This window comes from Trachurus trachurus, assembly GCF_905171665.1.
Source record: "Trachurus trachurus genome assembly, chromosome: 19".
NCBI lineage: Eukaryota > Metazoa > Chordata > Actinopteri > Carangiformes > Carangidae > Trachurus > Trachurus trachurus.
Window position 1 is genome coordinate 9,932,408 of NC_139913.1, and position 71,766 is coordinate 10,004,173.

General features: G+C 40.3%; 5 protein-coding genes across 11 annotated transcripts in view; 4 read left to right on the forward strand and 1 right to left on the reverse strand.

Moving 5' to 3' along the window:
• Positions 1-632: 632 nt before the first annotated feature.
• srsf2a (serine and arginine rich splicing factor 2a) lies at positions 633-4,261 on the reverse strand. 2 transcript variants are annotated; one of them, XR_014596256.1, is made up of 4 exons: positions 3,685-4,261; positions 2,715-3,075; positions 1,611-1,702; positions 633-1,084 (listed from the first exon to the last, which is right to left on the reverse strand). XR_014596256.1 is itself a non-coding variant. In XM_083994508.1 (3 exons), the coding sequence occupies exons 1-2, from the start codon at positions 4,038-4,040 to the stop codon at positions 2,739-2,741; spliced, it is 693 nt and encodes a 230-aa protein (XP_083850634.1). In that variant the 5' UTR covers positions 4,041-4,261; the 3' UTR covers positions 633-1,702; positions 2,715-2,738. The 2 variants fall into 2 exon arrangements, 1 of the variants encoding a protein (XP_083850634.1); XM_083994508.1 differs by having other exon boundaries at positions 633-1,702.
• An 811-nt stretch (positions 4,262-5,072) lies between these two features.
• On the forward strand, positions 5,073-30,990 carry rnf157 (ring finger protein 157). Of its 5 annotated transcripts, XM_083994097.1 has the most exons (20): positions 5,073-5,807; positions 8,929-9,047; positions 11,502-11,590; positions 12,638-12,787; positions 13,865-13,982; positions 14,065-14,131; positions 14,223-14,266; positions 14,897-14,944; positions 15,111-15,182; positions 15,272-15,431; positions 16,717-16,829; positions 16,934-17,166; positions 17,506-17,608; positions 17,751-17,859; positions 21,078-21,325; positions 21,461-21,523; positions 22,138-22,186; positions 25,137-25,247; positions 27,053-27,087; positions 29,877-30,990. In XM_083994097.1, the coding sequence occupies exons 1-19, from the start codon at positions 5,720-5,722 to the stop codon at positions 27,085-27,087; spliced, it is 2,019 nt and encodes a 672-aa protein (XP_083850223.1). In that variant the 5' UTR covers positions 5,073-5,719; the 3' UTR covers positions 29,877-30,990. The 5 variants fall into 5 exon arrangements, with proteins under 5 accessions (XP_083850223.1, XP_083850220.1, XP_083850224.1 ...); XM_083994094.1 differs by lacking the exon at positions 27,053-27,087; XM_083994098.1 differs by lacking the exon at positions 25,137-25,247.
• A 4,090-nt stretch (positions 30,991-35,080) lies between these two features.
• LOC311003177 (5-hydroxytryptamine receptor 3A-like) lies at positions 35,081-40,891 on the forward strand (the record flags this gene model as incomplete). The annotated part of the gene is made up of 10 exons (XM_083994862.1): positions 35,081-35,123; positions 36,050-36,210; positions 36,307-36,351; positions 36,441-36,550; positions 37,747-37,916; positions 38,753-38,913; positions 39,004-39,214; positions 39,375-39,539; positions 39,660-39,745; positions 40,673-40,891. 10 exons carry the CDS (start codon positions 35,081-35,083, stop codon positions 40,889-40,891), a joined length of 1,371 nt encoding a protein of 456 aa, XP_083850988.1.
• A 3,509-nt stretch (positions 40,892-44,400) lies between these two features.
• Positions 44,401-53,571, forward strand: LOC311003178 (5-hydroxytryptamine receptor 3A-like; the record flags this gene model as incomplete). The annotated part of the gene is made up of 11 exons (XM_083994863.1): positions 44,401-44,437; positions 45,416-45,576; positions 46,411-46,455; positions 46,555-46,664; positions 46,859-47,028; positions 47,165-47,322; positions 48,750-48,960; positions 49,050-49,232; positions 52,161-52,246; positions 52,341-52,544; positions 53,419-53,571. 11 exons carry the CDS (start codon positions 44,401-44,403, stop codon positions 53,569-53,571), a joined length of 1,518 nt encoding a protein of 505 aa, XP_083850989.1.
• A 13,864-nt stretch (positions 53,572-67,435) lies between these two features.
• The window catches only part of lrrc59 (leucine rich repeat containing 59), a 5,871-nt gene continuing 1,540 nt past the window's right edge, over positions 67,436-71,766 (forward strand). For both annotated transcript variants that reach the window (XM_083994752.1, XM_083994753.1), the window contains exons 1-5: positions 67,436-67,594; positions 67,701-67,810; positions 69,409-69,468; positions 70,783-70,941; positions 71,669-71,766. The exon at positions 71,669-71,766 is cut by the window's right edge and continues 7 nt beyond it. In XM_083994752.1, the coding sequence (XP_083850878.1) occupies positions 67,709-67,810; positions 69,409-69,468; positions 70,783-70,941; positions 71,669-71,766 (419 nt within the window). In that variant the 5' untranslated portion in view covers positions 67,436-67,594; positions 67,701-67,708. The remainder of the gene's footprint in view (positions 67,595-67,700; positions 67,811-69,408; positions 69,469-70,782; positions 70,942-71,668) is intronic.

The following is a 71,766-nucleotide window of genomic DNA, read 5'->3' on the forward strand; positions in this document are numbered from 1 at the left end:
CAATTACCTTATTTAAAATGAAACCGACTTCCTCCTCATCACTGGAAAAACAGAAGCCAATACGAATATCTTACTTATTTTAATGTAAACCTATACAATTTGAGAAACACCAACTTTATAGTGTACTGCTTCATATTCCTATAGACACGTATAAGTTTAATGTGAAGGTGACAGGCCTAATGTAAATAGTGGCATTCATGTCAGTAAGGGTGATGCAACAGTTTAGTCCAAGATACTGTGTATGCTTCATGGTTTTATAGGACACAGACAGTTTTAGCATTAATTGGAAGAATTAACTAGATTACCCAAATTCTGGCCTTCCTAATTAGATCATATATAAACATATTCACAGCGATCTTTGTGGATCAATCCATACTGCAATTAGGATTTCACCTAAAATCAACACAAGTACCGGTAATCAAGTAATTTGCTAATAACTTGCTAAAAATAAAAAATCTACCTATTCATCTTGCATTTTATTTCTGGCTATACAACAGGTGACAATACAATTAATATTTTATTCTCATTGAACTAAAGAGTGGAGGTCAACTAATGCAATTTTTAATTGAAAAGTAAAAAAAAAAAACAGATCAGATGGGTGTGACAGAATGCACATTGGCAACTTATTTACGACAAAAATGTTTATTAGCATTCACCTGAAGCAATAACAAGACATTTGAGAGGTTCACAGAGGAATGCAATTCACAAATATTATCCACAGGGCAGTTAGAAACTGCCCTTTAAACCCTTCACTAGGAGTCACTGGACCCAATTTCAAAAAGCGAGCAAGGCCAGTTTTCAACAGTGGATAAACCACAGAGGGGGAAAGGAAAGGAGGGAGAATAAAGAGGAAAAGGGAGAGGAGAATCTGTACAGCACATGGAGGGAAGAAGAGGTCACAAGACAGGAGAGGATGGATGATCTGCCACACCTGTGAGCTTACAAACCGGCAAACGGCAGCGGAGGGTCGAGCCCCGGAACAGCACCGGGCACTCAGCACCGCAACACGCCACACCATGTCACCACCGCACTGCACCGCATCTTAACAGCTAACCAGCATTACTCAACTGCTACACAACTGCGCCTAGTGCACAAAAGATACACAAGAAAGAGGGTTAGAGTCATAGGAAAGCAACTTTAACCAGACAGAAAAAAGATGTGACAGAAAAGAAAATGCTATTTTTTGCCGGATTAGCAAGTCACAAATTTGTGACAAAGTGGCACTGCGATTTTTTTTTCATGTTTTGCTTTGATGTCACTGTACAATAAGCCATTTTATCCCAGTAAGAGTAGTCTAAAAGCTCAAATATGCAACATGGCCCTTTTCTACACCAACTGCAAATAAAACTCCCCCCCATATCCATCTTGAAAGGGTTTTTAACAAGGGATTTCATTAAAAGAAATATATTTATGGTCAAAAAAGAATTTATTAACAAGTACAAATTCAATCAAAATTAAAAAAAGCCCAATTTTGATTGGGGAAAAACCTTACAAATCCCTTTCAATATGCTCAACTTTACAAACACTGATGACAAAGAATTTACAGAATTTGTTTAGGCAAATTAAGTCAAATGAAACATTTAAAACATTTTAGACCAAGCTCCAATAACCTTTCAGTCTGCATTCAGTGGTATAGTGGAGTCCACTTGCTCCATGTGAGACTCTTCCTGATGTCCTCAGCAAAGACTCAATCATCTGAGATCTGGAAGGAAAGACAAAATACAGTTGACAAGAGCAAAACAAAAATGCCATCTTCACTCCTGCATCTGAGCTGATATTTTAACAGTTGCTGGTCTGATCTTCTCACTCCTAACACTAACATTTATAACAGCCTTTTGTGCATTTTTTTTCTTTAAAAATATACCTAATATTTCTATTTATTATCACATTTCTTTACAGACACACACACACCTTTCTTGGCCCCACACTCCCAAAAAAAGACTAGGTCTAACAAGACTTTTACACTCGGGCATATTTGAAAAACAAACCTCGAGGGTCCGTTCCCTTTGTGAGAGGCGGAGGACACCACAGGCACGGGTGGGAACAGAGCTCAGTGCATCTGCCTGTGATCCCCGTGAAACGTACCTCACCACACCACCTCATACACCAACTGACAGCCCGAACCACCGCCATGACGACCTGCTCCATAGCAACCACCGTTGCCTTGGTGACCTGCTCCTTAGCAACTGCCATCGCTCTCTCAGCAACAGGCAGGTCACATGGGCGGGTCACACACTAACTGCTCTCACACTGCCACACCCCCATCTCCTCCTCCTCCTCCTCCACTCTTTGCAAACAGGACTCCGCAGCTTGGAGGAAAGAATTCCACATTTAGGTGAACGTTTTTGAGTGAAGCACCCCCACGTCCCAACCACCCCTCCCTCCCCCCCTCCCATACACACTCACATCAACCCAATTTGTATTATGTGCTATGGCAGATCTGATCACATCAAGTCACATATCCCTTGTGAGTGCCTGTGTGTGTTTTAGCTTTTATGAAGGTACAAGCAAAGTAAAGCACACACAGCACCAGGCCTGTCTACATCAGCCCCAATCTGAATTTTTCTAAAAACTTTTGAAGACATTCTGCAGACTTGGTTGTGTGTGTGCAAATGACTGCAAAGTAGCATCAAGACTGCAGAATACCACAATGATGACTTCTAACTTTGCATAACAAGTAATGTAACTATTAATCCACCCTTTCCCCTGAATACCGTCATATTGCGTCCAAGTGTGGGTTAGGACTCGGCTCCGTTGTCTTCTGGTGATTTAGGTCTACTCTTGGATTTGGACCTGGACCTGGATTTTGACCCTCTGTTGGAAGCCGGGGTTCGACTTCTTGACTTGGATTTGGATCTGGAGCGGGAGCGAGACCTGGAGGGAGACTTTGACTTGCTCCGTCTGGGGGTTCTGGACTTGGATTTGGACTTCGACTTAGATCTGGACCTGGATCTGGACCTCGAGTAGGAACGGGACCTAGAGCGGCTGTAGTGGTGGCGGCTCCTGGATCGGGAACGGCTTCTGCTCCTAGAGCGGCTCCTGCTGCGTCTGCGGCGGCGTGGGCTGCCCGAGCGGCTGTGGTGGTTAGAGAGAGAAACATTTCATGAGCAGTCCGTCAAAAGCAAAAACAAAATGGAAACTGAAACCACATGGCACCAGCACAGCAAGAGAGGTGGGAAATCCTTCCATGCCAGACGCTCAACTATGAGAATATTTGGCCATGCTTCACTATTTTTCCTTCAAGGACAGAGAAGGTCCGTTATCTATTATCATCATCATCATTAGGCTAGTTGCTGATTGCATTTACCAAAGGGCTTGTCAACTAATTGATTGTTGGGATTTTGCACCAAGCAAAAAAAATTGATTTCACCTATGACATTTGATTAATAGAATAGTGAAAGTATCCATATATTTCCTAAAACTGAATTAATGAAGTTCAGTTTCAGATTACATGCGTGTACTATGAACAATCCTATGCAAACTACAGCAGTGGATAGAATAATAATCAGATTCATTAACCTGCATATGTCTTGTGGTGCATGTTAAGGCCTACATATACTGCTACAGAGGAAGGAGCTAGGTAATGTTTTCAAACTGCAGCGGGGCCATGTGCGCCTCGTTTCCTGCAAAACACTGTTATTCCTTTAGCCAAAAGCTCAAGCTAACGGGACGACGAGCATTTACCTCCTGCTCCTGCGTCCGTATCCACCGTATCTGCGTGGAGGAGCACCTCTCCGGCTGTACATGGAGTCCGGCGGCCGTCCGTAGCGGGCCATCTGCACCCGGAGCTCCCGCCCGTCGAGCAGCGCGCCGTCCATAGCGTCCATGGCGTCCTCGGCGTCGCGTTTGTCCAAGAACCGCACGAAGGCGAAGCCACGGCTCTCCTTGGTGTACCTATCGCGGGGGATATACACATCTCCGACGCGGCCGTACTTCTCAAACACCCGACGCAAGGTCTCCGGGGAAGTCCGGTAGGTCAAGTTGTCCACTTTGAGGGAGGTCATCCCCTCCACGTCTGGCGGCGGCCTTCCGTAGCTCATTGTTGTTTCTTCTCCCAGCAACAGCACCAGGCCAGCTAAGGGAGAAAACCGTTAACGCCCTTTCACCGTCTGCTAAACGGTCGCCGTTTGCTAAATCTCCAATCGGTGTGTGTGAGTCAAATTCTGTCTAAAGTTTTGTAATTGTTTTGGCCCTCTGGACGCCCGTCACTCCAACCGCGCTGCTTTCACGTGAAATGGCGGCAATAAAGCTTCCTTCTCCCCTTTCTCTTTGCGCTCCCGTTGGCCTCCTCTGATTGGCTGTTCGGCGGTTCGACTTCCGGCACGTAAACCGTCGCCCTGCCCCCTGTCGGCAGGGAGGTGACACAACACCACCGTTATTTTTCACCTTTAGTATTTTTATTTACATCCAACATTTATTTTGTATGACATAATGGTTTTTTTTCTCGTTGCACACAGTCGCAGCCATCTTTACTCAAATTCCTGGGTTGTATTTCAATTCCTCAGAAACAACAGAAAAGTTTTTATTGCCAAGAGCAGTAAAGGTCACTTTTCAGCACAAGGAACTTGGCGTGGTGTCAGTGGCAAACACAAAAGCTACAAAAAAATTGTAAAAGAAAGAAAAAAAGTAGCAATGGAATAACATTTTTTTAATAAAATGAAATAAGATTAAATAAAAAAAAGAGGAATAGAATAGAATAAATGAAAATATTCTAGTGCAAAAAAACGCGTATACCATAGGATTTATATAGAATAGAATAGAATAAAATAAAATAGAATAGAATAAAGATAGATATACAGAACACAGTAAATTATAGGACACTACTTGTTGCAAAAAAAAAAAGTCAGTTAGTGTATTATGAGTTATGACCATGGTTATGACTCCATGTTTTGTCTGTTATTTGTTTGTTTTGTTGTTGTTGTTTTACATTTATTTTCACTCATGTGTAAATGATTTTAACATTTTCGTCGCTGTGTGTGTGTAGCCTTCTCCACGGAGGCGTCCTCCTCTCCTCTCTCTGCACTGCAGTCAGTCAGTCAGTCAGCGGGTTGGTCCGCCAGCGAGCGAGCGAAGGAGCGAGCGAGCGAGCGGGGGACTGCGCAAAAAACCACGGTCCGGATTTGTGCCTGAGTGACGTCATGGGGAGCCACAGACCTCTTTGACAGGATTCAGCGAAGACAAGCACCGGGAATAGGCTAGTAGCTACACTACATGACCAACATCCCCACAGCAGCAGCAGCGGGCTCGGCTGAAGGAGGGGGGGATGTCGATGTCGACGACCACCACCACCACCACATCACCACCATCGCAACCGTTATGTGCTTCACTCTCGCCCTGTTAAAGTAAATTAAAGTAAAAGACGAGGACGGAGATTTCGCTTCGGTCGAACTGTTCGAACGCTGCGCACCATGAGAACGTTCTAACCGTTATCAACGGCTGTTTTTTCTGCCCTTTAAAAACGAGCTGCTACGCTACCGTTGACCGGGGGAGCGGAGAGATAAGCTAAGCCCGGAGAACAACAACTAATCCCCGGGACGGTCACATTCACCATTCACGGCGGCGGCGGCAGCGGCAGCGGGGACTGGCTCGGACTCAACAACAGATAGGCTATGGACAGGGCAGCACGAACTGGATTAAATGATAGGGAATAAAGGAGAGGAGACGCCGCGAACAAAGCGAGCCTCAAGTGTTATTTATGCCCGTTGTTAACTGACTGGAAATGGGAGCTTTAACGAGCAGACAGAACATCGGTGTGGAGGAAGTGGACATCCCGTCCAGCTCGGTGTACCGTTATCCGCCGAAATCTGGTAAGGCACCGAACAACAGGTCACACACCAGAGGGGGTGGGGGAGCTGGGGGGTGTCTGTTACAGGCTCCGGTGCTCACTGCAGATGATTTTTTTTTTTTTTTTTTTTTGTGGTGTGTGCCATAAACGCAGCGGGGGTAAATGAAAAGTAAAGCCCAGGCATCACCACCATACCTCGGTGGCTGGCAGGACAGGAGGCCTACAGGGCATTTCTATGGGCCTTTAACCTGGGGTAGCTACCTGTGGAGAGAGGGAGGGTCCACACCTGATTTTCTCTAGCTTAAAATCAGCTGATTTTGTCCTTTTACAGTTTATTTTAATGCATCACATTATTCACATCACATGTATTCTAATTTATTCTGCCACCGCTGCATTATTGTAACCTCCCTGCAAGGTTATACAGAATCCTACTAAATATTCACGTATTTATTTATACAAGTCATCACTTATGCTATGAATGGTCCTCTGTTTGCTGAGCTGGGTTCAGCTCTTATCTTGGTGCATTTATGAGCATCTATTAGGTAGCTAGGGAGCTGCATGGACTTGGCTTGATAGCTTCATGACTGCCACAGTGTGTCTGTAAAATAAATAAGTGATGATGGATCCCAAGAGGAGAGTCTACAAATAAAAAGGCTTATCACCATCAGCAGGAGAGATGCTATGTTCATGAAGACAATGTTTGTGTTCAGTGTAAATGAGCTATTTTATTGTAGGCTACACCTACACCCAATGATTGATATGATTGTCTCTTAATCTGAAGATTGGTTATTCAATGAGACTATATAAATGTCAAAACAGTGTTTAAACAGTAAATGACGCCCTTTGCTTTCGATGGTTTGGTTTATCCAACCAACAGTCCAAGTCCCTAAGACAGTCAACAGATTATTGTAGTGTCATAAATACCAACAAAAATACACATGTTTGAACCTGTGATTTTTTCCGCATCTTTTCTAAGCAAAAATGCAAAAAACTCTCTTATTTTGACTGATAATTAAAATGGTTGCTGCTTCATTTTTTTGCTGACCCACTAGTCCATTAATCAACAACTTGGTTCTAACCTCTAAAATAAAGATTTAGTGTATTGTATTGTATCTATTTGGTTAGTCATTTAGTAGTTTGGTAATTTACATGAACGTGAATATGCACACTGTTGGATTTGAGAGAGATAAGGTTAAATGAAGGTCTTTATATATATATATACAGTATATATATATTTTTTTTACCTAAAACCATACCTAAAAGAGCCTGCCCTACTATCCACAAAAAGCAGGGCTGGTTATTTGGTCAGGTCACAGGCCGTTCCTTAGACGTTGAATTGCCCTGCGTGTGTTTTGAATCTGTCATTTTATTGTTCCTGGATGTGACATTCAGTGATTGCAGCTCTGCGTTCTGCTAGCTATTGGGGTTTAGCACTAATCCAATACTGCCGTCAGAATCGTATTGTGAAGATGTAATGTTATTGCTTTTCTATCATAAGCAAAGACATAAAAGTAAATTGAAATATCTGACAAAATGAGATCTGAAATAGAACCAGGGTATATCAGTGGTGTATTTTGAGTAGACAGTCATGATGGGTTGGGCTGGGCTATCACAGTGATATCTTAGATTTATAGTAATATTATATACGAGGGAGAATGGAGGGGAAGGAAAAATTGTTGACTTGTGGCTTCCATTAGCTCCTCTCTCACTACAGGAATTAGTCAAGAGGATTTATGAATTTGTGACTGAACGGCCGTGGTTGCAGCCTGAAGGAGTGTTGGTGGTGTTGGGATGGGATGGGAGGAAGGTGGTGGTGGTGGTGGTGGTGGTGGTGGTGGTGGTGGCGATGGCGATGCCTGCCGTTGAAACTGATCTGTCAGGCCCAGTTCCTGTCTGTGGGATCTGGTGACAAAGACTGGACCCAGCTCGCCTCTCCCACCTGCTGTAAATAATAATAAGGTTAATGAGAGAGAAGGAGGGAAGGAGAGAGAGAGAGGGAGAGCATCTTCGTCACTGGAGCTTTTTTTAGTTCATGATTTGCCATGTTATGGAGCTTTGAGGTCAAACCTCCTCATTCTCTCCAGTATTAATAGGTGTGAAGGAAAATGGAGTCTGATTCAGTCCAGGCTAAACGCCCTCCCAGCAGGAACATGACTTTGACTGTTCAGCCTGCATTTAAAGCCTCAAAACCACCATTACAGCCTCATGGTATCAAGCCAACCTGTGTTTAAAGGGCACAACGTCTTATTTAGTCATGTTGTCTTGAACCAAACCTCTTGGTAAACAGGTGGACAAGCTGCAGGCTGTGTTCGCGCCGTACAGCAGCTCCATCTTTTCCCATCATTCGCTCCTATACTCATTCATATGGGCATAAATATCAGTGAAGCTCAGTAGTACCGTAATATGTGATTTTTTAAAATTATTTTTTGGCTCTCTCCGTGGTGACAGGAGGTATCTGTGGCCAACGGTGCCAGCTGAATGGTTCAAATATTAAACGGAATTGTTAATGTTTCATGCCAGCGAAGTGCCAGATGGTCGGGCTTTGCAACTGGAAATAGAACGACTGCAAAACTGCGAGAGAAAATTTCAGTTTTTACCAGTTTGTCTCTCCATTAGTTGGCCCTAGAATTTAATTTTCCCAAAATTAAGTGGAAAAGAGAATTAAATTATTTCAGCAGTTCATATTTATTTCCCTGTTTCTGCTCATTTGGCACTAGGCAAATAAAGACCAGATAGTTTTGCATATTTTCTATACAATAGGCCTAATATGATATAAAATATAAAATGCATGTTGTCAATAACAGTTTTTCAAATTTGTATATGGAAAAAAAAAACCTTGAAAGACAATAAAGCTGGTGTTATAGCATTGTACAAAGTACGCAGTTTTCAGTTTTTAAGTTGAAACAAGGAACAATAACTTGCTTCAACACCCTGTAAATAAAAAATTAGGCCAAAAATAAAAACAAGAACAGCCCCTATAAAGAAATCACAGTGCAGGTTTTAAAATGCACCAAATTATTCACAGCTGCCGCAGCAAGTTCTTTATTTAGCTCTGCGTTCCTTCGTATGGTTGTTGTTATGCCAGGTATGATGTGTAATCAGTTTCTCATGTTTAAATATGAAATGTCTTTCTCTGTGTGCAGGGAGTTACTTCGCCAGCCATTTCATCATGGGTGGAGAGAAGTTTGACTCCACCCATCCGGAGGGTTACCTGTTCGGGGAAAACACAGACCTTAACTTCCTGGGGACCAGACCTGTAGCGGTAGGTTTTCTAACACTCCAACAGCCACATCTAATGCTCACAAGAGTCTGCACAATAATGAAGTTGTAAAATTAGATTTGATTATATGATGACTGTCAAAGTGTGAAGAACATTACACTAGTGCAGTGTTCTTCAACCTTGGGGTCGGGACCCCAAGTGAGGTCGCCTGGAATTCAAATGGGGTCGCCTGAAATGTCGAGTAATTGATAAAAAAAAGAATTACTGATAAAAATATTTTTTAAACTAATTATTATTCTTTTAAAATTATGACCAAAAACACCACACACAACTGTATTCTATACTTTCACTGGAATATAAATTGAGTTCAAATAAAATGCAGCATCTAAAAATATCTGAGCCGCGGGGTTGCCAGAAATTTGTGATTATTTTCATTAGGGATTATTTAGTGATAACTTTTTACTTTATAAAACATCAGAAAATGGTGATAAAAAAGCCAAGGTGATGCCTTAAATGTCTTAAAATGCACAGACGTTTCATTTACAATGATAGAAAAGCAGCAGATTGTCACATTTCAGAGGCAGAAGCACCAATTTTCAGGCCCTCGGTCGGCTAATTGACTAATCAACTCCTCACTCCAGCCTCAGTAAGTGTAGCCGTCCCTGCAGCCGAGACTCCTGTGGTTGCAATTAACAGCCTTTCACACTGTCGCTGATTGAAATTTATTTCAGCGTCTCCCCCTGTCATGCTAATTAAAAGTGAAATGACGGTCCGCCGGCTCCACCGTGCAGGAGCGGTGATAGGGGATCGGTTCCTTTCGGAGGGCTCCGCTCAACCTCATCACGCACCTGAAGGTCAAACTAATGAGAGCGGAGGATCAAAAGGAGCTCGCGTCCAGGGAGGAAAGAGAGAATTTGACACAGACCGAGCGAGAAAGCTTGGAGGGAGTTAAACTGTTTGACTAAAGTGAAGCTGATATGGAGAGACGCGGCTCCATCTCTCCGTGCACTAATCTCACTCGCTCTGCTGTTTCTGTCTAGACTGGGGCTAAAATTAGGAGTGCAGTTTTTCTCCCGATTATGTGGGTGTTTATAATCCTCCCGTGGGCGCAGAATTCAGCTGGTGATGGCTTTTTTTTTCTCTTTCTTTTTTTTTCTTGTACGTGTGTCTGAAGCTTTACCAACATTATATAATGTGTGGTGGTTTTCGAAGCAGATGGCGCTGTGTGGCATCATAAACCCCAACCACAGTTGTTGTGTTCTCAGTCTCCTGCACCACTATACAAATATGATAATGGACGGGGCTATGTTTAGGGATTTTTCAGAAGCACAGGCGTTTCCAGAATAGATTTAGCCTGTGAAGACGGACTAGACTAGACTAGACTAGACTGGACAGATATAAGAATAAAATGTTGTACTTTCATGGTCCCAAGAGGATGAATCCTACAGTTTATTGATGTTGACGCTAAAAAACATATATTCAGACAGTTCAATGAAGTAAAATTTAGCAAAACTGAACTGTCTGTACAGTTTATGAATATTAAAATCGCAACTTGTGAATTGTGTCGATTTTTTTTATTTGACTTTGAGCATATGTGAGGGAACACAGACCCATTCCTAATAGAAGACCTACAGTGTTGCCTGTGAGTTTCCAAGTGAATGGCTCTCTTCAGCATCTGTTACTCCGTGTGTGTGCGTCGTGTGTTTGTTTGTGTGGTTTACAGGCGTGACTCCTGCTGAGCCCAGATGTGTAATAGTACTGAATACGGTGCCATTCAGAGCCACACAAACACCCTTATCCCCCCTCCACCACACACACACACACACACACACACACACACACAGATGAGGGGTTGTAGTGTGGAGGTATCTGACCACATCCTGAATGTTTCTCCTCCTGAGATCCTCAAACCACCTCGGCTCTCGCTTTACGCCCAGTCAGCGACTTCTGGCTTCAAACTCACAACAAAAGAGTGCCAAGATGTGAACCACAGACTGGGTCAAGTTCAAAGATGGTGTGATTTTTTATTTTTAATGTCAGAGAGAGAGAAAAAAAAAGTTGATCCATTCCTAGCAGGTATTTTACATCCTTATCTGTGACTTGATTTTCCTGATGTGGCGACCTTCACCCGTCTGGGGCTTGAAGTAAAGACAGACTTCCGTTTGACTCTGGGCTGTTTTCACTCTCCTGTGGTCCTGTGTGTGCAGAAATGTGCCAAACAGTGTCTGAAGTGTCAGCCCCGTCCCTGGAAAGACACAGTCTGAGCAGAATTTTTTGCCCCGGCTCAGCACTTGTCAGCACGGATCTGGCTGTTGCTGACAAGACTCTTGTGTTAAGGTTAAACCTGGAGCAGCCCGCGGTCATCCTGTAACCCTGAATTCCCTGCGGTGAAGAGAGGAATGTCGGGGCAGCGGAGGAGAGCTGAACACCACTACTGCTCCTCAGCCTCCAATCTTGTGTTGTACATCTATAATTTGTTGTGTCCCTTGTTTCCAGTTCCCGTATGCAGCCCCTCCACCTCAGGAACCAGTAAAGACGCTACGAAGCCTTATCAACATTCGTAAGGACACTCTGCGGCTCGTACGGTACGCACCTCTCATTACACCACTGTTGTCTAATTTTATGCCAACAGAGCTATATTTACGGAGTGAATAACAACAACCATTTGAATTGATTTTTTTTTTCATGTTGCTTGACCTTTTATTTTGATGTTACATCCTGTATGATATCAAAATTTAAAAATATTATTCCTTATCTCTGGAAACTTGTAAAAGTATCATACACAGAACAACATACAGTATGGGTCAGTGACAAATAAGGGTTGGCCAGATGAGCATGTAAAAAAGAGTTTTAAATGCAATACATTTTGTATTCATGTTGGTTTTATGTCACTTGAAATGACATTTGAACCATTTCCAAGACTGAATGCCCCTGAAGGTGTCCAATTGTGTAACCACAAAATAATGATAAAGATTCAATATTTTGTCCACCTGCAGTGGGTTGAAGTGTACTTATAAAAAATATACTTACTACTAACTGAAAACATTAAATTGAAGTAGATTTTTTTTGCTGTGTTTCTATATTTAAATTTTGATGCATTTTAGCAACACTGAGCATGACTTAGACTAAAATCACAGCTTTTTTAAGTGATAAATTATGTAAAATTTGTCAAGAAACATAGCGTTGCATTGCATAAGTGAATGGCATGAGATTTATTTTCCTGTCAGATTTTTATGAACAAATACCAGTTACACCACTTTGACCTTGGGTTACATCACGTCATTGTCCCACATATCACACATAAATATGAAAAATGACTGAATGCAAAGTGATGAAAAGTGACTAAGAGTGATGCACACACTCACACACATCAACAACCCTGACTGAAACTGTAGCTAGCTGTGGATAAAATGTGATTATTAAAACATATTTAACAGATAAAGAGAAGGGAACGAACATACAACCATATGTCCAGTCAGAGGCTGATTAATCAGAGAGCAAACATCAGATAATCTTAAAATAAATGAATCCACCCGGTCGGTTCACATCATTCAAATATTTCAACTTCATAAATAAATTCACTTTCCCCAAATTGCAGAATGAAGTTGTCTCCGTCTCTCCTTCCTCCTCAGGTGCAGCGAGGACCTGAAGCTGCCGGGTGACGAGGCGGCGGGGAAGAACAGGGCCTGCTACAACGTGGAGTTCACTTTTGACGCTGACACGCAGGTGGCCATCACCATCTACTACCAGGCCATCGAGGAGTTTCACAACGGAGTCCCAGTGTGAGTGTGTTTTCTGATGCACAAATAACACGACGAGACACATTTCAGTCAGCAGAGATCATCTGTTTTGACTCAGCCTGTGAGCTTCATCATCGTCATCGTCATCATCATGTGCTGATTCATGCTGAACACTGCAATCAAGAGTCTGCAGTCGCTCACGATGAGCTCAAATTACTAAAACGCAAATATTGAAAATATGTCACGTTTATTTTTAGCAAAATATTTTCAAACATTTTTCCTGCTGTTACGGGTGCATCCTCCAAAAGCTGCTAATATGTGACATTCAGACTGTCACACTGTATGATTGGATCCACTGGAGAGGTTTCCAGCTTGGTACTGACTGTGTTAAAGGAAAACTCCAACAATTTTACATATTAAAGTCTGTTTACAGGTGTCACTGCATAAACGAAAAATAAATAAATCCACGTATAAAGCCTTTAGTGGCTCCAGAGGGAGCTGTGCTACATCTGTCAGTCAGGTATGAACACAACAAGTTTGAAAATAGAAGAAAATACGTTGAGTGCAAAGTTAGAAAAAAGTGAAGTTACTAGATGACTCCAGCACAACACTGCAGAATCGCTGGTGGTAGAACTGTTGTTAGCCCAGTTGCATTGTGGGAAATGTAGGCAGGCGCCAGGTTTTTGAAAAAGAAAAAGGATGGAAAAGTGGAAGAGCAGAGACGGTATCTGTCATTCTGCTGCATCGATCTTCATACTGTGTTTTAAACTGTCTGTTGTGCAGTACTTAAAGGGGCGGAGCACGAAGCTTTAAAGCTGCTTTAAAACCAGACAGACATAATCAATTTCCATTAAGTAGAGTTTCTCCACCATCATGTTTATACCATCAGCTATAGTCATTCAGTCACAGCGGGAAGATGACTCAGTTTTTAATGCCCGTAGCCAAACATGGCCTCATATTACCATAATAATACAGAATGATGCTTGGGAAAAAGAGTGGAAGCACTGGAACTGATATCGGGAAAACAGGTTTTTTGGTAAAACTATAAAATAGATCAACTTTGTGTTAGCTGTGTGAATTAATCCACCGTGTGTGTGTGTGTGTGTGTGTTTCCTGTAGTTACCTGCCCCAGGACAGCTCCCTGCAGTCTGAGACGGTTCACTTCAAGAGGGGAGTTTGCCAGCAGTTTTGTCTGCCCTCACACACTGTCAATCTCAGCGAATGGGCCGACGAAGAGGTGGGTCTGTCCGTCTGTCTGTCTGTGGCTCTGTCTGTGGCTCTGATGATTCACCGTGTTAATCCTCTGCTTCCCTCCTCAGCTGCTGTTTGACATGGACAAGGAGATTTTCCCCATGGTGGTGCAGGCTGTGGTAGACGAAGGAGAAGGTGAGTGTCTGTGTGTTCATCTCACTCATGCACGGACATGGACGATGTGCGGCTGCAGAGATTTAACATCCCCTGTTTTTAATTCCTGCAGAACATTTGGGACACTCTCACATACTGCTGGCTACATTTGAAAAGGTAAGAAAGAGAAAAGAAAGAGTGTGAAGGTTTTCTCATCAGTGTAAATTTAAACATCTTTAAGTTTGAATAATTGATAACCAATGTAAAGTCAGCTGTAAGGATTTGCAGTGTTTTGAGATGTGTAATTAAATACCTAATACTTGGTAACTGGAGCCCTTGTGTTACAAAAAGTGCCCAGTCTGATCTCTTTATCGCTCTACATTCAAGCTGCAACAATGAGTCACTTAACACAAAATAGATCAGTAACTCGTGATAATGTATTTCACTTTTTCCTCTCCAGGCTAAATGATCTCTAGCTGCAGCTCCTTAAATGAGAGGCTTGGCTCTTTCTCTCCATTTTGTCCTCTGAGACAGCAAATTAAATCTTCACATGTTAATTGATTGGACAAAACTGAAGACATCAGTCTGTATTTTTATTTATTTTTTTAACATTGAATAGACTGAGTTCTTATTTTTTTTAAAAGAAAACCTGATGATGAATATTTATTGGCTGCAGCTCCACTGTGCTTATCCATCTTACTCACCTCTTATCCTCCAAGGTTAAACTGACTCTAGACAGGATGATTTGAATAATATAATGAGAAATAATGAAGAAATATAATGCACCACTGTTTGTTTCTTTGGCAGCACATGGACGGGAGCTACTGCGTGAAGCCTCTGAAGCAGAAACAAGTGGTAAATGCTCAACATGCTTTCCTTCTCTTTTCTTCCTTCCTGCTTTTGTGTAACATTTTTTTTATGCTTTTGAAAGACAAAGATGCAACAAAAAGCTTTATTTTGAGCGTCTCGCCACACCCACGAGACCTGCTGCCTTTATTCTTCGACATGTTCCTATTCCCAGGTGGATGGAGTGAGTTATCTCCTGCAGGAGATCTATGGGATCGAGAACAAATACAACAGCCAAGAATCAAAGGTACGTATCGGATGACATCCTCCTCTGCATCACAAGCGACTTTCTTCTTCCTTTCCTCCTAACGTTTCTTCTTTTTTTTTTGTCTCCAGGTTGCTGATGATGAAATCAGTGACAACAGTGCGGAGTGCGTGGTGTGTTTGTCGGATGTGCGAGACACACTCATCCTGCCGTGCAGACACCTGTGTCTCTGCAACGCCTGTGCGGACACGCTGCGTTACCAGGCCAACTGCTGCCCCATCTGCAGACTGCGTGAGTTTCAGTTGACGACAAAACAGATTCTCCCCAAAAAGAGACACCAGGCAGCTGTTTTAAGCGGGGGAAATGTTAAAACTGATGAAAGCTGCCTCAAAAAGTCACAACACAATACCACGACATATTGGTTTGTCCCATTTGTTCAAGGCTCAGGGTTAATTTTCTGTTCTTATTTAAATGTTAACATTATGAAATACAGCTATACTGTGTACCAGCATGTAATAGCTGCATTTGCCCAAACAAAAGAAGAATAGATGAATGAAAATCAGTTAGACACACAGGAAACAATTGGCAATCCATATAAAAAGGAGTATATCGCGTAGATATTGTGAGGTTAGGGTTAGAATAAAGAAAATGACCAAAACTGCATTTACCACAGAAATTAGTCACTCACTTGATGATCCGTTCAATCGACATTCTTTACACATCTTATGAGGAGCCTCCAAACTTTCTCAGATATTTGCTTCTTAGCCTTTAATATGTAGTAAATACATAAAATACAACATGTGTCTTGTCCATTGAGTGGTTGGTTGACTGCTCTGAACATCAAGTAAAGTCACAGTTTATTCATACAGCACATTTAAATCAACAACCTAAGTGCTATACAGTTGTAAAAACACAATATAGTTAATCATAAACACAAGGAATAATAATCACTCAATTTGAAACAATTTTAGAATAAAAGATAGAATAAAAAAGAGAGAGAGAGAGATGGGTTAATTACATTTGTCCTGACTCATTAAAAGACCCCACCACTGATACTTTGCACCACTAATACATGAAAACTGTGCGTCTGAGCTCCTGCGATATGTATTTTGAGGCGTTCCTGCACTGAGGCACAAAATACAGGAAGAGTATGGGTAATGGAAATTCACAACAATGGCCAACTGATTTATCACCACTGACCGACCACCGCAGCAGCAGAGGAAACATGGTCTGAAATTTAACGTCTGGGAAAAGCAGGTGTAAATAAATCTACATTGTTTTAACACACGTGATACAAAACATACAATAAAAGACAAAGTCGCAGTCTCTTATTGGCTAATATTTCCTCTCATGCTGCTTTAATTTACATCTATAGTTTTAGTAAATAACCTGCAGCATCATTTGTTTTCATAAAATGAGTAGTGTTTTGGAAAATAACCTCTTCAGTGTCCTCGCAGCATTTCTTTTGTACTCGATATGTACATAATATGTGAATATTATAAATAACAGCTCAATTATTATTAGATAATCTCTGTGCATTATTGAACCTTCTGTGTGTATCATGTTGTTTTTACAGCATTCAGAGCTCTGCTGCAGATCCGAGCCATGAGGAAGAAACTCAGTCCTCTGTCGCCGACCAGCTTTAACCCCGTCATCACTTCACAGACCTCAGACTCAGAGGAACACTCGGTGAGACAGAACTGACCATAAAACTTTATTTATATAGAAAAATAACCTTCAGGCCTGGTTCATGGAAACTCGCCTGCTCATCTGCGTCCTCATCTGTTCCCCAGGCGTCGGAGCACATCCCCCCGGGCTACGAGGTCGTGTCTCTGTTGGAGGCGTTGAACGGACCCCTCAACACGTCCTCGGTGACCCCGGCTCCTCTCCACTCCGGTCCCAGCCACGTCACCGGAGCGCTGCCTCCGTACAGCAGCGAGCCCCACCCGGCACCGGCCCGCTCCCTCTCCCCTCTAGACCACTCCAACTCCAGTCAGGGACTCAAACTCAAGAAGAGTGGTTCAAAGTGAGTGAGACTGTAAAAATCATGTTTATTTAGTCAAATGTGTGAGTAGAGATTCAATTAGTGCAGTTTTGGGCTTCAAAGTAATTAAAAGAAAGCAATTTGGTTTACAGAGTGAGCTCAGATTGATATTTTATGGCCAAATCACATTGGTGTTGTTGTTACAATACAGTTGTGCAGAGTCACCAAACTCGTCCTCTTGTGATCACATGTTTTCTCTGTCTTTCAGTTAATCTCCTTCTCTGTTATTTTAGTGTTTACTTCAGTATAAACAAAGTCAAAATCAAACCTGCTCCTGTTATTTTCATCTGAAGTGACTCCACTGTGTTGTTTATACTCCAGGTCACTTTCCCAGAATTCATCTGTGCTTCCCGAGGAGGAGGATGAGAAGTCTTGCAGTGAATCTGAGGCCTGTCGCCACAAGCTTGTTGTTGACCAGCAGGAGGTGTGTGTGTGTGTGTGTGTGTGTGTGTGTGTGTGTGTGTGTGTGTGTGTGTGTGTGTGTGTGTGCATGTGTGTGCGTGTGTAGAGGATGATGTTGTGTTGCTGTTCGCTCCTCCCTCATCACTGCTCGTGTTGTTTTACAGTGTGGAGTGACTCCAGACAGCGAGAACCTGACTCTCTCCTCGTCCGGAGCCATCGACCACTCGTCCTGCACAGGAACCCCGCTCTCCTCCACCATCACCTCCCCTGAAGGTACACGCACACGCACACGCACACACACACACACACACACACACACACACACACACACACACATTGTACTCTTTACTATACTTGGAAGGAATCTCTCTCACATCATGCCTGCCCCAGCCCCTAGAATAAATCTTATTATAACCCCAGTTAGCCAGCTTTACCATTTTATTTTAATCCAATTTTTTTTCTTTAAAGCAGAAGTAAGTGATATATTTGTGTTAATATAAGTCTTAAATAGTTATATTTTCCGACAGCAATCACTTATATAGAGTGTTTGGACCGAAACACGGGTCTCCCAGTCCCTCTGCTCTGCTCTGAGCCGAGGAGAAAACATTTATCGTATCCTACAGTTTTTATCCAATGAGGAGAGAGAACGGCATGCAGGGCTGTGTGTGCAGCCAAGGGACGCCGTGAATGTGGTGACGTAGGGACGAGGACTGTTATGGTGCGTTCAAGGAAACTCGTAACTCGTGTTTTTCCGACCTGTGAAGTCGTACCAGTTCGATCTGGTACGGGTTCACGGGTCGGAAGTTACGAGTGGCAGTTATAGTGACTTTCACAGGTAAAACAGGTCGGAAAAACACGAGTGGGTTGCCTGGAACGCTACAAAATCGTAAGTTGTGACTTGAAGCTGTAATTTACGGTTTCAAAAGCCTGCCTGGAACGCAGCATTAGCCAAAACGACCGGATCGCTTACTTCTGCTTTAAGCTTTCTTTTTATTTAAGTTTTCAGTTCTTTTTCCAACAATAAAAAATAAACAAACAAAACAAAAACCAAGAAATAACAAAAAATAGACAGAGAATGCAAGTTAGTTAGTGCAAAATGGAGTGATCATTTATACAATGAATTACACTTCAAAGAATATGAAGTCCACCTTTCCCAGTGTTTTGTATACTGTTCAGCCCATAATCTTAGGGAGAAGGTCAGTTTTTCAATGCATTGTATTTCGTTAACAATGGTGATCCAGTCATTCCTTGATGGCAGATCTGTCTGCAGCCATTTCCGTGTAATGCCCTTCTTGTTCGCAGCAAAGAGCACTATACAAAGATAGTTGTCCTGGTCCATAAATCCAGCTGGGATTTTACCCAAAAGAAAAATCAACTTCTAGACTAAAGATTGTCCATATTTCTCCAGTAAGATTTTGCCAATATGGTTGAATTCCATCCTATTATTTCATACTACAATGTACTGAAGCCTTTTCCAGACGTCTCTCAGGCATCTTATCACATAAAATGTGTGATAAAATTTTAGATATTAGTGTAATACCAGGTAAAGTGTCTGACTGATTTATACAAAGGCTCCACAAACTATTCACACAGTAAATGTATTAAATAAAGCTCAGACCTCAGTTTCAAGTCGTCAGGCTTCTTCTCGGATCTGATCAGACTGTAAAAACAGTTTTTCCTCTCACGACACAACCTGGGATTTAAATAATACCAGCTGTGTAGCTCAGTTCATTAACTTCACTGTACTTATAGCATGTGAGCTCATAGCGAGTAACGGGTAAACACTGTGTTTTCGAATGCTTGTGCACTGTTTCCCTCCTGATAAGAGAGAGAGAGTTACTGGAGGAGAAGCAGGGAAGAGCTCATTAACTGTGGCTTCAGCAATGGAGTCTGTGAGAGAATAGACAACACTCTTCTGCCTTTGTATCGTTAAACTTGTCAGCTGCTGCTGTTTGCCGTTCTCTTGCACAAATTTTTTGGCACAGCTCTCATTTCTATTTTCTGAAAGTCAAGAAGTAAAAAACTTTAGCAGATGAATAAAGACATTTCTCGCTCCTTTATAAAAAGTGCTTCTCATTTTTTTGATCATTCATCTTACTTGGTTATCTCAGCATGCAGTTATTCTAATTATGTACTTTACTTTGAATCCAGACTGCAGCTAATAGGCCATTTGTTTCTCCTCGTTTTACATTTTTCATTGAATTAATGTCAGGTTAATGCCCGGCGTCGGTTCAATAACAGCATTTTCCTCTCAGTAATGTTCAGCACCTCTTAAATTTAGCAAGAAAGCAGAGTGGAAAGAGCTCAGGGCGCTGCACGGAGCATTTGAAAGAACATGAATAAATCATAGGCCTGTCCCACCTCAGCGTTTTATGTCGGTGCCACTGGATCAGACGCTGTGGGGGAATTGTTGATGGCTCCTCATCACAAAACAGGAAGAGAGGAGTGTTATTTCAGCTGGAACCAAAGGCTCGATAAAAAATAATAACTTAAAACATGTTTATCGACTTCCACAAAGCCACACCTTGTATCGCCGGGCCGCCATCTTGTGTTTCTTTTAGAGGTCTCAAGTGAATCTGGAGAGGTTTTTTATTATTTGCTTCATTGTCTGAAGTTTCCATGAGAAAGTCGATGGAGTCAGAAGCTGAGCCAGTTAGCTTTGCTTAGCTTAGCATAGAAACTGAAAACAGGGGCAAATGAGTAGCCTGGCTCTCTTTAGAGAACAAAAATAAACCTAACAGCATCTATAGATAAACAAACAAGCAATAACATAAATGTGTGAGAGTCAGATTGTGCTGATACGGCTTTGGAGAGAGCCAGGTTAGCTGTTTTCCCTCTGTTGCCAGTCTTTATGCTAAGCTAGGCTAATCAGCTTCCATACACAGGCATGAAAATGTCAATCTCCTCATCTGAATCTCAGAAAGAAAGAAAATAAATATTTCTTTAACATGATTATGGTGTTTCTAAGTCAATGTTTCTAATATACAGAATAGAGCAGGTGTTTTGTCATCATAAAAACATCAAAGTACCATGCATCCATCACAACACATTGAATATTTCTAAAAACATTTAGCCTCAACACTCACAACTACATTAAATACAATGAAAAAGCACCTTACAGACACAAGTCCACACCTCACAAATCCAGTGGGGGAGAATACGTCAGTCAGATCGCCCAAAAGTCAGACTGCCCATTTCTCCTACCTATTAATCGGACTTATTCTAGAGGGTTTTGGTTAGGTTTAGGGTTAGGGTTACTTAAGTCGGAGAAATAGGAAGTCGGACAGATGCCATGCGCCCAATCCACTGACCTGCTACTAAAAGCACCTGGCCCTGATTTAAAACTCTAATAGTGCAATAAACTATTACACTGATGTATTGGCATTCTTGTGAGGGGAGGGGTGGAAATCTCACCTGCCAACCAAAGACAGTAAACCCTCCGACCCCCCCGAGCCCGACCGTGATGTGTGATGTCTCCGTCTGTCTGCCAGACCCGGTGAGCAGCAGCCTGGCCCAGTCAGTGATGTCCATGGCCTCGTCCCACTCGCAGCACTCCCACATCAGCACTGACACCATGTCCTCCATGTCAGGGTCCTACCTGGCCGGGGCCGAAGGCGAGCCCGGCAGGGGGGAGGAGGAGGAGGAGGAGGAAGGGAGAGACGACGTGGAGGGCGAGGAAGGGGAGGAGGAGCACCGCGACGCCCCCATGGAGAGCCGAGGACCGTCGCAGCAGGACGGGGTGAGGATGGAGGAGGAGGAGGAGGAGGAGGAGGAGGAGGAGGAGGAAGGTGCAGCAGCATCGTCGTCGCTGTCGTCGTCATGTGATTCGACAGAAACGTGTCGTCTCATCTCGTCTCTGTTTTTTTCCACTCAGGAGTTTTCCAGGGAGCCAAAGGAAAAAAACTACTCAGTGGCCGTAGAGGAGCAGGACTCAGAGGTGAGTAAACTCATCTTCACTCAACACCGTGTCATTAAAGGGATAGTTCAACATTTTGGCAAATTGGCCCTAATCCCTATAGTTTTAGCAGTAGGTTCGTTACCTTTAATTGTTGGTGCAAGCTATTTTTAGAACGGCAGAGAAGAGCCGCGAGCTGCTCAGAGCTATGCTACGGAGGCTAATGGGATTTCTTGGTTTCCCTCATCAAACTCATCAAATACACAATCCAACCACGCTCTGGTGGAGAAGTTGTGACTTGCACCTTCACCACGCCATGAGACAGAGACAGAGTTGTTTTCAAGGCCAATGCAAAAACTGGAAACTGACAGGAACGCGCATCAGCGGTTTTGCATGAATTTACCTCGAAAACAACTCTGTCTCGTAACGTTCCGTTATTATCTCATATGAGCCTCCGTAGCGTAGCTCTGAGCAGCTCGCGGCTCTGCTCCGCCATTCTAAAAATAGCTTGCACCGACAAATAAAGGTAACAAACCTACTCCTAAAACTATAGGGATTATGGCAATGGACCAATCTGCCAAAATGTTGAACTATCCCTTTAATGTTTAATTTATGAGTTGAATTAACTTTATAAACCTTTTAATTTTCTCCTCCAGGGAAACGATGTGACAGAAGAGGACTGCTCCTCCCCCTCTAATGGGAAAGGTAACTATGGTGACCATCCCTCACCCTCTTCCACTCCCCGACCTCTCACCCCCTTGTTGTATTTGTTGCACTCTTGGGCCAAGTGAAAAAGAAACACACCTTCTCATACAAAACTACACATCTTTTTTTAAAATCATGGCTGAGTAACGACAGCCCTTTCAAAGTAAAAGCATCCCATGTCCGATGTCGACCTCTAGATGGAGCAGTCCCTTTGAAAATGCACGTACACCACCACAACATGCAGCGTCTACCGTGTGTGTGTGCACTAAAACTTTCTCCTGCTCTGCAGTGAGGGCGGAGCTCTGAAAAAATCAACTTTTATAAATTACCGAAATGACCATTATGAAATCACTCAGGATGCTCTGATCAGACAGTTTCAAGTGTTGATCACTGGTAGTTCCACTAAAATGTGGTTTTGTTGTAACAATCTGGACGGACTCTTCACATCCGACTCTACCATGATGATCATTTATAATCTTGTTGCATCAAAAAAAAAAAAAGAAATTGTCCTGGTGTGTAACCTGACCCCACTTCAGGGTTTGGGTCTGTATTTCCAGGACAAAACAAAACCTTTATGACAAATCGTTGACAGTCGAACAAAATTCTTCCCCTATGTTGAAAAGGCTTTAGGCAGGTTTATTGACCTGTCTAAAGTATATTCATACGAAAATCTCTGCAGTAAATCGTCTTTAAGTGCAATATACAAAAACTAACTTGTAAAATTCAGAGTTATTTCATAAACACTCAAAATAATAATAATCTGACAGAGCTATTTGCACACAATGCAAATAAGCAGCCTCATATATAATATAATAAACGAGGCATCTTTGGAGTCAGTCCTTCCTCTCCTCTCACGTCCAGCCCCAAACTGATATCAGTCCTCACTCCTGAGTCTGATCCATCTCCTGAGCTGTTACACGGCTGATGGATCAGGCAGTGAAATCTCCCTCTGAGTGACATTTTATTCATCTGTTCCTCCAGTAAACAAGTCCTACCTAATGAATAAATATTCCCATCGATCAGAGCGTCCTCACAGGAAACAAGCACACACCACCGGCTCCTTCCTGTTCCATTCAGATGAGGTTCTGCAGCACAACCCCCCCGGGCCCACTGACTCACATTTGCATGATTTTGCACCTGCATATGACGGGTCGTGTGAACTTGTACGTGTGTGTGTGTGTGTGTTTGTGTGTTTAATGTATGACGTGTTACATTTTGTGCGTTTATTGCACACAAAGCACTGCAGCCCCGCCTCTGTTGCTTTATACCCGCTGCATCATGAAGCTTATTCGTGCTCCATCTGCACGGCTGCTGAATGTTTATGTGTCTATGTGTGTAAGTGTGTGTGTGTATGTATGTGTGTGTGTAAAAGAAAGAAAGAGAGAGAGAGAGATGGAGGGCAAAAGAAAGTGTTGAAAACAGAGTGCGAGTCCATGTTGGAGTGAACACAACAGTGTCATTGGTTTGAACCCTTTGTGTGTAAATTAGTTTATGTGTGGAGTGTGCGTGCGTGTGTGTGTGTGTTCTGACACCTCGGGCCGGACTGAATCGAACGATCTCTGAGTACCTGTGAGTTACTGAAGGAGCTGTGAGTTCTGTAGGAGACGAGCGGACCCGTGCTGCCTGACACACTATGAACGTGCACACGCTAACAAACAGGATGTATGTTTGCTCGCACATGTGTGTGCATCTGCACCGGCGCTGCCAGACGGCTTCTGTGTGTGCCCTGTCTGTGTCTCTGTGCTGAGCTGCCAATCATTCAGTCATCTCTGCCATTAGCGCCACACACACACACACACACACACACAGGCTGGCTGCAGGCATGAATCACTTGCACATATTAAACATGTCAATGTTTATTAACTGGCCATGCTGGAAAAGGCTTTTATGAGTTTATGTTTATATATGTCACATTATTTAACCAGTAATAATAAACTGCATCGTCAATCACAACAGTGTGTCACATTAATGCATCAGCAAACACTGTGTGAAGTGATGGACAAGAGAACGTGACAGCAGAGTGGCAGCTTATTAAAGACAATGACAGTTCATTTAAAATGATTTATATTCATTAATAAGCATTCAGAAAAAACATGTTTATATTGTAAATATTTACTTCGCAGAACCTGGAGGTGTGGCTTTTGAAAGATAATAAAATACCTGTCACTATAGAAGTAGAGATAATGGGTAAAACCCTCTATCACAGTTAATCTTATTACAACAACAATTGTAGATAAATTAACTAAAATAATTCAGGTTATTAAATGTGTCACACACAGTCATGTATTCTACTTTATATCCGGTAATTCTATCTTTATATTTATATTTCTACATATGGATCATATAAAATTAAACATTGCCATCAACATATTAGTTATTGCTGTGTTTTTAATAGTAAACTATTACTACTAACTACTATTTATTATTAGTTTGTTTTGTCACTACAACATGGTTCCATTTGACACATTGTAAAGTAACAGAGATTTTCCTTTTAGAATAAAAAATAAATAAATAAATAAAACATCAAATTATCATTTAAAATCAGTAGGTTAAACTGACCGTGAGAGCTGCGTCTCTTCTCCTCCCTGTAAACAAGTCGCTCATTCTTGTGCATCTCATTCTGTCTAATTATCTCCTGCAACTAACACAACATCCTCTCTGCTCATTGCAGCTTCACCTGCTCTCTACATTTTCACCTCCTTTATATATATTAATTAATACTTTTATGGATTCATAAAGGCAGAAACACATTTACATGTTAATTCACACTCACACTGCAGGAAAACTTTACCATTTCTTTATTTTACTCTTGCCGTTCCAGCATGGCCAACCTCACCCTTCCTCCCTCCCTCCTTCCCTCCGTCCTTCCTTCCCTCCCTCACTCCGCCTGTCCCCCCCCTCCTCCTGCTGTGCCTGGCTGCTCTTGTTTGACCTTTGCCCTCGCTTGCAGGTGGGCGGAGCAGGTGTCCAGAGTTGGCCAATAACAATCAGGGCGTCGCCCTCTGTGACACGCCCTCTTTGGGGCTGGATAATGAGCAGGCTCCCGACAGCCGATTCGCCGGTGAGTGGCAACCCTCTCGAACATGGACCGATGCGAGCTGAGAAACCAGGGGAGGGGAGGAGAGGAGAGGAGAGGAGAGGAGAGAGGGGGGAGATGCAGGAGTACAGGGAAAGTGAGGAGTGCATGAGTCACCAGTCAGAAGAAATTGAAGGGTTTCTGACACTTTAGCTGCCAATGCTAACATGCTTATCTAGAGAGAAACCATGTGGGCAGATTGAGCAGCAGCTGGTGACCAGAGAGAGAGAGACTCAGGACTCAGGAGCATGAAGATCTGGAGCTTCCTTCTTCTCTTCATCCCCACCCTTTGGTGTTGTGGTGCCTCATTGCTTTGTCAGTACCGGTTTAGCTCTGCACTGTCTCCCTCCTCTCCCCCGTTAGCTGAAGCCCTGGTGCGTGTGTGTGAGAGTGTGTGTGTGTGTGTGTATGTGTGTGTGAGTGCATCTTATTGTGTATGTGTGTGTGTGATTTCAGCATGCTGTGTTTTCTGTCGTGTGTTTGAGAGAGAAGAGAAAGAGTCCGGTCCATTCCAGAGTCAAAGTTCATGTTCAGTGTCTGCCAGCTCCGAGCTGCTTTGCCAAACATCTGCTACTCATTCTTACACCCCCACTCCCCCCCCTCCCACCACCACCCACCCACCCGCCATCTTCCCTCCTGTCTCCTCTGATCCTCCTCCTGCTCCTCAACACTCGCTGTGATACTGGGATGAGAGCTAAAGGTCTCAGTCTCACTTTTGTTTTGTTTTTATCTGCACTTTACAGCTTTATTTAACCCTCTGGAGTTCATTTTTAATGCACCGATTTCTATGTTTGTCTGAGCTCATATGCATTTCTGTTTTTATTACAAAAATGATTATATAAAATGATGATATGGTCAAGAATAAATAAAAAATCAATTAAGATGCAGCAACAGTTTATAAAAGAGCTTTGGAAAACATTTTGTATCACTCACATAGTCCAAAAGAGCTATCACAGGATGAAGGGGCAGCGCATTTAAAAGCCTGATGTCTGGTTGGACATTATGAGATTGAAGGCCATATTGGTTTTGGTTTCTGCATATGCATGTCCACAGATAAAGAGGGAGCCAGGCCAAGAAAGGATTTAGGTATAAAAGCTGACCAGTGTGAGACGTGTGCATACATGCAGAGAGGCTGGCTCTACGCCTGACTCATTATAAACAGCTAGGAACCCAAATATAACACAAGCTGCTGTGAAAATATTCATATATTTAATCAGAATCAGTCCAATTATTATTAAAGAGCAGCTCAACTAGTGTTTTACTATATATACACACAGTTATGAACAAAAATAGCCCCTCATTTAGAGCGCTTCTGCTCCTTTTTGACTGAAATTGTATTAATTAAGGAAAATAAAAGTCAGAAGTGATGTTTCTGTAGATCAATCTGTGACCTCAGTCGAACTCCAGACGGTTAATTTAGCTCAGAATCAGTCAAAGCTGAGTAAAAACTTCCTTCAGCTCCTTTAGCTCTGTGTCCGTCCCTGAAGCTTCAGCTCACACCTGATTTCCCATCATCCCCTTGAACCTGTATCACCCCCCCTCCCTCCCTCCTCCTCGGTGTGTTTTATGGTGAACGTTGTGACATGTTTTTTCTCTTTGTGTGTCATAAAAGCGTTTTGTTATCTCTCTGTTTCTCTCCTATTTTCCCCCCCGTCATTCTTCACATCTTCTGCTGTCTTTTCCTGGACATCATCCCTCTTCCTCTTCCTCTTCCTCTTCCTCCTTTTCTTCTTCTCTTTCTTCCTTGTTTCTCTCTCTTCTCCTTCTTTCGCCTTCTTTCGGATGGACAGATGAGGAGTCGTGCCCAGTGCACATTGAGGACTAGGTATGGAGTTATGGTCAGACGGTAGATAAGACACCAGGGTGGCTAACTGTAGTGAACTCTCTACTTTTACATGTATCCATAGTAACGATCACTCATCTTTTTGTTAATTACTCATTTTTACTGTAGCTGTTGTTTAACTTTCGATTTTTGCACCTTTCTTTTCTGGAAATGCAGCACCGTGTGACTCACTAATCAGACATCTTTAAAAATGTGATGCAGCATTTTTAAAGCCGTAGAGAAAGTCTGCAGTGTTCGTCTCTGTCCAATCACAGCTCAGACTCCACCCCACATTATCTCCTGTCTAACTCTGAAGTTACACAAGGGAGTTATCCATTATTCACTGTCTCCCTGGTTCAGACCTAAAATTATAAATAATTAATCCCTGAAAGTTGCTTTTTTGTTTCTGGCGGATGTTTCCCATCATTCAACGTGAGTCTGATCCACATTGAACCACATTGTTTGAGGTTCAGAAGGTTTTTCTAATTAACGAAGAACACCATTTACTTACAACCATACAAAATGTTATTTAAATATTCAATAAATGCAAAAATAACTTTCATTTTTGATAAATTATATGCAGTTGAAGAAAAAAAAAGTATTCATGTTCTCTGCAACTTCATGTAAGTTGTCGCTGTGGCGGGATGATAACTGATCATTTTTTCAATAATAAGCACTGATCATTGTTTTGCCTTCAGTGCTGCTGATCCTCAGTCTGCACGTCCAAACCAGACTGCTGTCAGAACTGTTTTAATATTTAATAGGATGAGCGCAGAGAGGGGTTTTTGATATAAAATGCTTTTTGTGACACAGATGTGACAAACACCAAGAGACAGACAGAAATTTGAAGAATATTTTTTCTGGATCAGTTTTTCATCGCATGCGTGGAGCCCGGGAGCAGAAGATGAAAACATAAAAGCAGCTTCAGGGTTGATTTTTTTTTATTTTTGCAGAACTGGAGTCAGAAACAGGGACAAAACTGAAGTGTCCCATAAGGACACAGTTACATGGAGGTTAGGAGGATTTCCAGGATCAGAACACACGTTTTGAGATGGTCACAGCAGGAATCCATCTTGGAAACAGAGAAAACATAACAAAAACTAAAGTTAACTAAACAAAAGTTGGTGCGTGGATAAAAGCGAAACGTCCAATGAAGTAAATGAGAGAATAAGTTATTACGTTCATGAATCATGTAACGTCAACATCCACTGAAGAGGTGAAAAATACCACGTGTGTGGACTCTCAAATTTAACACACAACATAATTTATTATCACATTTTTCACCATTTGTCTCGTCTCCATGTGTCGTCTTCTTCTACTCTGGAAAATTATAACACTAGATGTTAATCTCCACAAAGCAACGCAATATTTTCTTTTGCTGATCCTCAAAAAGATGTTGCGTCAGAGTCAGTGACCACTCAGCAATAAATTCATATTTTGTCCTTGTCGAGACACAGAACACACGAACACAAACTTCTGGGATCAGTATCGTCAACAACTGTGGCGCCCAAATGTCAATGAACACATCAAAGACAATATGAGTCAATGTGAATGAATGTACAGCTGAAAAACACAGCTCAGGGAGTTGAGTAAGAGCACCAACGAAACACCAACAATGTTTCCTCCCGAGACAAACATAACATTTTCCAACATTTAAAACAAAAGCACAAAATAAAGATGAACAAGAAAACAGGTAGACAGAATCATAGTAAATGTCAAAGTAGGTTTTAGATGGCAAATTTATCATACTCGGATTCACGCCTCGGATTCACAAGACAGAAATGAATATATAGATAAAATAGTTTTCTCTCTAATACTTTATCTTGTTGACAAACTAACTAAAGCCATATCAACAGTATCAGTCCTCTGAACACACATTAGATTCAGTCTGACTACAAAACCACACACTAACTTGCTGTTTATAGTGGAGGCCCCCCTCAGAAACTTGCGTGATCAAATTTGACTTCAAAAAGAACAACAAATATGGCGGACAATGGGCATCTATCTGGAAAAGAAAATCAGCATGGGTGAAAGCCTGACTGAGAATGAGCACAAACTGCCTCCAGGTCTGCTCCCTTTTATTGACTGTTATTGGCAGCTCGATCTCAATTAGGAGCAGTAAGAACTTTGTATTGATACAACAAACTTTAGGATTATTTGGACAAATAATAGTTTGTGACAAACTTTGAATCGGGCCGCACCGTACCCCCGGTCATAGGGGACAAAAATAATCTAAAATCGTCCAGTGTGTTTCCAGCCTGCCGCTTCAAGAAGCAGCATCAGTAACCCTTTAATTTACAGGCCACTAATTACGTGATAATGTAAAGAAATAGCCAAGAAATAATAAGTCATTGCATAGTAATGTCCAGAAATAACAGTCATTTTCATAGTAATGTCATGTTTTTCATAAAGGCAAAAGATTACACATGCTTTTAATGCAGCAACCGCACACTCAAAACACTATGCATAATATATCAATTATCAACATTTATGAGCGGTGGCCTTTTTCACTCCATCAAGTCTTTGCAATTGACCGTCATTTCTGGGCAATTTCTACGCAATCAGTTGTTATTTCTTGGCTATATTTCTCAACGTTTCTATGAAATTGACCGTTATTTCTGGGCTATTTCTAGACGATATGACGCAATTTCTTGTTATTTCTTGGCTTTTTCTTGACATTATCACATAATTAGCGGCCTGTAAATTAAAAGGTTACCGCAGATTCTTCTACTACGGTATAATTTCTGCAATATAACCCTCATCTCTCTTATTCTTTTTCTTCCGTTGCTCAGGTCTGATGTACCTCGGGGGCTACAGGCCTGTTTTGGAGCCCCACCCCCACCACACCTCCACCAGCAATATCAACCTGGAGGAGCTGGGGGGGGCAGACAACAACAGGGACGGCCAGAGTCCTAAACATCCCCGTCGTGGACCGCTCATTGTGTAACACGCCCCTCCTCTCCCACACACAACACACACAAACACACATAAAACAAACACAAACACCACACAGACTGAACCTTACCAGTCCAGAGTCAGCTCTTCTTACCCTGCCATAGTGCTGCATCACTGGATACCGTCCTCGCTCAACAGGGAAAACCCATCCACACCTCCCTCAAGACCCTCAACATCTGGAGCGATTGTTCTCGCTGGAGGAAGAGAAGAGGAACTATCACCTCTCTCTCTCCGCCACCGCCACCGCCGCCGTCTCTTCACTTCTATCTCACTGAAGTCTCCTTTTATTTTATTTTTTTGTCTGTGACCTAACGTGTTGTGGGAGTGATTAGCCTACTGCTACATTATTATTATTATTATTATTATAATTATTATTATTTATTACCCGGAGGTCTAACCAATTGTGACTCTATCTTTAGAAATAAACATGCTGCGCCCTCTCTTTCCTCTCCTCTACTACCAGCCAAACAGTCAGGGGTTACTGTGATCGGCAATCGGATTTATTACTAATGTACTTCTTCTTTCTCTGTTATAAACAAACTGTGCATAGAGTGAGTGGTCGGACACTATAAGAGTCGGCTCACACCGGACTACCTTACCGTACCTTAGCGAACTAAATCGTGCTGACTCCTCCTCCTCCTCGGATCAGGGAGCTCCCGTCTCGACTTTCGCATGCAGCTTTCAACTCCTGCTGATTTCTTTGTTTCTTCTCCTCCTACTTCTTCTTCTTCTTCTTCTTCTGCTCATTCCCGCCACGATTTTCAAACGCAGCGACACACCCGCTGTGTGAATGTGAATCTAGAGACGCTCGGACTTGTGAGACGGCGAACGAGCCAAGAAACGTCAGCCTGAGTGAACAGAGATGGTAAAAAAAAAAAAAAGAAAAAAGAAAAACAGAATGTAAGAGGTGGAAGAAGGGGAATGTACACGACGTCTAAAAAAAAACAAAAACCATCATCGAAAACTGGAATAAAACATGAACTTTGAGCCACGAGCTGGTTCTTTAATCCTCTCCCTCTGCAGCTCCATGTTAGCATGTCAGTATTTTCATTGATGCAACTGGAAATCAACAAGTACCACCAAGCAATAACGAAGCCTGAAGGTGCATCTCCTCCTGGTCTCCTGCAGGAGGAGGGCGCTCATTCACAGTCCAGACAATGACCAATCTGTGTTTGCACTGACCTGTTGTATCCAGATCCAGACATTTCAGTGTGTTTGAATGTTTTTTATTTAATTTTTCTTTGCCATTGTAAAAGGGATTTGTTGTGGGAAAAACAGCAAAACGGTTGAATCTGAAAACCCTAAAACGTGAGATCAGTGCCACACACTGTCGTCACCTGACATTTTTTTGTTCATCCTCACACTTGCCCCGTACTTTTCAGCCCTTTTTCTCCTCATTTGTGAAGCTTTTAGTTGTTTCTGTTTTGTAAAACTTAAAACGTGTCGCTCACCTCTTGTCGACGTTCTCCGTTTCTGTGTTTTTAATTTGTTGCAAAACACTGTGTTGTTTCTTGAGAATGTGGACGATGGAGGATCATGTGGAAAAACTGTTAAACGTTTACACAACGAAAAACTGAAAAGGGACGATATCAACATTTAATGCACTATTAGCTGTTTCCTAGACGACACACGTTGCGGTTGCATGAGGCGATAGTCGAGTAAGCATGTTAGTCTAGGTCAGCCTGCACCCTCCTGTAGAATACTTGATGATGGATCACTGCACACACACACAAACACACACACACAGACACACACAGACACACAGTTGACCATATCCTCCTGTAGTGTTGTATAATCAGTTGCTGGCTCCTCGTTCCCTTGGCCGAACTGTTGAGGTCAAGACGACTGCACTACTATATCCAAGCTGCAAATAGTCATGTGATTACAGTCCGAATGTGTAGATGAAGCCGTTCTCTGGCACCTGTTGCAGTGTGATATCAAAGGAGCGGGTCCCGGATCGGCCGCCAGACCCCACTTTTCTAGAACTATGAGTGAAAAATGTCAAAAGAAAAAAATATCCAACGGACAATAAAGTTTTTGCAACTAAAATGCTTACTCAGTGATTTGCTGTTAATGTAAAGGAGCACTGCAAAAACTCAAATATCTTACCAAGAATATTTTGTCTTATTTCTAGTCAAATTGTCGTTTCTAGTCAAAACAAATCTCATTGTACTTAAAATAAGACTCATCACATTAAAAAGTAGCTTGCTTTTAGACACTTTTTACTTAATTCAAGCTTTCACTTGAAATAAGTAGAAAAATCTGATAGTGGAGCAAGTTTTTCTTCCTTATTACAAGCACGAAAAACCTGCTTTCACTGGCAGATTATTCTACTTATTTCAAGTCCAAATTTTAAGTGAAAAGAGATTAGTTTTGCCTAGAAATTAGACATTTTGACAAGAAATAAGACAAATATTCTTGGAAAGATTTTGAGTTTTTGCAGTGAGAAGGATTCATCCGTCAGCGCCGAGGCCTGTGTTTGGATTCATGTCTGAGATGTTTCCTAACATGGTCTCCTGCACTGAAACTCTCCTCACACTCACTCAGACACTGGTATTTATCAAACTCTGGTATGCAGCAATTTTCCCAAATGGGAGCTAAATTTGTATTTTGTCACCAGTAAAAACTGTTTCCCAGGACCGAGGGTCCTCACCTTTCCCACAATGTTATTATATATTACAATAATAATATTTTTGCTGTAGTTAAATAATGTTTACCGTTTTCTGCCACATGTCCTTCAGTCATATGCTGCATCTTCTGCACTTTTCTGTGTTGTGAGAAAAACTCTTTGAAAAAGAAAATACAGTATAACATTAAACAAAAAGGGGGAGTGAAGCAAAACAGAAAAACAAAAGCTTCCACTTTTAATTGTATTTTTATAAATGATAACGTACTTTGTTTAGATGGCGCCTTTCATAACATTAGATGCAGCTCGAAGTGCTTCACATGAGAAGATAATAATCAATCAATCAATCAATCAAACACTTTATTTGTCCCCAAGGGGCAATTTAAAAGGCATGAAGAGCAGCATTAGGACAAACAAGACATCAGACAACATAAAAACATTCACAAAGTGCTTCAGTTAAAAAATTCTAGCAGTTGTCAATAACATTATAATGATTTAAAAAAAAAAAAAAAGAATAAGAAGAATCTGTGGGAAAATAGAAATTTAGAAAACCACATTTAAAAAGAAATTAAAATAACAACATTGAAATAAAAAGGCAATGCAACTAATCCGTATAGTATGATAACATTAATTGACTACATGAATTGTGCAACTATTAAGTATTTTTAACTCATTGTATCTTCACTATTTTCCAAAATGTGCCTTTTTTTCTTTGGTTTTCTGATCTCTGAAATATACAGCTTTCACTTCCTGCTCAGAAATTTGCAGTTATGAATTACCCAAATTACAGAAAATATTAATCAGGCAATAAGTAGGTTTGTGTACAACCTAATTCCTCTAAAAAATAAAAAAAAGTAGTTAAATTACAATAAAGAGTTCATCAGAACAAATATTTATGGCTTTTTGGATTGTTGTGGTGAAATAATGACTTGCAATATCAATGTTTAAGTTAATCAACATTTGTATAATAATCAATAAATAGCTTCATTTATTAAAGCAGAAGTAAGTGGTCCGGTCGTTTTCGCTAATGCTGCGTTCCAGGCAGGCTTTTGAAATCGTAAATTACAGCTTCAAGTCACAACTTACGACTTTGTAGCGTTCCAGGCAACCCACTCGTGTTTTTCCGACCTGTTTTACCGGTGAAAGTCACTATAACGGCCACTCGTAACTTCCGACCGGTGAAGTCGTACCAGATCGAACTGGTACCACTTCACGGTCGGAAAAATACGAGTTTCCTTGAACGCACCATAACAGTCCTCGTCCCTACGTCGCCACATTCACGGCGTCCCTTGGCTGCACACACAGCCCTGCATGCCGTTCTCTCTCCTCATTGGATAAAAACTGTAGGATACGATAAATGTTTTCTCCTCGTCTCAGAGCAGAGCAGAGGGACTGGGAGACCCGTGTTTCGGTCCAAACACTCTATAGAAGTGATTGCTGTCGGAAGATATAACTATTTAAGACTTATATTAACACAAATATATCACTTACTTCTGCTTTAATCAAGCACTAATGTTAAAGAAAACCACTAAACGGTGGCATTTTACACACCCAACAATGGACTGAAGAAACGAAAGGAGCTGTAGTAAAACCTCTAATTGTTAATAATCTTCAATTACAGCCGACACTTGAACTGAAGTGAATCAGTGAAGCCGCTTAGTGCAGAATAGGAAACGTTTTAGTGCTAACTAAGGAGCAGGGCCACGCCTATAACCGCTCCTTCAATCACTTGACGGAGCGTTTTCACTCCACTCATTCATCTTTCTCTCCTTCACTAACTCTCCTTCTTCACCTCTTCCAGGTCAACTCACTGTCTTCCTCTTATTCCTGAATCTCAGGTCACATAACCTCACACGTACATTTTGCATTTCACATTTCACAGAACTCTTTCACATTTCTCATTTTCCATTAAACAATCAATGTTATAGTGAAACAACAGTGAACCAGCCGTGATGCTGGTGGAGACGACAGCGAGTGGGGTTTAAATGAGCACTGTTCATAACGTCATTACCACGTCCGTTTGGTGATCAAGTTCCCGTCTAATTGAGTTTGCTGCGCGCTGCTCTGCATGTGTTACAGTAAATGTCTTGTAGCTGAACTTGATGCACCCACCACACACACACAGTCTGTTCCCTCAGCAGCTTTATTCATTTATTTATTTGTTCCTCAATTCCCCTCAAGCGCCTGTTCGCCTCCACTCCCACTCTCACCTGCCCTTCAAATCAAACCCAGAGTCTGATCTATAGGTCTGAACAACAGTCTCAGCCCATTACAGCGTCGACGTCCACTCAGGGAGGGGGTTGTCATCACAGTCCACACTGAGTCCTCCTTCAGTGAAAGGACAGCGACGCAGAGTGGAGACAGACACACACTCAGCTGGAAACTATTCAAACACACACACAGCTGGATGTGGATATGGCGCCTGTTGCTTGTTTCCTCGTCCTGATGCTCCTCACAGGTAAGAACAAAATTTAAATGACCTCTGACATCAACATGTTCAATAGATAATAAGTGTGGAGTAATGTATGTGTGAGCAGATAGCTGCATGATAACACAGGGGTTGTAAACTTTACATTAACATTAAATGCACTTTAAAGGGCTTTATATGAGGAATTTCAAATTAAGTGTTTGTAACTGTTATTTTGTGGTATTGTTTTGTTATTGATTTTAGCAGGAAGCAAATAGCAAATATTATAACTAGGCCTATTACTCCTGTGTTTTATAGATAGATATGTTCATGTACACTGCAAAAACTCAAAATCTTACCAAGAATATTTGTCTTATTTCTAGTCAAAATGTCATTTCTAGTCAAAACAAATCTCATTATACCTAAAATATGTATATTTATACATATACATACATAGTTATACATAAAAAAGTAGCTTGTTTTTAGACACTTTTGACTTATTCCAAGTCTATTTTCATTTGAAATAAGTGGAAAAATCTGATAGTGGAGCAAGTATTTCTTTCTTACTACAAGCACAAAAAACTTCTTTTCACTCACTGGCAGATTTTTCTACTTATTTCAAGTGAAAATTAGTTTGAAACAAGTGAAAATTATCTAAAAACAAGTTAATTTTTAGGTGATGAGTCTTATTTAAAGTCGAAAGAGATTAGTTTTGACTAGAAATGAGACATTTTGACAAGAAATAAGACAAATATTCTTGGAAAGATTTTGAATTTTTGCAGTGTATTAACACAAACTGTTCTTATAGATGCAAACAATTAGGTTATCTGGTGTTATTAACCTTTTTTTTACACAGTGGGATTCAGAGAGGTAGAAAATAAAATAGAATAAGTTCAATGAAATGAAATGCAACAATAAAAGCTGCAGGCTATAATGAGCTGATGATAGTGTGAGGATGCTGGTGTCTCTGTCTGTAGACGGTGCGTCCTCGGAGAAGGTCTGTAGCTACCAGGACGTCCTGAACCACCTGAACCTGACCTTCGAGAACAGTGTGTACAAAGTGACGCGTCCCGTCCTGGACTACAGAAACCCCACCACCGTGGAGCTGGACATCATCCTCTACGCCATCCTGGCTGTGGTAGGAGCTGCAGTCTGTACATAACTCATCATCATCATCATCATCTGCTGCATGGAGATAATCAACTCTGATGTGTGCGTGTGTGTGTGTTCACAGATTGAGAAAACACAAACGTTCATTCCTTTTCTCTGGGCAACAATGGTGAGTTTTCATTCTGATGTTTTAAATGGAACAAAAAAACAACAATATTAAATTCTCACCTGTGACTTCTGTGTTTAATTCGACTTTAGATGTGGAACAATGAACTTATTTCGTGGGATCCGGCTCAGTTCTGTGGAATCACTCACGTCTCAGTTCCTAGAGAAATGTTGTGGAAACCAGACCTCTTCATCTACGAGATGTGAGTCTGCGGCAGCCGCACAGAGATTAACTGTGGTCCAATCAAAATGCATCCACATGAATTATCATTACCAATTATCATCCTCTGTGTAAACTCATGTGCAAAGAAAAGTTTTATGATGATTAAATTGCTCTATGTAAAATAGATACACAATGTAAAAAAGATTTATAAAAACCTTTCAGTAACACTTTATTTGATGCCTATCTTTATAACTTATTATAACCATACTCATAAAAAAAGTGTTGTAATGCAGTTATAGCACTGTATAACTATAGTTATAAACACTCATAAATGATCATAATGCTTTATAACAATAATCATAACACACTATAAAGCATTTTATCATGACTTATAAGGTCAGGTATTATAATACGTTACACTTGTTAGTAACTTGCTGACAATGCCCACATTGATAATGCATTATAAATATAGTTATAATGTGTTATAATTGGCTTATAAACTTGTATAACTATCATTATAAACACTCATCAATTATCATAAGGCTTTATGACAATAAGCATAACACATCATAGAGCATTTTATAATGGCTTATAAGGTCAAGTATTATAATAGAGTTATAATACTCTATAATGTGTTATGCTTATTGTCATAAAGCCTTATGATAATTGATGAGTGTTTATAATGATAGTTATACACGTTTGTAAGCCAATAATAACACATTATAACTATATTTATAATGCATTATTGATGTGGGCATTGTCAGCGAGTTACTAACAATTAAAAAGTATTATAATACCTGACCTTTAAGTCATGATAAAATGCGTTATATTGTGTTATGATTATTGTTATAAAGCATTATGATCATTTATGAGTGTTTATATCTATAGTTATACAGTGCTATAACTGCATTATAACTCATTATAAGTATAGTTATAATGTGTTATAGAGATAGGCATTAAATAAAGTGTTACCAGACTTTCATATATTGTAAAAATGTTAATGGTGTTTGCTGATTGTGTGTTGAATAATGAGGTAATTGACGTTACTGTGTGCTCACTCTTATTAAAGTACACAAAGTGATTTAGTACTATTGTTAAGAGCAGTGGTGAGTCGACACATGATCCTGCACAGATTCATCGTCTGTTGACTCAGGTCGTGATTCATGTGTGAGGATTGACACTCCACTAACATGTCGCCTTCAATAACTCACCTCTGTGTGTGTGGTCTCGTCTCAGGGTGCAGAAAGACGAGTCCCCGCAGAATCCCTACATGTACGTGTCCTACGACGGGATGGTCACGTCTGAGGAGGACGTGAAGGTGGTCAGCACCTGTAAAATGGACGTCCACAAGTTTCCCTTCGACACGCAGATGTGCAACATCTCCATTGGTTCTGCTATTCATAGTGGTGAGTGAGTGAGTGGCCACGGAGGGGTTCAACAGTTGTAGTTTTGTGTCTTTTTGTAGAAGTTTGGTGTCTCTTTGTGGCAGTTTCATGTCTGTTTGTAGTAGTTTAGTGTCTGTTTGTGGTAGTTTAGTGTCTCTTTGTAGTAATATGTCTTTTTGTAGTAGTTTGGTGTTTCTTTGTAGTAGTTGCATGTCTGTGGTAGTTTAGTGTCTCTTTGTAGTAGTTTCATGTCTCTTTGTAGTAGTTTGGTGTCTCTTTGTGGCAGTTGCACATCTGTTTGTGGTAGGTTGGTGTCTCTTTGTAGTAGTTGCACGTCTGTCTGTGGTAGTTTAGTGTCTCTTTATGGTAGTTTGGTGTCTCTTTGTGGTAGTTTTATGTCTGTTCGTGGTAGTTTGTTGTCTCTTTGTAATAATTTGGTGTCTCCTTGTAGTAGTTTCATGTCTCTTTGTAGTTGCTTGTTGATTCTGTAGTAGTTTGGTGTCTCTTTGTGGTAGTTGCATATCTGTTCGTGGTAGTTTGTTGTCTCTTTGTAGTAATTTGGTGTGTCCTTGTAGTAGTTTCATGTCTCTTTGTAGTTTATTTTCCATGTCTTTGTTGTCATTTTGCATCTCTTTGTAGTGGAGGTTATTCCAGTTATTTTGAGTCTCTTCATAATCGTTTCTTATAATTTGTCCTTGCAGCTCTTTGACTCTGGGTCGCTCTCATTCATTGACACGTGCCTGATAGATTTCAGGAAAATCATCCGTGGTTGTGACCGAGATGTTTTCGTACCCACTCTCATTCAGTCTCTTCCTCTTCCTCCTCCTCCTCCTCCTCCTCCTCTTCTCTCACCACAGCTGATGAAATCCGACTCCTTCCGTTCTCCAACTCGTCTCGGGCCACGCAGTTTTCCCGAGAGTTGATGAAGACTCAGGGAGAGTGGGAGTTTCTCCATCTGTCAGTCCACAGAGAAAATTTTACTTACAACAAAAAACAGTGGGAGCAGCTTCTATACACTGTACGCAACACAGTTAGTGTGTGTCTGTGTGTGCATTGACCATATACACTATCATCTTACCTAGCCTGACCTTTGAACCTGTTTCTCTAGTTCACCATAAAGAGAAGGCCCCTCCTCCATGTCATCAACTTCCTGTTGCCCATCCTCTTCTTCTTGAGTCTGGATCTCGCCTCCTTCTTCATCTCCGACCACCGAGGAGAGAAGTTGGGCTTCAAGGTCACGGTGCTCCTGGCCATCTCCGTCCTGCTGCTCATCCTCAACGACATCCTGCCCTCCATGTCCAACAAGACCCCGCTCATAGGTGAACAACGCATGTAAATAGTTCCCAGATGTTTCCATCTACAGCTGGGGAAACCAAACCAGAACAATTTGCATTTGTAGATTTTACCAATATGTTTTCAACCAACTTTTTAATTGGACACCAAAATAAAAAGTAGTCACGGCCTGTTTCCTCTTCTCAGCGACCTACTGCATTGTGATTTTTGCTATGATGCTACTCAGTCTGCTGGAGACCATCTTGGTCACATACATGATGGAAATAGACTCGGCCTCTCGGGAGAAGCTCAGGCTAAAGGAGGACGAGGAGGCGAAAGAGGAGCAGGTCAAAACCGATACCTGTGACACAGGTGAGACCCACAGTTCTGTCTATTAATTCTTAAAGTTAGCGTTGAAAAAAAAGTGGTAATTTCTTATGAATCCTTTTGTGAGTGTGTTTATTCCTGTGTCCAATAATCTGCTGTGTTCAGGGGAGAAAAGAGAGACGTGCTGTTCATGCATCACCAACGTGTCTGACGGCGAGAGACAGCACGAACTGCTTCCTCTGGCTGAAGAGGTGAACGATCAAAGACACATTTACAGTTTCAGTTTATCACCTCAACTAGTTAAAATCTGGAGTCTTGATGAAAAATGTGTGCAGCATCTTATCAAAGTATTTTTTATTATCCTTCACTTTGATGCTTCTTTTTTCTATTAAACCATTTGGTTAAACTTTTTATTTTCTGCCTATGGTGGCTCAGCTCAGTGCACAAACAAAACAAAACAAAAGAACACACAACAGGGACACAAAAAAGTGAGTGATTTGTGGTTTATTATGTCAATATCAATATAGATTCAGATTGTGTAGCAAATATGTAGCCTCCTGCTATCTTAGCCTGGTCCATCACTTTTTAGTGTCCCTCAAAACACCTTGTGTTGTGAGTTTGCGAGTGTCAAATTAATGATGATGTTTTCTGAAATCGTAGTGCGTTTGTTTCTTTGCATGTGTTTTCTTGGGCTGCAGAAGTATATTGACCCCTTAGGGCCACCATACCTGCCACAACTACTCTAGTATTGACAAAAAGGGAGTAAAAGAATTAACGACATAGACATAATAGATTGTACAGTATCAAGGATTTAATAGATTCATCTTCTAAGCAAATAAAAAGTGATACAATGCAACTTTAATGCTTTTAAATATCTTTGTAATTTTCATTTCTATTGATAACATTGTGATCAGCATAATGAAGGATGAATGTCACACTGTTGTGATAATGCACCAAAATTCAACATATTTATGCACATTTTAAGTCTAAAGAAACCAGATTTCAGCTTGTCGAGAACCTGTGAGTTGTTAAAAAGTAGATTTTCCCACAACACAGTTTTGTTGACCTGAATCTCAGTGTGTGTGTGTGTGTGTGTGTGTGTGTGTGTGTGTGTGTGTGTGTGTGTGTGTGTGTGTGTGTGTGTGTGTGTGTGTGTGTGTGTGTGTGTGTGTGTGCAGGTTAACAGAGGCGTCCCGTCGCGAGAGTCTCGTCTGCTGCTGTTGATCCTGGAGCAGCTGAAGCAGCTGGAACAAACTCTGAATCGTCACTTCAGCTGCAGCGACGAGAGCAGGAGGCCGACGACCTGGGCCACGAGGGTCAACAGAGGTTTCTTGATTTTCTACGTCACCACTGTGTCACTGTTTCTCTCCCTCATCTTCAACGAATGGAACAGTTAGACATGTACCTCAAACGATGTGTCGTACCTCAGTTTCTATATCGTAAACCATCTGTGTCGAAAATGTGATTTGTTAACAAACTATGTCTTTGAATATCGACCTGTAGGCTAAAAATAAACCAGTAAAAGGAGCTCAAAAATGTTTTTAAATGAATAAACACCCTCATCATAAATTCAGGACTTAAAAGTCTTCATCATCGATCAAACCACCACTGACACCTTGAGGTTGTGTCTTCAACCAGACAAGTAAAGGTAAAGGTAAAGGTAAAGGTAAAGGTACTTTATTTGTCACATATACAGCTAGTACAGTGAAATTCTTTCTCTGCATTTAACCCATCCCGTGTTGTGGGAAACACGGTCACAATCGGCCCAAGTGTGTTTACACAACATTATGACATCACAATAAAGTTAACCTTTGACCTTTTGGATGTAAACAACCAACACTTCCATTGACATTTTGATAAAATTGTATTATTACTACAGAATATTAACCATCAATTACTTAATAAACATTAAAAACATTCATCTTACATTGATACTAGTTAGTACTTAGTGTAATTTATAAACACAGTTCTAAATGTTTAACTCTGGATCAATAAGCTCATCTGTAATGTGCTTTTTATTTGTATTTTCATACTACAAATAAATAAATGGATTCATCATTTATAAATCAAATATTAAATAAATGACAAACCAGTTGTTTAGGAAATGTCAGTGGTTCTTAAGATCATTTATAAAGTATCAGTTAATGATAAACAAACTATTCAAATGAACATTTATGCTGCACTTATCCATACAATGATTTAGACATGTACTAATGATCGGTGAGTGTGTTAATAGATGTTTTATGAACACGTATTAATACTGCAATTCATGATTGATTGATGTGGTTAAGAATGCTTTATTAATTATGAGGTATACATTAATGCTGAAATACTAAAATTTGTGGTAATTTGTGTTTGCTATGAAACAGAAACTTAGACCTTAGACCTCCAAAATCAAATAATTTCATCCTCAAGTGCAAGTTCATGTTTCTGCCAAATTTGAAGAAGTTCCCTCAAAGTGTTCCTGAGATATTTTTACGTATGTACAGAGAACGACACAGAGAACTCCTCTGCTCCAGCACCAGAGGAGTTAACAGGGAGATGTAGTTACATCTGTCCATGGTGGTTTATGTTGGAGGAAATCAACAAGATGTATCTTGATCTGATAATGATCACGTCTTTAAATCTGTGCAGCGTGACAATAACAGTGACAAACTGAGTCTAATCTCATCTTGACCTCGCTCGCGTCATATTTTTCACACTCTGTCTCTTCAGTCAGACGGATGAATGTTTCCCTCCCCGCCCTGTTTCTGTCCTCGTTCCCATCTGTCAATCAGACCAACACGTCCGTCCTCAGCGGCCTGATGTTGCAATAACAGGATAAAAAGAAGGCCAACGTTTTTATTCTGTAAATAACGGTGTCTGTCTGGTTTTATTGTCGAGGACAGACACACATTCATCACTCAGGCCGCTGCAGCATCTGTGAGGCACATTCACTGTCACTTTCCTCATTATAGCTTCAGGGCAAAGCTGCATGAACTAAATCTGTTGGATTTTATTACTTATTTATCATGGATGATGAACATTCATGGTCCCCACAGGATGAATCCTAACCCTAATGAGGTTCACATCTGTGGTTTTGGATGAAACATATCAACAACTATTCCTTTAATTGTCCTGAAATGTAATAATTAACCTTTGCTGTCACTCAGGTTTGATCCCAGCTGTCTCCTCTGACAGTGTCCTCACGCTGCCACAGGGTGGTGCTCTCACTTTGCTTCACGCTGCTTCAAATTCACACGTCTTGTTTTGATGGTGCTGCACTTTTTCAGTGTGTGAAGTGAAAGTGGTTTTCTGACATGTAAAACAAAGGTAACTTCAGTCTCCTCAACCTTGTGCACCAATATAAACGATTGTGTCAATGTAAAGACTGATAAAAGGTATTCATTCTAATAAATATAGTTGTTTTGGGATTGCTTGAATTATATTCTTTCCTTTGCACAACATGCAGAAGTAAATAGGCTCTGACTTTGACTCTTGCCCAGGCATATCAAATATATTTTAAATGACAATGAGTAACAATAGAAGATGGACAAAAGCGCTCAACTTTGTGAACAAAATCTAGAGTCGATCTCAGATAAAGAGCCACACAGTTGGTTGATGTTGCAGATTCGGTATCGGTGGTCCGGTGGACGTCTCTTCCGTCTCTGGACTTCAGCTGTTAGAGCTCGGAGCACTTTACAGTGGCTTTCTATTTCACATCTTCCTCTGTGCAGAGCTGCTGATAACAGCCTTGTTTTCCCCACATCCTGGTTTTAGCAAAGCAGCTGAGATAATAATGTGTGTTTTTCATTTAATGTGTGTAATGCAGCTCTTCTATGTTTAGCTCCTACAGTATATATATTTAAAACAATATAAACTTGTTTTCTAATGATATTTTTAGAGAGACCAATATTTCCTTTTCCATCTGCATACCACACAAGCTTTGAAGAAATACTGTAACAGGAGCATAACAAACACATCATAAACGTACAGTTAGTGCACAGAAATCCTGTGTTGTGTAGATTAGGTGTTTATCCCCAGCCTTAATTGGATAAAAAATACATTTTGAGCTCATGGACGGCCTAAATGTCTGTAGTAAAGAAAAATCATTACAGTACTGATGGGATACAATCCCACAGTCCTGCCAACACCCATCTTGTAATGGCCTCTCTGTGACCACAGCTGCTGTAAATCAGTGCAGATATTTGTGAGCTGGTGTTTTTCTTGACGTTCAGAGGATTCCCACCCACAGACATGAATGTTGCAATTCATCAGTAATCAAACATACACACAGTGATGCTGACAGACACCAAGGCTCTGAAATAATAATACAATACAACACAATAATACATGCACATACAAAAATACATAGGTAAATTCACTAAACTGTAAATTTGTGTATTGTTTTTACCTTTTAGAAATAAACCGCCCAACAAAGAATATCTTTTTTGGCAGACTGTTATCATTTGGCCCCAGAAAATCCATGAATGAACAAAGAGGCGTGGCCTTTTATGAAAAACTTTAAGCCTCAATAAAAATGTGCCCTGATGTGTGGTGTCTCTGCCCCCAAATATTTATTAGCTGCAATTTCTGAACTCCCTTTTACCATTAATCAATCATTCAAACCCATTTTTGTCTCCACCAGGAGCATTACCGCCTCTCAGTCCTCCCCCCAAAGGCCACTGAGAGACGCTGTGATTACTGCTGTGGGAGTGACCACTGCCGACCAATGGCTATTAGAGTAATGAGATTTGAAAAATAAAAAATAAAAAAAACATCCTGAAACATAAAGGTTTGCTCGTTCAATTTGTCCGACCTTCTTCCAGTATGAGGTGGCGGTTTTATGTCAGACTTGATTTCCAGAGAACGCTGACAGGACGGGGATCCATATTTACAGATGTCTTGTACAAGTGCTGCTGTCAGGATGCTTTCTGGCTTCCTCCTCCTGCTCTTCCTCACAGGTAAGTTTGGATGGTGTTCACTTTGATATCTGCAGACGAATGTTAAATAAAGCTAAACCTATTACTTACTTTACTGCATTGATTTTTTTTAAGGGTGTGCTGTTCTCCTGTGTGTCATTTGCATGTGTCCTGTTTTGTGTTTACAGTAAAACAAACCTGTGTGACACATTTTAAGGACAATTTCATAATTGGCAATAATAGAAGATAACCTTTATTTCTGGATACCTCAGAGATTAATGTAGCATGTGCCTCTATGTCCTATGTCCCTCTCTATTTTTTTTTTCTACATTTTTACTCCCAATTTTTATTTTATGATGTAAACTTCAATAATCCTGCAGATAACATATAGTAAATTGTATTATAATACAATATACTATTGGAGGATGGAGTTAGTTTGTGTTTCTGGAGTTAGTTTGTGTTTCTCTTTAAATGTGACCTTTGAGGGTAACATTTATGCTTTTTGTAAATGTGTGTTTTTGTATTTTGTTATTATTTGTGTGAAACTTGGACGTCATGGGACGCAAGACAAATTTCAGAGTGATCTGACAATAAAGTATTATCTTATCTTATCTTATCTTATTATTATTTGGACAGGATGAATAGACAATGAGGATGAAGACTGATTTGAATTCATGTCCATAGTAGGAGAGCAATATACAACACCAACACTCACATTCATGTAAGCCTAAAAAATCCTAAATATTCCAAAATCAGTGTTTAATATTGATCTACCAGGACCTGGACAATATCTGAGATTGTACACTAGATATCACAATAGTTGACAATGAAGTTTTAAGTAAATTATGTTGTTATTTCTTCTAAATTAAAATTAATCAAGAAAACTTACTTTTATGTAAGTGTCCAAACCCACACTAGGGCTTTGACGTTGAGATTTAGGCCTAAATGATTTCTTTCCTATTTAAAGGAGTGGGTCCTAATTTGTTTCATAATGAATGTGTGTTTGTGTTTGTGCTTCAGATGGGATGTACGCTCAGGATAACTGCAGCTATCAGGATGTTTTAAACCACCTGAATCTGACCAAAAACAGTGAGAAGTTTACCATGACCAGGCCTGTGACAAACTACAGACGCTCGACACGGGTTTACCTGGAAATAGCGCTCTACGCAATACTAGACGTGGTGGGTGGTTAACCTCCAGGCTAACATACAAAAACATGTCATCCCTGTGGCTGTGGCACATTACGTTTTGTGGTTATTTTGATATGATATTTACATTTTAAGATGCCAAAGAGGCGATAGGCTATTCAACCCTCCTTTTCTTTGTAGCCTACAAATGCCTCTTTTGAATAAACTGTGCTAACTCTTTTTTCTTTTTTTTTAAATATCTATTTATGTTGAACAATGAACAAAGTAGGCCAACAACATTAGTATCGGCTACAATACAGTAGGCTACATAAACAATCAGACATTTTCAAATTGAAAACCACAAATAAGACAAACATGAAATAAGAGACACGATAACACAATAAAATAATAGGATAAAAGATATTAAAAGAATGAAATAGCCTAAATAAATAGGCTAGGAATAAGAGAAGGTATTCTGATTATGAGTTTCAGTTCAATTAAAAACAAGATAAATAGCCAAATGGGGTTTATTAACTGTGCTAACTCACTGATCTGCTAGCAACAGGGGTGAGCCTGCATTCAAGACAACCAGGAAGTAAAGAAGTCCTTGGTAACGTCGCCTGCCAGCTGCCAACTCGTTGTTAGCTTAGCAATAGCACGCTTGTTTCAGAAAACAACTTATATTTTGATTACTCGGAGTTCATAAGTTTATTAGTCAACAGTTGAATTATTTAAATATGTGACTTTAATGTAAAATAACAGCAAAATCATATGTAAATCCAGTTAGATGCGAACAGTAACTTGTAAATTTGGCAAACTAGCAGGACTAGCTTGTTGCTGTTGTGTTTACTGACTAGAGACATTTTCACACTTTTTCTTATTTTACAGGTTGAGAAAGATCAAAAGTTTATTCCCTACGTTTGGACTGTCATGGTGAGTTCTACAGTGTTTTAAATTTTTTTTATCCATTTTTTTTTTTTGTGCCTACTGTCAGTTTTATTCAGCTGTTTTTGTTCCTGTTGTTCCCTGTAGAGGTGGCACAACGAATACATTTCCTGGGATCCAGATCAATTCTGTGGGATTGATAATGTTTCTCTTCCAACTGAGTTTCTATGGAAACCAGATCTCACCATTGAGGAAATGTTGGTATTAATTATTAATTAATGACAATGATGATGGGATAATCTGTTTTTGATTAGAGTACGATACAATAGTTGATGCATTTCAATACTGAAGCACTTGACATTTATTGTTCCTCATTTAGCCACTTTTATCTTAATGTGCACAGTTTGACATTCAAGTGTAAATGGGGTTTTTTCTGTGTATTTTCATACAGGACAGAGAAGGACAAAGCTCCTCCGAGTCCTTATCTCACTATTAACAATAAAGGGGATGTTGAAGTCCAGAACGACCAGGTGTTGGTCAGCACCTGCAGGATGCACATTTATAATTTCCCCTTCGACATACAAAGCTGCAGCCTCACCTTCAAGTCCATCATATACACTGGTGAGAGCTAAACACACTATTATAAGAGTTTATTGTCACGTTACTGTAGCTATAGGCCTATTACTGATCAATAAAACACAAACCCAGATCATATCTTATAGATTTCATTTGACCTGTTATATTCACTATGTGATAGCCCGGGACATTCGGCTCCAGCCCAGCGACAACTCCTCAGAGGCCACAGAGTGGTCCCGGGAGGTGATGAGGACCCAGTATGAATGGCTGTTCATCAACATGACGGTCACCTCCAAAAACGCCAGCGATTCACTCAGCCAAGACCTCATCGTTTACACTGTGGGTATCAATTAGATACTGACAGAAACTGACATCAGTCACTTGATTTGAGTACAGATAAGGGGAAATTTTGTATTTTTAACTTTAGTGTAGGTTATCTGACAGCTGTATGAGCACATACACTTTTCTTTTTTTCCTTTCCTTCTCTTTACCCTTCTGTCCTTTCTTCTATCCTTGCACATTTCTGTCCTTCCTGTTCACCACTCTTTACTCATTTTCTCCTGTTTTCTGTTCTTCCTTCAATTATTTTATTGAATTCCTCTGATGTGAAATATGATCATTTACTGCACTTTTTTAAATTTTATTTGAGTAGCCTAAACACTTCACTTGTTTTCTGCTGTTGACAGTTCAAGTGATTTGATGCGGTTTGTGAACAGGACTTGTGCAGTTGCCACAGAAATTTGAGATATTTATCAATCAGTTATGTAGCTACCTCTGTGAGAATGGTCGGTAGAAATATATCAGATGTCTGTTTTTATTTTGAATTTCCATTGTTCAATTGCTTCATCTGACTGTCCAGCTGCCGTTGTTTCCTTTACAAACAGGGAGTGGGTTGTGGCCCACTGGTGGGCAGTGCAGGTACTGCAAGTGGTCCGAACACTACAATACAAAAACACTACAATTTAGAAAAAAAGATGTAATTGTAAAAAATTTAAAATATAGACAATGTTTTTAAATGTCTTTTTAAAAAATGTTTTGCATAAAATTTTAGTTTGATTTAAGTTTTATCGCTATCATAGGATTTGGATCGGGCATTTAGGAACAACTTGTGTGGGTCACAGACATTTTTGAGATTTTAAACTGAGTCTTCACTTGGAGAAGGTTGGGACATGTTGATCATTTGGAAATATGAGGCAGTGAAAATAAGTTTTTAAGTGGTTAAATGATGTTTTTTTCTGCTGAGCTGTCAACACACTGCAAAAACTCAAAATCTTACCAAGAATATTTGTCTTATTTCTAGTCAAAATGTAATTTCTAGTCAAAACAAATCTCATTATACTTAAAATAAGACTCATCACATTAAAAAGTAGCTTGTTTTTAGACACTTTGTACTTCTTTCAAGTATATTTTCACCTGAAATAATCTGATAGTGGGGCAAGTTTTTCTTTCTTATTACAAGCACAAAAACTTGCTTTCACTGGCAGATTTTTCTACTTATTCCAAGTGAAAATGTGTTTGAAACAAGTGAAAATTATCTAAAAACAAGTTAATTTTTAGGTGATGAATCTTATTTTAAGTGGAAAGAGATTAGTTTTGACCAGGAATTAGACATTTTGACAAGAAATAAGAGAAATATTCTTGGAAAGATTTTGAGTTTTTGCAGTGCAGCATTGCTCAGCCTTTAAGATGATCAGTATTGCTGATGAAGATGGACAAGTGCCGAGTCGTTTTGTCAGCCCCCTGAACCTTTACACATCATTTCACAGATCAACATGAGGAGGAGGTCGACCCTCTACATCGTCAACTTTATCGTGCCCGTCCTCTTCTTCTTGTGTCTGGACTTGGCCTCCTTCCTGATCTCGGACAGTGGTGGTGAAAAGTTGAGCTTCAAGGTCACCGTGCTGCTCGCCGTCACCGTGCTACAGCTCATCCTGAATGAAATCCTCCCATCGTCCTCAAACAGGATCCCACTCATAGGTAAAAAAAAGAAAAACTAACTCTTCACAAGACTGTTTTTATGATGAGTTGTAACAGCTGACTCAGTGTTACTGACTTCTTCCCCGCAGCGGTCTACTGCATCGGGATGTTTGCGCTGATGCTGCTGAGCCTGTTGGAGACGATTGTCATCATGTTTCTGTTAGAGAAAGACTTGGCATCACGGGACAAGGCAGCAGCAGACGGAGGCCAAAGCTCCAGTGATGACGACTGTAACAAACAGAGCAACGCCAACTTCCTCAAATGTCAGGGAGGTGAGACCAGACAAGATCCAGCTGCTGCAGCTGCTCGAAAACTCAATATAAGTTGATTAATAACTGTCACTCATGGCCTTTAGCAGTGCCTGACTGATAGAAACTAGTCTGTGTCTATAAGTAAAGGTGGTAAGTAACAATCTGAGCTGACCTCTCCGGTTAATGTGAAGTGGGACATAAATAAATGCTTTTTTTAACCCCTTCAGACCCGCATTTTTTTGGCTGAGCAAAAAAAAATTTTTTTTATGTATTCTGACTCCTCTCAAACATAAAAACAAAGTGAAAAAAAAACATTTTTGCTAACTCATGTTTTTAATAGTATTTTTTCATGTCCATTCCAATGGACGCCAGGACTAAACGGCTGTAAAATGTCAGAAAAACTTAAGAAAAATAAGGTTGAGTTTTTCCACATAGTAATCAATCAGGTATGACCTAAACATTTGGAACTAGATATTTGCATGGTTTTGAGTTTGTGTGCAGTTCTAAACATGTACATCAACTTGACAGAAGCCTGCAAGAAGAGAGGAGGATGTCGCACCTGTCACAAAAGATGTGTTTTTTCGTGTATAGTCTTGCATCTGGCCTCGTTGTTTTCATCATAATCTGGCATGTCAACCATGTCATACTGCACTTTAGGTAAAATATATATAGGTACAGTGGCAAGAAATAGTATGAACCCTTTGGAATTTCCTAGTTATCTGCATTAATTGCTTTGCTTTCCATTGCAGGCCTGATTGTTTTGTAGATAGATTTGTATTTATTTTTTAAAGTAAAAGTTTATCAAGACTTCCTACATGATAATGTCAGGGTGGCTGTCCACTAGCTGAATAGCGTGATGCAGCAGGACAATGAGCCTAAACATTGAAGTAAATCTACTACCTAGATAATCTAGAGTACCTTAAAAAAAAAGAAAATCCACCTTTGGGAATGGCCCAGTCAGAGCCCAGACCTGAATCCAATAGGGATTCACACCAGACATCCTAACATGGCTGAGCTGAAGCAGTTCTGTAAGGACCAATGGTGTTGTGCAGTTCTGATCTGCAGCAGGAAACGTTTGGTTGAGGTTTTTGCTGCCAAAGGAGGTTCAACCACTTATTAAATCCAAGGGTTCACTTACTTCTTCCACCTGCACTGTGAATGTTTATTGGACATGTTCAATGAAGACATGAAATATTATAATTGTTTGTGTTGAATTAGGTTAAGCACATCGTGTTTGTTTACTTGTGACTTAGATGTAGATCGGATCACATTAAATAGCTAATTAATGCAGAAAACTAAGAAATTCCAAAGGGTTCACATATTTCTTCTTGCCACTGTATACAGTATATTGTTTGAAGTATTCATAGGGTCTATGGGATGATCCTTATCAGTTGGAGGATTCCCAAAGGAAGGAATGGTTGTAGTGAATGGCTTGTGACGCCACTTGATTTCTTCCTTCCTTGCTACTGTCATCTCCTCCTGTCCTCCTCTTTCACTATACTGTCTGTCTCCTCTATCTCAGTCTCATCTGCCACATAAGTTCTTCTGGCATGCATGTACTGTAACCTCTCTACTGTCCCTCTCTGAATCTAATAACAAAACATAACCTCTCCACTGTCCCTTTCTGAATCTAATAACAAAACAATCACATTTGAACTCATTTTATGTATTCTCACTCTCAAATACTTATCCATTCCATTTAGATAAGACATTAAATTGATGAAAACCACATACTAAGAATTAAAAACTGTCTTGATTTCTAAACTTAGGCCTACCACCTATCTCACTCCTGGTAACATCCTCCTCATTGCCTGAATTCAAGGAGTCAAGTTCAGATTTACGAGATGTTTAAGGGAGTCTTTGACACTCATAATTATGATTATGAGAACATTATAAACAAAAAATATATATTAAAAATGTTATAATCATGAATAAATAAACTGTTACACCATGCTTTACCTATGAAAAGCTTACAGGTATTTTGTTTCTTTATATACTGACACTAAGCTTGTGAGTGTTGGCTTACCTCGCCTAACTCCTGATGTCCACTGCAATGGACATTGGACTTTGAAAAATTCCTACAAATTAATGATATGATATTTGTATAAAATAACTTCAAATATTATGACTTGTAACAGTTAAAAGTATACTGACAGCAAATTGCTTTGGCCAGCATGAACATAAATTTATATTTTTGATTGAAAACAGGCGCTTCCTCCTCCCTCTCTGCAGTCGGTCCACCATGCTTGTCTTGTCCGATGTCTGTCACTCTCTCAGAGTGTGCTCAAAGTCATAACATGATTGTGGTTGGATAATCAGGATCCAATCAGTAACTAGCATTGCTGACATCATTCAATTACAGAGTATTTATTTGTTTAGAGACAAAAATATGTCATGTCCATTCCAATGGACGCAGGGTCTGAAGGGGTTAAATTCCATGGGTTGGAATAGCATCAGATAATGATAAAAGAAAACAAATATAGTGCAAAATAAGGCGATAGCACCACACGCACCTGTGAGAACTGTTTTATTACCACATTTTTCAGATTATTTCTATCATCTCACTTTTGCAAAATGTCCATTTTTAAAAGATATTAAGCAAAAAAAAAAAAACAACAACAACCACCTGTACTCTGAAGCACATTTAACATGCAAAATACTAAATTTAAGGAAATCACACATTTAACTCTGAGGAAAACTACTTCTCCTGTGTTTGGAGGAAGTCAGGAGCAACGTCACAGGGAAACTTGACAAAAGTACCGTAGTTTTCATTTTGTATTACCAAACATATTTTTGCTTTTCACACATTAGTAACAAATGGCGACCCACTCAATCCAGAGGTAAAGAAGCTATACTCTCACTCTCTCATTGTATTGTAGTCAATTTCAGCACTTGTTAATCGTGTTACTTTGAAATTAATACTTAATGAATACGAAACTGTCCTTTCAGAGTTGCACAAACAGACTCAGTGTGCATGTATCTACGAGTGTGCTGGTGCGACTACGCCTGAACAGCTGTCTGTGCCCAAAGAGGTGGTTAGAGCTGGATCACACTTCACTCACATTCATTCATCACAATGGACAAAAAGATGCTTCAAACTGAGTCTAATCCTGTGAACCTGTGTTGCAGCAGCAGCAGCAGCAGCAGCAGCAGCACAGCAGTCGGCCGGCGGAGGAGCTCCACACCCTGGAGAAGGTCTCAGACGAGCTGAAGCAGATGGAGAAAACACTGAGTCTGCTCCTGAGCTGCAGGAAGGAGGAGGTGAAGCCCGGCTACTGGAGCCGAGTGGCTACAAGAGTCAACAGAGTCTTCTTTATTTTCTATGTCACAGTGGTCAGTGTGTTTTTATGTCTGATCTTCTTGAAATGGAGCAATGTATGATGAGAACATGGAGGAGATTTGTTTGGCACAGCTGGTTGTTATAATTGTTTTTGGTTCATTTCTCAAAACTGTAAGTGCAACAGTTTCATGGTTTATTGCGTGAAAGCAAAAGCAAAAAAAAAAAAAAAAAAAGGTCATAAGTCACCCACAAACATTTCATTTCCATTTTACAACCCAGTTTTTGTGTCAGTAATTGAAAAACCTGTTTTGTTTATTGCCGTTTGAGCCCAAACTGATCAAAATGTGTAAAATTAATTTTCACCAAACTACATCCTGAATGTGAAAAAAGCTAAACCAAAAACATCTTAATGAAAAAACAAAAACCCAAAACATAAAGCTCAAGTTTTTTTTAATAATGACACTCTTTTTACATGCAAAAGAGAAAAAAATGCAGTTGTCTACAAACACAGCTTCACATGAAAAATTATTCAATCAATCAGTCAATCAATCTTGGAAGAGATTTATATTTATATGCAATAAATTTGCCCAAAGTGAATGTGACAAATTGTAAATGTTGAGTTTAAGTTGCTGTTAATTCAACGAACTTATTTGTACAATATTGTTTCCTGTCTTCACGCCATTGATGAGCTGGGATGATCACTGTCTATTCCTGACTCTGCCCACTTTTATTACGACCAAGAAGCTTTCCGCCAGTTAAAGACTGTAAATTACCACTGGTCATGGCGTCCTCGTGTCTGTGGTTGATTACAGACACAGCACGCGAGCCACAGACGTCGAGAAACGACAGATCTTTGCTTTTCTGATCAGGCTTCATCTCCTCTAACAATCAGACGTTTTCTTTTTTTTCTGCACCTTGGATTATCAGATGAATCCCCACACCAAGGGCGCCGGAATGGGGGGGGCCAAGGGGCCATTGGCCCCCCCACTTTACGCCCCTGCCCTGCTCTGCCGATCGCTGATCACCATAGGCCGCTATCCCGGTTTCAATAATTCCCCCGGTCCCACCCACATCAAATGAAATAAACCAGTAAAACATAGAATAATCTTTCATTTTAAATCAAATCTAATGCTACTCTGCCTGTAGTGCAGCCCAGTAAATAGTCCCAATTCAAGTCTCTCCGGCTATATGGTGCTCACGTGAATGCACAGCTGAACGGAGCTTCTCCAGCTTCCATCGTCCTCCCTCCGCTTATTATCACCTTCACCTTCGTCACCTTCTCATCCTGTAGGCTTCATCCACAAACACTGTGGACCAAGTGCACCATCTCAGAAAGTGTAACTTCTGCTCTGCCGGTGAGCGAAGGGAAGTTTACTTTGAAAAAATGCGAGGAAAAGATTAATTAACCTGACGTGTTAATAGCCTTGTTCAGCTTTGGTGATAAATGCCTTTAGTTATTATCAATACCAGGTGATTTACAGTTGTTACAGTTGTTTCACCTGGAGATAGCCTACACACCCACAGAGACAGGTGATGAACCGGACTACAGCGGCGAGAGATTTATGACGTTACGTAATTCAATAATCAATATTAACGAGGGCGAGTATGGTGTCTGCTTATTTCCAGCATGTCACTGTCTGTTTACAGAATCAACATCTAGCTCATTCCTAAAGTTTGTGAAGTGTGTGTGGAGTGGTTGAGCGGACCTGCTGACAGATGTGCAGCTGACAGCCATGACATCACTAGACCTGAGCCACCATGCTGATCCTCCCTCGCGCACGTCCTGAGGACGGGACAAAGTCTCCTGGATATTATTTTTTCTTTTCCTTTATTCATTTCTAACTGGCTCGTTTTGCCAGTAAAAACCATAACTTGTGAGAAAAAGAAGAAATGCGCGAAAACAACAAAATTGAAACATTGTAACCACAGCTGGCCCGAGTGGTCTATAACAGCGGTCCATATGAAGCGAGCACAGTCACGGACTGAGACAAAGTTATTTACATAAAGTCCAAACGTCTGTCTTAGCAGGCGTTGTCCTTAAGCATTGTTCCTATTATTAAAACATGAATGACAAGAAAAGAGGTGAAAAGTAGCTGCTGCAGACTGATGCGCCACAGACCTGTCCTGAGTGCTCAGAAACTGTTACTTCGGCTTTTACAAAGGCTGATTTTCTGCTTGATCCATGATGATTAATTTACCTACAGAAAATCTAAATGCATGGTAAAAGTAACATTAGCCTACTAATATTTTAGAGATCTCAAATTCACAAATGATGTTTTCTATTATTAAAATTCTGATTAAAAAAATTGGGTCAGGTCGGACCACGGGCTTCTTTTATTTTTTTTATTTTTGCCGTGGTCCAGCCGAGAGACTGCTCGTGAGTCCGGCTGCATCAGGTCCAGGCTTCAACACCTGGATCGGACCGGGTCGGGTCGTTGAGAACCTAGCAGTTTATAGAAACTGCTCAAAGAGGTGTAGTATTCACAACATTTTATTTACTCAAACCGGCAGCCAGAACAGGAGACCGGAGTACAGGGCTTTCTTTTTTTTCTCTTCTTTTTTTTTGATAAATTACGGTATCATGAGGGTCTGGGAGACGCTGGCGGAGGAGGGGGGGGGATTACGCATTATGCTGGTATTACGCATCATGGCCGGACGCTACAATATGACTATTGCACCGACAGTGAGTGTGTAAATCTATGCCCCGTAACAACCCAACCTCCATGGCCCCCCCACCTCTACAATGAATCCGGCGCCGCTGCCCCACACGACCTTCCTCTGGAGCCCGAGCACTTAACCGGGTTTTTTTTCCTTTTTCTCGCTCTGTGGGAAGATGAATCCAAGAATTGATGTCCTGATAAAAGCCTCGATTTACCACATCCTGGTTTTAGCAAAGCAGCTGAGATAATGTGTTCTTGTGTGTTTTGCTCGTCCTCATATTACAACTTATGGGGGGGCAATTGTTTGCATGTTTTACTCAGTTTACATCAAACACATATGCATAGTATGAACTGTATGACCTCTTGTATTGTCTCTGCCATGTGTTATAGATTGCTATAGATAAGCTATTGTACATGTTTTGGTTCTTGCATGAAGATTTTGAATTTTTTGTCCTTCTTTTTTCCTCTTTTTTTCAGATATTTATATAAACTTGTGTCTTCCTCTTGAGTCAGTGCAGTGTAATGTGATTCATGTCTGCTGTACAGTAGCTTAAATGTTGTGTACCCCGTCTCAGATCTGTGATCTGCTCCATGAAACATCTATCTGACTCCATATTGTACAAATAAACAACAATACAAATATACAAACATCATGCTTTTTCCCCCTCTTCTGTCTTATTATTAAGAGAGTTAATTAAAAGTCTCTCTCAATCAGATCTGTAGATCAAAAAGACTCATTTTGTGTCATCAAACTGGTTTAATTAAGAAATTATGTCATATCATGGAGAAAAACAACATTAGAGTTGTGTTGTTTTTGGTTTTATTTCATTTCTGTAGGTTTGCTCCACACAACACTGTCATTGTTCATAGATGATTTTATCCTTTTTTTCTCTCATTCATTTTACATGCATTTCCCAGAGTTTGCTGCACTGGGGCCATTTTGAATAATTAAAGTTATCTATTGTTAAACAGTTAAATGTTGAGCCTTCAATAAATATGAGTCACCAGAGTTTGATGCAGGGATCAATGTAAATGTAGCCAGTTAGCCACTCAGCCGAGCTCAGGTGCTGGAGCTTCGAGGGTTTCAGAGGCCAGAGACGTAAGATGTTGGCATACTCGCTTCATTTTGTTCATCTTTCAGTCTCTCAGACTTTCATCAGAGCACGGCCTTGCAATAAACAGACAATCAAATGATGCTCCCACATGGGTCATCATTAGCAGTATGGTGGCAGAAGCCGCACCCTCTGGGGAATATAGTTTAAACCTAAAGTAAAGCAGTTCCAGATGCAAAGAAAACAAACAAAATGAAAGACCACTAAATAGGGGAAAAGTGGGTTCTGGTTCAATGAAACAGTCCTCTTCGTCATGCTGTTCACATGAGACCAAGATGACAAGCCATCAACAGGACATGACCAAGTCGAGGCTTCAGAAGATGGGACGTTTTTACTAATTAAAAAGCTCTGGAGTAATTGTGATAGTTCACTATGACCTTGTTACCAGTGAGAACGGAGGCTCTCTGTCGTCCACCTGGCATCTCATGGCTGAAAACCAACCTTGCAACATCAGTGTAGTACTTGGCCGCCGCCCCGGTGTCCCAGCTCTCGTCTCTGCGCAACGCGGCACAAACGCGGCACAAACGCGCCCTGTAACCTGTAATCTCTGACTACACAAATATACATATGGTGACACGTATGATAGATAACGTTATCCACTGCTCAGTGGATTTCTTTCTGGCCGGCTTTGTTAAAAACAAATGCACATGGCCGGGAGGAGGGTTTGCAAAACAGAGGAAAAGCAATTGTGTATAGTTCCATTTTAAATGCCCTACTTTCATGATATAATATCACTGTAGCAGGAACTTTTTACATTTTCCAAACAAATTCACCCAAATGTTGCCCTAACTTTTTGTGAGTGGTGTATATACATCAGAAAGGCAACGCCCACAACAACCTATAATGTAAGGGTAAGGGATCAGTACAAAAAAAAAAAACATGAGGAATATATTGTTTGGTTCCTGCTTATGGTCAAAATAAGATCATAAAAACAACAAACAGAAGCACTACACTGATGTTTTCACATCTCTTCCATATTGAAGAGCTTGGGTTTTTTCCCTGTGATTCAACTGAGATGAGAAAAAAAAGAACAGAAACACACACAATAATATGAAGGGTTGGTCTTTTTATTTGCCCTGCCCTCCTCTAATGTGAGGATGTGGTTAATTTCATTTCAATGTCATGTTTGTCGACAGTAGAGAGAAAGGCAGGGACACTCATTTACACATTTGCACATTAGAGCTCGACCTCTGTCTCAGACTTTGGATCCACTGGCTCTGAACTCATGACGCCTCTCGGCTTCGTTCTGCTCCTGCTCACAGGTAAGAATAAGGCAAGAGTCAATAGATTTATATATATTATTTAAAATGTTTCCACAAAATAACTATCCACCATCCACCTTTAGGGTGGGAGGCGGAAATCTGAAAAGGCAAACAAAATCAGAGTGGACCATCCATCAGTTTATTATTATGTTTTTTATGGCTCTTTATTGAATAAAAGAGGGATTTGTGATGGCAAACGATTGTGTGACTACGGTGTTGGATCTCAGATGTGGAGCCTGATTACACCCAGGAGATTGTGAAAAAAAAAAGATCATTTAGTGGTAAAAGCAGCCGGCCGTCATCATCAGATCAGGCTCTGAGAAAGCTTTCATTTGTATGATGTGTGATGTATGATGTGTGATTCGACTTCAGTGAAATACGTATTTATGAAAGCAATATTTGATTTTTGCTAATAAAAAGCCAAATAAGTTACATATTGGGGCTTTAATGTTGAGTTAGATAAGATAAGATAAGATATACTTTATTGTCCCAGAGGGAAATTCATTGTGGGCAGAAGTGCAGACTGTAGACTGTATCGCCTTACAAACAGACACAACACAGGAAACACATGGTAGCACACAACAGCCACATGACAACAACATCACAGTACAAGCACATGATAACGACAGAGCACCAAACGTACGATGACACACAGTAGCAGCGAGAGCAAGAAGGACAGACAGCACAAATAGACAATAATAAACTAATAGTTAGGCTAAAAAATAAAAATTTTAAAATGTATTGTAGGCTACCCACAGCAGGATTTGATCCTTCAACCTTCACTTTGAACACTTTGAGCCTCTGCAACTCCAATGTTGTCCTTGGGTTACTATTCACTTCACCTTATTTCAGTAAATAAAACTTTGTCTTACATTATATATTTATCATCAGATAAAGCTGTTAGTGCTGCCTACACTAACGGCTTGAACTGGTGCTGCTCTGTGTCTCCATGGTCTGGACTGATCACTGGAGACTCCAGAGGCAAAAGCCCTCCTGTAACACTCTTGAATGAACCTCAGATTCAGGAGCAGAAGAAAGAACCAAAAGTTAGCGAAGACAACTCCTTTAATTGTCCAGCCCAAGTCGTACACAGCAGGCAGCCAAATCCAGTTAGGGCAAAAACACAAAAAACAATGCCCAAGAATATAGGCAAAGTAAAAAAAAACAAAAAAACAAACAAGGTAGGCAAACACTAGACGTGTGATTGTTCATATTTTAGATGTGTTTATAACCCAGAAAATGGGTTAATCTTTGAAAAATAACCCATAATTTTAAACCAACACAAGCAACCAAGAAATTGGGTTGAAAAAATAACCCAAGAGTTTTTAGTGTGTAACCCAGAAAATAGGTTACTCTTTAAAAAATGACACAGAAATGGTATATAACCCAAACAACCCAACAATTGGGTTAAAATTATTAGCTATATAACCCAGAAAATAATGTCACTCTCTGAAAAATAACCCATAATTTTAATCAAATACAAGTAACCCAGAAATCGGGTTAAAGAAATAACCCAGGAGTTTTTAGTGTGTATGATTTAATCTTGATTTTTCTTTTGTTTCAGTTGTAAATGGGGCGTCCTCCTCCTCCTCCTCGGAGGGAGTGTGTGGCTACCAGGACGTGTTGAACTACCTGAACATGACTAAAGAGAACGGGCTGTACACGATGGCCCGGCCCGTCAAAGACCACAAACAGACCACTAAGGTGGACCTTGACATCCAGTTGTACGCCATTTTAGATGTGGTGAGTGAGTGGTTAGAAAAAACTGTATCTTTATTTCTCTATATCAACAAACTCACCAAAAGATTTTCACACATGTTTCTTTTGTCCATAGAAAGAGACTGATCAGACGTTCATCCCTTATATTAGGGTCAACATGGTGAGTGACTTCATGTCCTTCACCATCATTTTCCCTTTATTTTATTTTCTTCTCCGATGGTGTTTCCTCTCTCCTCCTTGTTTTCCTCTGTAGCTCTGGACGAACGAACACATTTCATGGAATGAGGACGACTTCTGTGACATCAATACCATTTCTGTTCCCACTGAGCTTCTGTGGAAGCCGGATATCATGATTTACGAGATGTAAGTGTTGATCTGTTGTTGTTGCTGAAGGGCAGAGAAAGACAGTTCATTGGCCCCTACTGTCAAATGAAAATATATACATACATAAATACAGAGATACAGACATAAATCACTTAATGCCTAAATAAATGCAAAATAAATCAATTTTTGTGATTAAAAAAAATGCTCAAAAATGTTATTTATCTGTATTTTTCTATATTTCTACTGTTGGGATGGACATATGCCCCTGAGACAAATAGATACAGTAGACAGCCTACTTTTTTTTGTTCATCATAACCCCCTTTAGTGTATTTTAACATGTGTTTCCATGCAATGAGAGAAATTTTAAATGAAATTCATGACAATTATATAAAAGAAAATGTTTGAAAATGTACATCCACACACATGTAGCTACGTTCATGTCCTGGAGCAAAAACAATGAATCACAGGAAAAGATAACCTTTCTACTCTGAGGGTTTTGTTGTGATTGTTGTATTTGAAAAACGGTGAATGTAATCCAGAGTTACAACTTACTTACAAGCTTCAGTAAAGAAGCATTTAACAATTGAGACCTATGGCTTCATTTGAAAGCTGCGCTTAAACGCTTCCTGTAAATTCGAATACAGTTGCAGTTAGTTTGTCTTTATAGTCTTTTCCTCTTGAAGTTAGTTTCTATGACTACAGCTTTGTGAATTCACAACTTGTGGCGTTAGTGTTAAAGCAGAAGTAAACAGAATATTTGTGTTAATATATAAATCTTAAATAGTTATATCTTCCGACAGCAATCACTTACATAGAGTGTTTGGTCCGAAACACGGGTCTGTCAGTCACTCTGCTCTGCTCTGAGCTGAGGAGAAAACTTCTTGTATACTTCCTTGTATCCTACAAGCTTTATCCAATGAGGAGAGAGAACGGCATGAAGGGCTGTGTGTGCAGCCAAAGGGGGGGACAGCTCTCCATTTCGACACACCTCCACTTCGACACCCCGCTGTTCCGAAATACCCCCACCGCAGCTGTCCAATGTCCAAGGTGCTGAACCGCGCGACGTTGTTTACACTCTGTGTTGTGGCTTGTCTGTGAAACGTGCTGCTCAGGGACTGGGCAGATCTGTCCCACTTGCTTTCTCCCCAACTCCGTTGTTGGAGATCTCCCACACAGTAATAGAAATACACTTTTTTTCTCCCCCCCCCTGCTCCGCTCGAGCGCGGCTGAACCTGGCTTGAGCTCACACGGGCTGCTGCAGCCGCCGCTCGTGCTGACAGCTGACTGAGGGAGGGTTTAGGCAATGAAGAAAGGAGTTGGTTAAGTTTAGTAAAAAGACCAGGTAGAGGCTAGACAGGCCAGAAGCATAATGAACATTATATGTCATTAATATGAAGTATTTGCTTGTTTTGCAGTTAATTATGCACATGATCCGTTTGACCCCAAAAAGGAAAAAAGGATCAATGCGCACTGCGCACTGGGGTTTCCCCCAATAGCCTTTTCGGAATAGCGGGGTCTTCAGAAAAAATAGAAAACCCCACTATTACGATGAATGGAAGTCTATTGTCGGAAAGGCGGGGCTTCGGAAAGGCGGGGTGTAACCAGCCAAGGGATGCGCGTGAATGTGGTGACGTAGGGACGAGGACCAATAGATCCATGACGAGGGCGGGGGCTGCTAACTAACGAAGTTAGCCAAAACGACCGGGTCGCTTACTTCTGCTTTAATGTTTTGTGTTTTTTTGTGACTCTATCTGTTTTATCATGCAGGACAGAAAAGGACAAAACCACTCACAGTCCCCGTGTGACCATCATGAACGACGGCAAAGTCATGTATATCAACGACCAGGTGCTGGTCACCAGCTGCAGGATGCACATTTACAATTTCCCCTTTGACATTCAGAGCTGCAACCTCTCCTTCAACTCTCTCACTTACCCCGGTGAGTCAGAGTCCCGTTAACTCACCATGTGCAGCGCACTCCTTCTTTGTCGACCTCACTGTTGTATTAATTTATTTACTCTTTGACTCCCACCTTATAGTTGAGGAGCTGGTCCTTCATCATATGGCCACCCAGGAGGAAGCCACAAAGTGGTCTCGCAATTTAATGTCGACCCAGTTCGAGTGGCTCTTCATCGACATGTCCATTACCAACGAGACTTTCAACAGGTTCACCGCAAATTATAGTCGAATCATCTTCACTGTAAGTGTTACTGTTCTCTTGGTGCTAATGGACTCTTTTATACAACACTGATGTAACCTGAGACACTTTCTACTTCCTGTTTCCTGAGTGGGCGTGGTCATGACCACTCGAAAGTCAAGACGTAACAAAACACAACATCGGATGCATACCTTTTTTTTTTATCTGAGAGCTAAATATCTTTGCAACCCAGTACGAGATCACAATAATAGTTTGTTTTCCATCCAACTCAGAACAGTTTAATTATGATAACATTAATGTTAAATTTATCTTTTCACATATAAATTACTCAAAATTTCTGTGCTTGGAAAGCGTCGTCTGCAACATCGGAGGTGGTTAACCCTCTCCTACATGAAGGTTTTTCTATCCACTTCCACCTCCCCGCCCCGTTTTGGGAGATCAGCAGCAGATCTGAGTCATTTCACTCAAATGGGAAAAGCTAATGAGATTTCAGATGACGCGCCACAATCACAGAAACAAATAAGGCAGCCACAGATCCTACAAACAGTATTAGTTAGTTTTATTGGTATCAGTGTGACATTTATCCAGAGCCAGAACCAGAGTAAGTTTTAGTTTCACTGCCACGGATGAGTTTTTCTTAAAAACTTATATTTTAAAGCATCAATTCTGAGTTTAAACTGAATTATCTGTTCATATAATGGAGAGTGTCATTAGACTTTTGTGTTATTAACTAGCCTCAAATTCAAATTCCAGTATCCAGTGTTGTTATGTTTTGGTCTGAACAAGTGACCACGCCCACAACTGCATGGTCACGCCCACTAAATGAGTTCAATATCTCATCAATAATAAATAAAAAACACATTTCAAATTTCACAGATCAACATGAGGAGGAGGTCCGTCCTCTACATCATCAACTTCATCCTGCCCGTCCTCTTCTTCTTGTCTCTGGACTTGGCCTCCTTCCTGATCTCAGACACCAGCGGCGAGAAGTTGGGCTTCAAGGTCACCATACTGCTCGCCGTCACCGTGATGCAGCTCATCCTCAATGAAATCCTGCCCTCCTCCTCCAACAGGATCCCACTCATAGGTAAACCTGTACATAACCAAAGAATTAGACAAGATGGCACCAGATAAAAGCCACCCAGATGCAAATATAAAACAGATGTATAGTACATATACTGAATTTCTATATATAGTATATATGACATGTGCATATGAAATTATTAGAATTAGAAATCGGAACAATCTCATATATTGACACATAGCCTATACCAATATCTACTGTATGTTCATCAATTTATATCTATTCCAACTTCCATACAATGAGTTCAAAAAGTCATGAATATGAGTGAATATGTTTAGAATTAATAAGAAAAAAATATATAAGTAGGATAGAAATCTGATTCATATCCTGTTTCAATAAGCATATCTAAATAAGCATATATAAAATTAATAAATATCATGTGGTTGCAAAATGTTGTCCCAAATAAAAGAAGAAAATATGTACATACACACATTTTACTAAATGTATTTTTTTAAATATGTGTTTAAAACATATAGAAACACAGCTATATTTCATATTATACACCTCTGACTGTCGGTATTTTTTCCTGTGATGACGCTGCACTTGTCTCCTCAGCCGTCTACTGCATTGGGATTTTTGCTCTGATGCTGCTGAGCCTCCTGGAGTCGATCGTAGTCATGTATCTGTTGGAGAAAGACAACGAGCCGAATGGAGACCAAAGTCTGAGTGAACAACGTGGGGACAAACAAGGTAACAACCTCAGTGAAGGAGGGAAGTCCATGTTCATGTTCATGTTCATGTTCATGTTCATGTTCATGTTCATGTTCATGTAGATGTAGATGTAGATGTACGTACTGAAACTCAGAGGCAGATTTTGTTGTCCCAGCTAACCAACCTGCCACATGTACACAACACAACTATATTTTCTTTTGGAAACACGTCTCTTCTCCTACCACATTTATTTTTTCCTCCTGTCCCAACTGAGAATAAAGCATTTTGGGAACACTGCTGACCCTTTTTTTTCAGTTTTAAAACTCCAGCAGTATGTTGTCTCTCTGGATGAATGAAAACTGAGACGAGGATGTCGACACCCACGGCCTTTCCTGATTGGATTTTGTCTCCCTCTCGACTGCCAGTGGTGGAAAGAATTTACACACATAATAGATAATAACCTATTACCTTGTTGTTTTTCCTGCAGCTGTTGTCCAGTTAAATTCTGAGTTTTAACACTGAGGCTCTTTGCTGCTCCTTGTTTCTGGTACTTTTTAAACATATATTTTACAACTAATCGACGATCTGCTTCCTGTTCCTCTCACATGTTTAGTGTATGTGACGCTCGGGTACGTGTGTGTTGATGGTACCAGTGCAGATGCATTATGGGAACTGGAACAGGGATGTGATTCAAACTTTTATTTTGAACTTTAACAGAGCTAATGCATCGATGTTTATACAGAGATGTGATTTTGGTTTTGTTGTGATGTTTCAGACGAAGCGGACGTGGAGGAGAAGAAGAAGAAGAAGAGGAAGTGGAATCCGTGTGTGCGTCTCTGTGCTGTGTCGACTGATGAACAACCGACCGAACTGCTGAAGGTTTGAGCAACACATCGCGCTTTACATAAAGGGATAGTTCAACATTTTGGCAAATTCACCTATTGCCATAATCCCTATAGTCATAGCAGTAGGTTTATTACCTTTAATTATCGGTGCATGTTGTTTTGAGATCGGCGGGGCAGAGACGTGAGCTGCTCAGTGAACACAATGGAGGTGAACGGTACCGGTCCGCTGTCCCTCATCAAACTCATCAAATACACAATCCAACAACTCCAAAACGCTCTGGTGGACAAGTTGTGACCTGCACCTTCACCACGCTATGAGATAATCATGTATAATTATGTACCATTATCACACATGGAGCAAATACTCAAGAACTACTTACAAGACAGAGTTGTTTTTGAGGCAAATGCAGCCGGAACTACTTTCCAGACACGGCTGCTGGGCGGAGTGATTTCTAAAGCGCAAGTTCAGAGTATTTCCTTCATGTGTGATAATGGTACATAATTTAACATGATTATTTAATAGCGTGGTGAATGTGCAGGTCACAACTTGTCCATCAGAGCGTTTTGGAGTTGTTGGATTGTGTATTTGATGAGTTTGATGAGGGACAGGGGACCTGTACCGTTCACCTCCATTGTGTTCACTGAGCAGCTCACGTCTCTGCCCCGCAGATCTCAAAACAACATGCACGGATAATTAAAGGTAATGAACCTACTGCTATGACTGTAGGGATTATGGCAATAGGCGAATTTGCCAAAATGTTGAACTACCCCTTTAAATTTGCAACATAAACCTGGATGTCAAAGGTCACAGCTGGTGTTGTTTAGCTGATATGCTTTTTAAACGTGCAAATTAACCTTCAAGTTTTCAAAATACTGTTTCAGGTGAGCGGCAGCGGGCTGATGGACGATTCCCAGGACTCTGAGAAGCTCGTCGACGATCTGAACGAGGCGATGAAAACACTGAACGAGCTCCTCACCAGGAGGGAGGCAGGGAAGTCGGACTACTGGGCCAGAAAAACCAAACAAATCAACAAGGTGTTCTTTATTTTCTACGTCTTGGCTTCACTTCTGTTCTTAGTCCTCATTTTCTCCAACTGGAAGACTTCATAATGATGTATAAAGCTACGTAACGACCCATTAATGAGGTGTCGCCCCATCTGATTAGTAATAACAGTACAATCAAAAAACATGCATGGAGTGCTGCATGGGTATCAGTTGTCTTTGTCTCTTGTCTCTACCTCTGGTGCTCTTCAGTGTGAGGATCCAAATACTTGATGGTAGCAGGAACTGAGGCACTCAGAGTAGGAAGGTGATTTTAAAAAGCCTTTATTGCAGCATGGCCAAACAAATTGACCTTTTTCTATATATACAGGTTACATGTGGGCGGCCATTTTATACCAGCCCTGATGAAGGCCTGTGGCCGCAACGCGTTGGCTTGGTTTTACGTAATTTGTTTGGCCATGCTGCAATAAAGGCTTTTTAAAATCACCTTCCTACTCTGAGTGCCTCAGTTCCTGCTACCATCAAGTATTAATAACACAGTAATTATACAAAACTGTTTCCTTGTGTAACAGACACAAACCTGCTAGCTTCAGTTCTTATACAATGATCTACAAACACTTGGCTCATTAATGCATTTTCAGTTAACTGTCTTTTTTAGATAGGATAGACAGACAGATAGATAGATAGATAGATAGATAGATAGATAGATAGATAGATAGATAGATAGATAGATAGATAGATAGATAGATAGATAGATAGATAGATAGATAGATAGATAGATAGGTAGGTAGGTAGGTAGGTAGGTAGGTAGGTAGATAGATAGATAGATAGATAGATAGATAGATAGATAGATAGATAGATAGATAGATAGATAGATAGATAGATAGATAGATAGATAGATAGATAGATAGATAGATAGATAGATAGATAGATAGATAGATAGATAGATAGATAGATAGATGGCTGTAGATTTACAGTTCATGCCTTTCATGTGTAATATCTACAATGTTCAATGAATCCACAAAATGTATCAAGTAAGGTGTTGTAAGTGTGCTGTGTTCATATCAGTCGTCGTTGAAGTGAAATAAACAATGAAAACAAACTTTTTTCCTCTGATCTTTTCTTTGTTCTGTACATTTGTGTATTTGTGTCACCCTTAGCTTGTTTTTAACTGATATGAACACTTTGGTACCTCTGTGCAATCTTCCACATTTATGATCCATGCTCATACAGGTATTCATTTGATTTTGAGTTATTGTCTTAGTATTTAGCCATGGATGTATTATATTATCGTATTTAGCACACATACAGGTGTTGTGCTCAAGAAAGGTAAAAGGTTGAACTGAAGGCAGTAAGCAAGTGAGTGAATGCAGAAAAAGTGCTGCTACTGCATGAAAGGAAGGAAACATAAATAATCCACATTTAGTCCCACAACACAGAGGAAGTGGGAGTGGTCAGCTGGGTGAACCAGGCCGGATATAAAAAACAGAAATAGCATTTTTTGGTACCAAAATGAATTCATTTTGGACTTATATATTTATTTATATTCATTTATTTTGCTATTATTTGGACATTTGTTTGTTTTAATTCATTTATGTATTATTTATCTAGCCTATCTATTTATTGTCTTGCTAAGTTGTACATATTATGATTTGATGATGCTTATATTTTTATTTTATATACTATACTTTTTCATTTTAGACAAGTTCGTTAAAATTAATAAAAAGATTCATTCATTCATTATTCGGCTCATTTTTTTGTTTATAAAAACAGAGTAAAATTCCAAGGCATTCTCTTATCAATAAAATACCTGGTATCTGGTTTATTTTCAATATTATACATTTTAAGAGAGTTTTTCTCTGTTTTTATATCTCCTACAGTATATCACTCTCCAAAGCGCAAAGAGCACCTCTAATTGATAAATGAGCATTATTTATTTATTTATTTATTTATTTATGTATTTATTTATACATTTCCAAATGTTTTTTTTTTTTTTAACCTTTATACCCTGTGGTGTATTGTATTTTGTAGTGTGTCATGCACGCGCTCCTCCGCTGCTGCAGGGGGCGCGCGTCGCTGCGACGTCACCGCGCTGTCGTTCCATCAGTGACGTGGATTTTCATTGAGGCAAAAAAAAAAAAAATCACACACACACTCACTCACACACTCTTCAACATTTCAGAGGTTTTTCTCACCAACTTCTCTTCATTTTTCCTGAAGCTGCTTCACTCGTCTCCTCTCCTGTCGTTGCTCGGTTGGTTTTTTTGTTGTCGCAGGTTTGATTCCAGGTGAGTTGTTATAACGTTGCAGCGACTTCCTGTTGTTGGTGTTGTTAAACTTGGCTCTTGCATTATTATTCGCTCACGTTTTCAGTGTCTTGTGTTTCTGTGTCAGACTCCAGGATGAGTAAAAACAGCAAAGTGTTGAACCTGAAGGATAAAATCAGCGGTAATGAAGTGGACCTGAGCCTGTCTAACCTCACCGAGGTGCCGGTGAGAGAGCTGGTGAGTCCATTGCTGCTGTCTCTCTCTCTCTCTGTGTGTCTGTCTCTCTGTGTGTGTCTGTGGTGTTAAAATGTGCTTAAATTACACACAAACAGCATTCAAAGTGTTCACTGTAGCTTTAAACTGGAGCCTCGTCCTCCTGTGGATTCAGCTGATCTCATGCTTCCTGGTCAAAACGCCCATTAAACACAATAAATACACAGTCACACAGTGTTGGAAGAACATTTACTCCAATTTGCAACATAATGCTGCATTATTGTTCTATTTTACAGGAAGACTGTAATTTCTTAACGAGTTTGTGCAATAATTCTTATAGTGCTCTTACCCTGATGAATTTATGTTATGGGATATGTACAATGCTGTTGTGTCTTGTGTTTGCTGGGTTGATATAGCTGAGTGAGGTGAATTGTTTTTTTGTCATTGTGGCCATCAAGGCATTTATGGCGCAGCTACAGAGTCCAAGACAAATTTCCCTGAACGGGACAATAAAGTTTATCGTATCGTATCGTATTACAATTTACATACATAAATAATACACATGCATACAACATAGAACATACAGGGCTCCAGACTGCTCCTAAATGGGAGCATTTTGCCCCTAAAATTGGAGGTAGTGCAAGTAAACTTTTCATTTATTGTGCATGTGCAACCAGTAAATTTGTACATTCACGGTCATTACAGGTGGCAGCAGGCTAATGTGTGTGAGGATCATGAATGAAAAGGAGATGTGAATATTTGCTTTGCATGTTGATTTACAGGTTAAGGGCCACTGTGCACCTAGTAAAAAACTAAAAAGTTAGTCTGGAGCCCTGACATATTTTTATATTCCTTCATTCAACTTTTAATGTAACTCAGAGAGGTAGAGACCTCATTAGTGTCGAGAAGTAGAGCAACAATAACAGCCATAAAAACCTTAAAAACAATGAAAATATTACAATAAAGGTGTGCACATCAGCTCAAACAGGAACATCTGGAAGTAAAGTATGATGTCATTCAAGATTTAACGTGCCCTCAGGATGAAATTAGCCTATGTTTTTCAAGTTGGGAGTTGTGCAGCTGCAACAGAACTATCAGGATCAGATCATTAGGTTTCATTTTGATCCTATTTGGCAAGATGATGCAATTACAATTGTTATCTTGTGCAGATTGTGAAGATTAGAATAATAATCTTTCAGGACATTGCAAATAACTGAAGATGCAATAAAACAATCAGGAAGAGATGATTAGGTCACAGATCTTATTTTGTAAAACCATTATTGATATTAAATTAACATTATGATATTGTAATGTGCACACAAGAATAAATTATGGTGTTTCAACCCATAATCGCAATATAATGGGGTTTTCTCCCCATATTATGCAGACTATACTACGGTACTTTATTTTTCTGCTTCCTTGGATTTTTATCTTTATTTATATCTTTATATTCTATATATTTGTGTCCCTGTATTTTTATTTAGGAGAGAAGCCATAATTAAAGACATAGTTTTGTTGTCGTCTAGTATGATAGCATAGAAGCTGATTATGGTGTTTGTGTTTGAGTTCACTTCACTTACAGCCTTTATCAAACTGACTCCTGTTATAATTTATCTCAACAGGCTTTATTCACTAAAGCGACTGTGGTGGACTTGTCCTGCAACAACATTACCTCCCTCCCTGTGAGTACGAGCACGATCACACACCAAACGCAATCAATGTGGTTGTATTCATGTTATGGCCTTGGTGTGAATATTGTGTTTAATGCATTTCTACATATTCTGTTTTTAGTTTTTTAACATCATTAGAGGCCTGAAAATATAAAAGTGGAAAAAAAAAGTACACATAACATTTAAGGAACATATAAAACTCAATCTTATGTTTCAGTATTGTGCTTTGAATTGTTTTATTGTAACTCTTCATATTTTCTCTCAATCATTTAAATGTTTTCTGTGCTTAAGTTTAGTTTCATTTCCAAGTAAAAACAAAAAAGAAAGAATGTAAACTGGATTTTTAACAGATTATAATGTGCTAATTCATGGTTTTAGTAATGGAGAGATGTTTTTAAAATGCTTAAAGCAGATATCAGCTTCACGGCCGTTTCGGCTAATGCTGCGTTCAAGGCAGGCTTTTGAAACCGTAAGTTACAGCTTCAAGTCACAACTACGACTTGGTAGCGTTCCAGGTAACCCGTAGCTCGTGTTTTTACCATCCTGTTGTCTGTGAAAGTTCCCTATAACGGCCACTCGTAACTTCCGACCCGTGAACTCGTACCAGATCGAACTGGTATGACTTCACAGGAAGGAAAAACACAAAGTACGAGTTTCTTTGAACGCACCATGAGTTAGCAGCCCCCGCCCTTGTCAGGCATCAATTGGTCCTCGTGCTACGTCACCACATTCACGCGCATCCCTTGGCTGCACACACAGCCCTTCATGCCGTTCTCTCTCCTCATTGGATAACACTTGTATCCCACAAGGAAAATTTTCTCCTCGGGTTACAGCAGAGCAGAGTGACGGAGAGACTCGTGTTTAGGCTGAAATACTTCATGTAAGTGATTGCTGACGGAAAATAGGACTATTTAGGACTTATATTAACAAAAACATTCCACTGATATCTGCTTTAACTAGTTTGATGATAAAAGGTTAGGGTTAGTAACTACTGGCTCTTAATGTCTAAATCATGACAATATAATAATTAGAAGATATTTTGAAATACAGGTTGTTTTTGTTTGTCAGAATTGTTACTCATAATTCAAATCAAGCAGTTTAACAGTGTTTTTTTTTACGTGATTACATAAAGTTTGACATCAAACAAATATCTTTTAGTTTTCCAGTAACAACAATTTAAGTATATTTAATATGTCACTGAGTTATTTTAAGTCTCTGACCCCGGAGCATCTTCTAAAACTCATCCTGTCGTCTTTAAACTCTCTGTGGTGATGAACACCGAGTCTGACGTTCTTCTCTCTTCGTCTCTCTTCTCTCTCCTTGCAGCCAGAGTTCTGCAGCCTGACTCACCTCATCAAGGTCGATCTGAGTAAAAACCAGCTCACCTGTTTGCCGGACGACCTGGGGAACCTGGTCAGCCTGCAACACCTGGACCTGTACAACAACAAGCTGACTGCTCTGCCCGTCAGCTTCTCCAACCTCAGGGTCGGTGTCATGTTTACAGCTCCTGTACAATATGGGCGGGTTAAAGGGATAGTTCAAAATTTTGGCAAATTGGCCCATTGCCATAATCCCTATAGTCACAGCAGTAGGTTTGTTACCTTTATTTGTCGGTGCAAGCTGTTTTTAGAACGGCGGAGCAGAGCCGCGAGCTGCTCAGAGCTACACTATGGAGGCTCATGGGATTTCTTGGTTTCCCCTCAAACTCATCAAATACACAATCCAACAACTCCAAAACGCAAACTTGTGACCTGCACATTCACCACGCTATGAGATAATAACGGAACATTACGAGAGTTGTTTTAGAGGTAAATTCATGCAAAACAGCTGATTCCTGTCGGGGGCAGTTTTTCAGCAAGCAGTCTCTGCATTTACCTCTAAAACAACTCTGTCTCGTAACGATCTGTTTTTATCTCATAGCGTGGTGAATGTGCAGGTCACAACTTGTCCACAAGATCGTTTTGGAGTTGTTGGATTGTGTATTTAATGAGTTTGATGAGGGAAACCAAGAAATCCCACGAAGCATAGCTCTGAGCAGCTCGTGGCTCTGCTCTGCCGTTCTAAAAACAGCTTGCACCGACAAATAAAGGTAAGGAACCTACTGCTATGACTATAGGGATTATGGCAATGGGCCAATTTGCCAGAACCGGCTCAGTGTGGTGAACGTCTCCTCCTCTCTGACGTGACGATGTGTCGTCTTGTTTCACCTCAGAGTCTGAAGTGGTTGGATCTGAAGGACAATCCGCTGGAGCTCAACCTGGCCAAGGCGGCAGGAGACTGTCTGGACGAGAAGCAGTGCAAACAGTGTGC

Bases quoted from the DNA above. Each gene is read 5' to 3' on its own strand.
- srsf2a (XM_083994508.1), bottom strand. From the start codon at position 4,040: ATGAGCTACGGAAGGCCGCCGCCAGACGTGGAGGGGATGACCTCCCTC. The intron at 3,076-3,684 runs GTAAATGCTCGT...TAACCACCACAG, and splicing joins TACGGACGCAGGAGCAGGAG to CCGCTCGGGCAGCCCACGCC.
- rnf157 (XM_083994094.1), top strand. From the start codon at position 5,720: ATGGGAGCTTTAACGAGCAGACAGAACATCGGTGTGGAGGAAGTGGAC. The intron at 11,591-12,637 runs GTACGCACCTCT...CTTCCTCCTCAG, and splicing joins GACACTCTGCGGCTCGTACG to GTGCAGCGAGGACCTGAAGC. The intron at 14,267-14,896 runs GTAAGAAAGAGA...TTTCTTTGGCAG, and splicing joins TGCTGGCTACATTTGAAAAG to CACATGGACGGGAGCTACTG.